At 43.9% G+C, this 72089-nt stretch overlaps 2 protein-coding genes across 2 annotated transcripts; one reads left to right on the top strand and one right to left on the bottom strand.

Annotated features, from left to right (window-relative positions):
* The first annotated feature begins 27602 nt into the window (after positions 1–27602).
* LOC147329705 (uncharacterized) lies at positions 27603–35728 on the top strand. Its single transcript, XM_086294133.1, has 6 exons — positions 27603–27728; positions 27817–27921; positions 28037–28147; positions 28276–28401; positions 35415–35556; positions 35648–35728. Exons 1-6 carry the CDS (start codon positions 27603–27605, stop codon positions 35710–35712), a joined length of 675 nt encoding a protein of 224 aa, XP_086150259.1. The 3' UTR covers positions 35713–35728.
* A 28915-nt stretch (positions 35729–64643) lies between these two features.
* LOC147329704 (uncharacterized) lies at positions 64644–65416 on the bottom strand. Its single transcript, XM_086290865.1, has 2 exons — positions 64904–65416; positions 64644–64823 (listed from the first exon to the last, which is right to left on the bottom strand). Exons 1-2 carry the CDS (start codon positions 65414–65416, stop codon positions 64644–64646), a joined length of 693 nt encoding a protein of 230 aa, XP_086146991.1.
* Between the last annotated feature and the right edge of the window lie 6673 nt (positions 65417–72089).

The following is a 72089-nucleotide window of genomic DNA, read 5'->3' as shown; positions in this document are numbered from 1 at the left end:
TCAATTACAAATCTTGATTTTATTGCCCCTATTACCCCTCTTTGTCCGACATGACTCACACAGTGAAAATGTCGGGCAAGGACTGGCATCAGGGAATATGGGAGGGCAATCAAACCCTTAAGATTTTGTATAAGCCATCTCTGTCATCTAAGGTACAGTCATTATTCTATGCAGAGGCTTGCTCTTGTATGAATTTTAAATCAACATTTGTTCCTAAATAGTCTGGGAGTTTAACAAGTGACAGCTGTAGGGGCACAGATAATACTTCCTGCGGAGGTGGGAGCTGTGATGCTGCAGCCTTGGCTGTCACGTCTGCTAAGGCATTACCTGTTGCTTCGTCTGTGTCAGCTGTACTGTGTCCTTTCGTTTTTTACAACTGCAACGGCCGATGGTAGCTGTATAGCCTGAAAAAGTCTTTGAACAAAATCAGAATTTAGCAATTTATTTTCCATCAGCAGATCTAAATCCTCTCTGTCTCCACAATGTGCCAAAGTCATGCACAACGCCAAATGCATAGCGGCTGTCTGCGCAAATTGTCACATGCTTATCCAAATGTAGCTCACAGGCGCGTATTAAAGCCATGAGCTCTGCTTTTTGTGCTGAGTGAAATGGTAATGAGTGAGCCTCTAGTATGATGTCAGGCACTGTTACCACTGAATAGCCACAAAGAAATGAGTTGTCACTCGGCCTTGAACAGGACCCGTCCACATAAACCGTGGCTGAGTCTGGGATAGGTGTTTGCTCTAAATCTGGACGTGGTGCTGTGGATTCCTGTATACGTGTCATGCAGTCATGATCGTCAAGCCTGTCTGAGCCATCCTGTCGGTCAGAAGAACACAGCATAGGATCAATAAATGTGCTGGCGAATTGGGTGTGCTGCTCGCTTTTATAGTGAGATTTGCATATGTTGTGTAGTTATGTTTGCTAGAATGGTCGTGACCTGGTGATTGGTGTGTAGAATAGTGTCATGTGAGAGTGTGAGCTTCTCGCAGTCCCTTATCATGATAGAGCAAGCTGCTACTGCCCTCAGGCAGGCCGGCATTCCCTGAACAACCACGGACAGCACCTTTGAGTGGCGGAGATCAGCACTCCCTTTAATGCATTGAAAGAGGCAGGCATTTCTGTGGACCACAGTATTCGAGGAGGCTTGTCTTTTTTACAACAGTCACGCAGAATGTGGTCATGAAAAGAACAGTCTGGTATCCACTGTCTGCAATAGTTCACCATGCCCAGGAAGGACAACATTTCCTTCTGTGTAGTGGGCCGAGGGACAGAGGTCACAGCTTTGACCCTGTCTGCAGTCATGGAACGTTTTCCGTGAGACAGTGTGAATCCCAAATATTGAACAGAAGTCTGACAGTACTGCATTTTCTTTGCAGATGCTTTGTGGCCAGTCTTTTGGAGGTGCTGGAGAGGCATGTGTGTAGCAGTTTGACATAGTTTTTCACTTTCAGCACAGAGGAGGAGGTCATCCACATGTGGATCAGGGTGCAGCCCTGGAGGAGTGAAGCACCATTGAGAAAGCAGCAGAGCTGTCTATCATGCCTTGGGGCAAACGAGTCCAAGTGTACTGCTTATTTCTATGTGTGAATGCAAATAACGGCTGTGTGTCTTCATGCACAGGTACTGAGAAAAAGGAGCGGAGCATAAATCCACCACGGTAAAATGTGTATGCAATGCATGTCAATATGCTGTGAACATCTGAAACGAGAGGTGGCAGAGGAATGTTGACTGCATTAATTTGCCTTAAGTCTTGTATGAAACGCCATACGCCAGGTTTGTTAGGCTTTGGCACAGGATTGACAGGAGTGTGGGCTTTATTACTCCTGTAGTCAATAAATATCCTATCATGACATCTAGGGCTGCGGCTTTTTCGGCAGAAATGGGATGTTGCTTGACATATACTGGCTTGTTGTGTTTTAATAGGTGTACGTGATAAAGTGTACAGTCAATAAATCCTATATCATTCTCACTTTTTGACCATAATGTCATATTCTGGTATTCAGCTGGCAATGTAACTGCAGAAATAGTACAGTGGATAGGGTAGGTTAGATCTATGTGACGACATGGTGTAGTTATGTCATAAACTATGTCTGAGTTATGTGACAAAATCACTGTTTGACCTTAGAGAAACAAAAGTGTGGCTTGTTGTATTTGTACACGTTTTTTTTTGGCACAGTGTGTGACATAGAGTACCGGACAAAAAGGATGTTGAGTTCATTCTCTGCTGAGGGTCCAGCTGACACAGAGGATGTTCCTTCTCCATCATGTCGGTACATAGGGCAGAGAAAACATAAGCTGTTATCAGTGTCAGCAAACATTTCACCCTTTATGTTAAATGAAATACACAAATTCATTTTTGCTCTGGGTGTCTGCGGCTGCTGGAAAACTGAGCTAAATTTGCACCTCTAGCTTGTCCAACAGTGCATAAAGCGTTTTATGAATACTAGGATAGATTCATCAGGCTTCTGTTTACACATAGTTACTGCATTTAAGTCAATTTTGTCTCTGGACATTGTTAGCAGGAATTTCTTTAGATTCTTAAAGAAATCGGTGATTTTGTCATTATTTACCCACAAAAACTCTGCAGTTGTGGATGCTTTATCATGCTTTGGGTCTAATTCACCTATCTCTCTTATGAGTTGTGACTCGGTTACTCCAGGAATGCATTGACACAATATGTACCTGTAATCCGGACCACCCAAATGGTGATATCTGGTACTTCTCTGTAGTGCAGAGACAAAGGCTGTAGGATTTTTAAGAGGATCGGGAAGCTCTTTAATAGTTGTCACTAATTCTGAGATTTTAGGGGGCTGAATACAACATTGATCTCCTATTATCATAAAGGGGTAAGTGTCATTGACGTCACTAGATTTTGGTTCTGTTTGTTTACTACCGCGAGTGTTGGCGTAAGGACCTTTGTCATTCCGGCTTTGTTTTTCCTTTTTTCCTTTTAGATAAGTCTTTATTAAAGTTCGGGTAACAGGTATTTCTTTAGCTACCTCTAAACCTCTAGCTACGATATCGTGGCGTTTCATGTGGGTGTCTATCGTGGACACTGCCTGATGCAAAAGTTTTTCTTCATAGTCGTCTAAATTGTTTTTCATAAGTTCCTCACATTCTTCTTTCAAAAGTTTTTCTCTTTTTTTATGTTCTGCTAATTCTTCCTTGCGGCGTATATATTGTTTTTCCTGATCCTGTTTAAAGAGATGGCTAAGATCCGTTGCATATGATTCAGGTTTTTTTCGTCGCTTTCTTTTGAGCTGGTTGGATCAGAATGCTGACATTGTTTGCGTGCAGCTGCTACAGCGACTATTAATTCGGTCTCATCGTAATGAGGTGGGGCTGTAGGCTGAACGGCTGAACATGCAAGACTAGCTTTTCCTGCGGTAGGTTTATGTTCTTTGCTAGAGCCTGCACTAGTTTTATTTGATGTTAAAGCATCTACACCTGGTTCCGGTCCCTTTTTCCATAGTGGTAACATTTGATGTATCACGTCGCGGCATTCTGTCATATATTTTCTACAGGACTTTTTAAGCAGACTACTTTTCTTATCACAAATGATATTCAACATTTCTACTGACCTGTTTTCTGGCGATAATCGTTCGGGATAAGGCTCCAGAAATAAATTAGAATGCATTGAACTTACAGTCCGTAAGTTGTAAACAAAGTCAGTCACATAAGCACTTCCGCATGTTCTGGATACGTGATCATGGACGTCTTCACCGATTCGCGGACGTGGGTTACACGTAACCGGAAATGGGAGTTATACTGAGCCGTTATTTGAGACTTTATTTTGTATTTTATTAATTTTTGGTTTTACAGGTACTTTAGATTTTTTATCGGACCTGTCTGTGGTCTTTGAATAATTCTGACCCATGTTCAGTGATTTCCAGAGGGGTTTACACGCTAGGAGGATTTAGGTTAGTATTTTCGCTGCGGCACAGCTGAGGTCACTTTAAATTTATTGCTAGCAATTTTTGTTTGGGTGAGCAACTCTCACTTAGCGAGCAACTTCTCGCTTAACAACAGGCAACTTCCTGTGTCACTTTTTGGTGAGCAACTTCTCACTTAACGAGCAACTTCTCGCAAAACAACAGGCAACTTCCTGTGTCTTTCTGCTTTTAATTTACTGCTTTTAACCCTTGAGACCCGTGTTGTTTTTGTTTTGTTTTTGTTTTTTTTCAAAAGAAAAATTAAACAATTAATTATTATTATTATTATTTTTTTTTAACAAAATTAAAATATTCAAGACAACAGGCAACTTCCTGTGTCTTTCTGAGCGGGTCCACCAACACCACACAAGGGTTAATTTACTTTATTCGGGGACTGAGGAAGTCGTCAGTGTATCTCTCTGGATCACTAAGTGAAACTTCGTCAGCATATCCCGTTTTTTTATGGATCGATCACTGAGAGAGGTATAATACGGTCTTTATATAAATATGAAAGACGCATATTTACCTTCTGTCAGTCCATCCCACTTCTGACGCCAAATTGAAGGAAAAAAATGTCCATCCCGGTTTTCCCTCCAAGGCACGAGCGATAAGCAGAGTTCTGTCCTTTCCTTCTAAGATTCCTAATTATTTAAAGTAACACTCAGGTATGCCATTCAGCGTGTTAGTACGAGCTCGGGAGCAGCTTGGGAGAACAAGAAAACAGAGACTGCTTTAGGTTGCCTTCCCAATCGACTCAAAGGTTTATTTAGTACATAACAGCTTATATAGAGGAAAAAAAGGTTCGTGTGTCAGCAAGTTCTCAGTTCAAACCGGTACAGACCAAATAAGGAAACGTCTTCCTGCCTTGTGAGCAAAGAAGTATCCTGTGTGTAGTTTATCAGTTCAGCTACAATTTATGATCATCCCAGCAAAATACACTCCTAGACATAGAATACAGAGTTCTTTCATTAGTGAATTCTGAAACAAACCACCTGGCTTCTTAACAAGCTCTTTTCTAAAAGATAAGGAAGGGAGGATGGGAGTAAGGAAGTGGTCTCGTCTCTGTGGTGTTTTCGACCTTGGGGTACCAGCTTGTGAGTCTTACACATTAATTCTTGGGTCACAGAGAAAGAGAAAAACAACTAGTAGATGGGCCTTATTGAGTAACAGTTTTCCTGTATAAAACAATATCCTGTAAATGCTAACCGTGGTATCAAAATATCACAACAATATGAACACATGGGAAACAAATGATCATTTAGCCATTTATTTTTAGCTCAAAATGACGACATTAACACAGTAAAACAGGTCTCTTTCTTAAACAGAAGACTGTCATGCTTAACTTTTGAGAATATAAGTAAATCTTTCTTTAAAAGAACTGTCCTGCTTAACTTAAAATAATAGAAAACAATAGAAAGAAAAATATTCTTGTAACAGTGCACATTTAGTGCATTTAGTACAATTGGCTTCAGTTGAGGTATTATTTCAGCTTTTCTAATGCTAATCAGCTGCTCCCGTTTGTAAACCCGCTTGTTCCCATGATTACGCATCTTAACTCATCATCATTATTAAAATATGTATTACTTTTATGTATTAGTGATCTATTTGTTGTAATCATCTATCCTTGCAGTTGTTTATTACACAAAATAAGTTATATTATCACTTCTGGCCACATAGCACTGATATTCACTGCACATGCCCATATTAACTTTTTCCAGCCAGGTGTTTTCCTTTTCCCATTCTTCCCTTTCTCTGAGGGGAACAAACATTGCTGCTCTAATGCTGGGCTTACACTGTGCAGTTTTAGGCCCATTTTGAGCCGTTTTTTAAGTGATCGAACCGATTTTGGCCTTCATCGTGCATCGTGTAGTATACGTGGGGTAACGAGAAGTGATTAACACCTCACGACCAGCTCCCGATCATCAATCGCTCGTGAGGGTCTCACCACAGCCGCTCACACTGCTCACGCGCAAACACGTAAACGTCGGTGAAAAAAATGGAGCAGCACGGCTGTGCAGCGTGTGATCTGGACACAAGCGATGGAGGCACAACTTGTAGAACTTTGGAAACCTCATCCGAGCCTTTTTGATGTGGCATCACAAAATTATCATGACCACAACAACCGTGAAAATAGTTGGATTTACATTGCTGCTCAATCACAGCTGCCTGATCATGTTTTTCATTAGCAATTTAGCAAATGTGATGGTGGTGGTGTGTCTGTGTGAGTGAAAGACAGAGAGGGAGAGCGAGCGACAGATTTTCTGTTATAACCTTCATGTTATGGAGGCACAGTGTGAGCACTCAGGTCGCATCAGAGCATCGGGCGGTATAGTGTGAGACTCTGCATCGTGACCTACCAACTTCTAACCCCTGCGAGTCAATCGTGCAGTTTGAGCAGGAGCTGAATAACGTGACTGAAGAAATCGCACAGTGTCTGCCCAGCTTTAGGTGTACTGTCGTCCGAGACTTGCACCGCAGTGTCGGCGTTTGTTTCCCTGTTGGCCATGCTTCTTGTTGTGGTCATCTGTTGTCTTCCGGTATTTTCTCCGTAAGCGACCTTTCCTCGACCAATGAGATAAGCGGTAATCTGAATTGTCATACTCGAATTGTCATAAGTGTGCTGTCAGCTCATTGGTCACAAAGCAGGAGAGGGGCTGGGAATTATGTTTTCAAACAAAGCGTTAATTCCATTAAAAGTTATAGACTACTTTTGATTATCACTGTATTACGGGACAAAGTGCGTCCCTTATTAGCTCAATACGGGACGTGTGCTTTTGTTTCTAAATACGGGACGATTCCGTTTTTTAAGGGACGGTTGGCAACCCTAGCTACTATCCAGGATAGATGCCTTCGTTTGGTAATATCCGATACACAAGCTGCCTCATGTTGCTTCCAGGTTGGGAAAGAATGAAAAGATAAACCACTTTCAAGCTTATTCTCTTGCCGGTCGTGCGATCGAACATTGCAGCCGACCACACAGCAAATAGGAACCATGGCTGTTGTGTGTGCCTTTGCTCCGCTCTTGTGGGGGGGGCTTTTTTCGCTTGCGCTTTATTTTGACCACGAAAATGGCGCATCAGGCCAAAATCCTTTCCACGCCCACCCCGTTACATCACGCTCCAAAGCCCTATGGTAACTAATGTTATAAAAATGCTCCGCCTCTAATGAGCATTTGAGCAGCCAATCATAATCATCTATGTCATGTGATCATGAGTACGGCAGCGGATATTTCTGGTGAGAGTTTCGAAGCACCATGGATGACGAATTTGAAGGTACCAGCTCTCAGGTATGAAGCTAACCTTCAAAAGTTACATGAATACAAACAGGTATCTTGTCGGGTTTTTTTTCGTTTGTTTGTTTTTGTGTTTTTGGTTGTTGTTTCTTTTGCTTTTTTTTGTTGTTTTTTAACCCTGTCCTGTCTGGCAGGTATTGCAATCAGACTTGTGATCTGAATGCATAGTCATTGTGTTCTTAGTGAATTTGAATTAACACAATAACCTCTGCGGTTGACAGACGTGCCCGAAATCACATGACCAATTTAAGGCGTCAGAACAAAAAGATGGAGCGACCCAGGCTTATGGCGTTATTTTTGTGCCAGTTTTCTGAGCGCACGAAAAAAAGGTTTGCAAGTGCAAATGTTGCATTTTGAGGGGAAATTTATTTTGAATGAAGAAAAGCTGAATTTGAGTGAACAAAATTCATTCATGCGTGCAAAAAATGTATTTCAGTGTTTGCTATTATCCATACACACAACAGCAGCCCCTCTCCCTCGGTTTTTCCATTTGCGCTCGCTCGCAATGTGTTGCTGGCGCTCTCAACATTTCTGCCTGTGCGCGCTCAACTCTTTCTCTACACCGTTATATTTGTGCCACAAAAACAGCCAATCACAGACTTGGATGCAAAAAAATCTGATTGGCTGTTCTGGTCTCCAATCAGCTCGAAGTGACGAAATGCAATATCCCAGAATCCATTTCAGTTAAAACTCAAACGAGGCAGTGGCGGAGGACCACAGAGTGGCAGAGTTTGAAATATTACTCTTTCTGGGTCACAAAATAAACTTTTAAGATATTTTCATGCGAGAATTGTGCTGTGTAAACTTCAAATATCTGCTTGATTCATCAAGACATCACATATTTCCATAAGTGCTCTAAAGTTTTTTAAGAAGATAGAGAAAGAGTTGAGCGTGCACGGGCAGAAATGTTGAGAGCGCCAGCAACACATTGCGAGCGAGCGCAAATGCAAAAAGTGAGCTGCTGTTGTGTGTGTGTATGGATAATAGCAAACACTGAAATACATTTATTGCATGCATCAATGAATTTTGTTCACTCAAATTCAGCTTTTCTTCGCTCAAAATAAATTTCTCCTCAAAATGCAACACTTGTACCTGCAATTTTTTTTTTACGTGCGCTCAGAATAGCGTCACAAAAATAACGCCATACAGGCTGTGTCCCAATTCAGGGTCTGCACGCTTGAAGTACGCGCACTACGCGTACTACGTACGGTGTGTACTATAAGTACGAGAAGTGCGGAAGTGAGAGGCTTGTGAAATGGGACGGTCTAGCCTTTGTCGTGCTGTTAAGGTTGCCTAACAACCATGATACTAACCGCGAGAAACGTTTCATACAGCTTTGTTTGACAGAAATGAAGGAGAAAAAAATGTTTTGTTGGTCATTTATTTTTGTCATGACATCACTTTGATTAGTTGAGTATCTGAGGCTGAGACCAGAGGACTGTAAAACATGATTGTTGGGCTTCATTTCTGTACTGAACAGTCATTTTAAGATTAGTTAGTAAATAACAATTAGCTAATGTTGTTCATGAGACTAAAATCATCTCACTGTGGTAATGTAAATATAATATGGCCAATAATATATGTATTGTCGGATCACGGTTTTAAGTCACGGATCGGATAAATTTTCGGATCAGCAAAAATAGAAAAAAAAGACAAAAATTCTACTCGCCACATACTTTTTTTTTTCTTTTTAGAATCTTCGGATCACGTGCGTACCGAACCGTGGAGTGGGATCGGTTCGAATTTCGGATCAACTGTGATCCGTTTCACCACTAAGATGTATTATACATAAGAGACAAATATTGTTCGTTTAATGTTTTATGTGTAAAAAGAAAATGTACGAGCTGTGATAACTGTTTCTGATAGAATGAAGAGTAGACTGATATATGAACTATTCCTTTATTGGGTGAGAAACTCAGACCATGTCATAACTGCTTTAAGTCATACAGAACAGATATCAGAGCCTTAAACAGGCTGACTTCTGCTAAATGGGTCAAACTGGGCAGAAAGTATACAAACATAGAACATCCTTATAGAATATGATGTAACACTATAGATAAGACCTACCCAAAGTGTGGGGGCGCAGAGCCATTGCAGGGGGGGCGCAGTATGAAAAGGGGGGGGGGGGGTAACAAAATGCTTGGACATTGCACAGAAACTCAAAGCAGGAGATGAAGCATCGCTGAATATGTTTCCAAACCAACTTCATTCTAAGCCAAAGACTAGAAAATATGGTGAAGCATATCTGCCCTTTGGTTTCACCTGCACAAGTGCCGAGGTAGGTCTCCCCTGCAGAATTGGTTTTCCCTGGGTCGGGAGCAGCGCTGGGCTGTTCAAATCACGACTAACAGGATCCCACAGTTTTTTGCAAACCCATTTTAAGACACACGGCCCTTGTAAACCCTTGTATTTGTTTAATTGTTTACTAAATGTTTGATGTGTGAAAGAAACCGCAATGAAGCAAAATATAGGTGTGTGTGTGGCTGTATGATGTGCGCGAACATTTTTCCTGTAAAACAAAAGGGGGGCCTAGCAAAAAAAAGTTTGGGAACCGCTGATATAGATCAACTTACCTCAGAATATATAAAGCATATAAACAATTACAGCAAAATGATGCAACCATCACAGCAGTACTACTAATCCTGTGGCACTCACCCCCATTCCCGCCAAATGCCTGGACAGACTGGTCATTAAACACATCAGAGCTGCTCTTCCACCATCCCTGGACCCGCACCAGTTTGCATACAAGGAGAACCGGTCAACCGAGGATGCGATCGCCACAGTGCTGCACACATTACTGAAGCACTTGGAACACAGGAACACCTATGAACGGCTCCTCTTTATAGACTACAGCTCGGCTTTTAATACCATCCGGCCATACAAACTCCGTCCCAAACTCCACCGACTGGGACTTAACTCCTCTCTGTGCAACTGGATTGTGGACTTCCTCACTAACCGTAGACAGAGTGTCAGAGTGGGTAAGAACACCTCTTCCACCCTTGTGGTCAACACCGGTGCCCCTCAGGGGTGTGTTCTGAGCCCTCTGCTATACACTCTCTTCACCCATGACTGTATTTCCTCCTGCGCGTCCAATCTCATTGTTAAGTTTGCCGATGACACTACAGTGCTCAGACTTATATCCAACAACGATGAGACAAACTATAGGACAGAGGTGCAACAACTAGAGTCATGGTGCCACGACAATAACTTGGTCTTAAACACCAAAAAGACCAAGGAGATCATTGTAGATTTCCGGAAGAAGGGTCATAACAACCATCTGCCTCTCTTCATTGGCAGTGAGGCGGTGGAGAGGGTGAGCAGTTTTAAATTCTTGGGGGTAACTGTGACCGAGGACCTGTCCTGGGGCAACCATATCACCTCAGTTGCACGGAAGGCCCAACAGCGCCTCTACTACCTGAGGAGACTGCGGAGCGCACACATTCCCAGATCTCTGATGTTGAACTTCTACAACTGTGCCATCAGCAGCGTTCTGATGTATGGATTTCTAGTATGGTTCCCCAGCTGCACCAAGGCCGATCAGCAAGCACTCCAGCGGGTGGTGAAAGAAGCTGGCAGAATTATTGGAACAAGTCTGCCAGAGATTAGTAATATCTTCCCCACTCGCTGTCTGAGGAGGGTGCACAGTATCCTGCGGGACCAACATCACCCTGCACGCCACCTTTTCCATCTGCTGCCCTCAGGGAGAAGGTACAGGTCTATACAGGCCAGAACATCCAGACTGGCCAACAGCCTGTATCCACAGGCTGTGAGGCTCCTGAACTCTCTGCCCCCCCTCTCACGGACAATAACCATATCCAACTTCTTAATAGCACTGAACTGGTCTGCATTGTTGCATCATATCTTTATTCTCTTTCCCCCCTCCTGCCCCCCCCTCTTTCTTAAATAGATAACTATCATATCTGACATCATATCTCACAGTACAATAATATTGAATGGGTTGCATTGTTGTACCTTGTCATGTTTCTCAGGTCTTTGTCTGAATTTCTTATGAACATTACTTGTCATGTTCTTATGTTGTTGCTAAGGATTGTCTTATTGCACTGGAGTCACACTGGGTTAAATTTTTACACTTGGGTTTTAAGGGGTATTTATTATTTTCTTCATTATTGTATTTATGGGTTGTATGGAAGCCCCAAACACAATTTCATTGTTCCTGACAATGACAATAAATACTTAAATCTAAAAAAAAAAAAAAAAAAAAATCTAATCCTCATACTCAATACTCAAAGCTTCATAGAACTGAAACAAACATTTATTTTTAGGTCCATTCTGCTGCTGATACATACTTTAGGTTTCTGAATATTAAACTTGTTGCTGCCTTTCACAGTGTTTAACTTGAAGACCCTGAGTACTTTCTCCCACAAATTATTATAAAATTATTTTAACATTACCTAATAAGACTGATTCAGGACAGACGGTTAGTTATTGTAAACTTTTCTAGCAGTCAACCACAAACAGGGAACAGGCTGTCTATTCTCTCCATCTGTCAGCTGCTGCTGGCTCTTCCTCCTCCTCCTCTACAAGTGTAACTTATAAATACATGTTCAGACTTTTATTACACAATCAGAGAGAGAGAGTGCAGGACAGACAGACAGGTGACAGTCTCAGGTGTATACACTGCTACAAAACAGCACCAGAGAAGGAGGATTTAGTGTTTGTGTTATTACGAGTGCTGAACAAGAAGAGTTCCCAGATGGTACAGTGGACACATGTGTGACTCCTGTGATTAAAGCATCTTTCTTTCAGCTTAACGAGTGAACCGTCAGCTCGTTCAAACACACGTTAAAGTCCGTTTGGCTCGACACCACCGAACAGAGGCAGCAATATAACATAGCTAACATTAACAGTGCAGTGAATCCTGCTTGTGCCGTGATATTCAGGACTGCAAACCGAGCAGCATCACTGACTTTCAGCTTGTTGTGTTTGTGGATATACGACTGATTTTAATTATCTATCAAATCATCACATTCTCTGTAAGATTAAGGTCAACTATATATATATTTAGAAGTAGAAGCTTTAAAACCAAGTTAACGCTGAAAGTACAAACATCACTAATGTCACACAACTTTGCCGACATGCGGCCAACACTAATGTTTCAATGTTCTTCATTATAAAACATTCGCACATAAATAAGTGACATAATATTCAGTACTTACTTTTGACAGTTTACTCTTCAGCTGCTGCCTTCTGCCGTATTATGCGGCAAAATTATCCACACCCATGGCCGCGCTATGAATTGCGGGATATATGGGACCACGAAGCGTGCACCGGACCACGCTTGATATTTGGGGAAATCGACGGCGCATTTGGAGTACACTTCGAGTTGGGACAGTCGTCACGTGGCGGTGACGTAATCACACTCAAAATGCGTACTTCAAGCGTGCGGTCTCTGAATTGGGACACAGCCCCAGTCTCCATTTCAACTTGTGTTGAAAGTGCGGACTTCAAATGATATTTTCTTAATTGTGTTAATAGGTCACGTAAAACCAGAGTTATGATTCGAAACAGTACAAACGGTGTTTTCTGAGGACAGCGCTACCAAACACTCTCCGTTGGCGACCAAAATTTTAAAAACAAAATTTAAAAAAAAAAAAAGGATGCATGTCTGCCATTACCTGCCAAAACCGGAAGTAACATAATATTTCGTGGGAAACGTAGTTTTTCCCCTCAGGGCCTTTATAAACCTATACTGGTGGTTTTAAGTCATGTCTGACATATGTCTGTGCAGTTTCTGGGATGCTTAGACCTCAAAATGCACTGTTGGAAATTATTTTATTTTCTATGTTTTGTTTTGTTACGTTTCTTAAAACAGATGGTGATCTTTTCTAAAAGCGATAGGACAGGTGTGGAGGAGAGTGAAGCAAGAGAATGGGTTCCTAAGGTGGGCAAGAAAAATCCAGCAAAGTTTCTTCTCCTGTAGTTAATGATGTAAATATGTTGTTTTCACACATCCATGGAAGTTGAGTGAAATAAATATTTTTCTGTTCTAATAACAGTCTGTGAGCTCATCTGACGATGATGGGACAGATGACTGGAAACCCACACAGGATGAATCTGAAGGCTATTCAGAAGAGGAGGAAGAACAGGAACGTAAAAGGATTCCTAAGGTAGCCATGAAAAACAAAACTGGGTGTCCTATGCCACAAAGAGATGTGAAATTCATCCTCAGTTTCACTGCTTCCACAATCTATCCATCAAAAATGAGCCAAACATATTGTTGTCTTCTCTTAAAACAGATGGTGGCAGCATCTGAAGAGGATGGGACAGATGACAGCAGACCCACACAGGATGAATCTAAAGATGATTCAAAGGATGAAGCAGAACATTTGGGACAAATGATTCACAAAGTGGCCATGGAAAAGGTAAAATTTGTTCTCAGTTTCAATGCATTCAACAAAATATGTCTTTGTATTCTTCTGCGTCAGATGGTCAGCTCATATGAAATATGCAAGGAGTAAAGGTATTGAAGGTACATGAGTTTAAATACCTGGAGTCAAGCATCCAAAGCAACAAGCAGTGCAAAAGGCCAGGCAGGGGATGGCAGGGCTCAAGATGCTAAGATTTTGTTTGGGAGTGACCAGAATGGAGAAGATTAGAAATGAGTGCATCAGAGAGACAGCTCATGTTGAGCGGTTTGGAGACAAAGTTAGAGAGGCAAAGCTGACATGATTTGGACATATGTAGAAGAGGCATAGTGAATATATTGTTCCATATGGAGCTGCCAGGCAGGAGGGAAAGAGCAAGCCCTTAGAGGGAGTTCAAGGATATAGTGATGGAGGATATAGATAGGGTTGGTATGAACGAGGAGGCGGCTATGGATAGAATAAGATGGAGGCAGATGATCCACTGTAGTGACCCCTAAAGGGAGGAGCCAGAAGAAGGAGAAGAACTTAGCTCATTTGAAGAGGATGGAACAGATGATGGGAAACCTCCACCAGATAAATTCAAAGACAATTGAGAAAAGATGAGTTTAAGGAAGAGGTGAGTTAGCTCCAGTCCATTTTAGTGAGGTCATGAGGAGGAGTAGTAGTGGGTTTCGTACACAAGATTAATTCAAAGACAGTATATATATTCAAAGAAATATAAAGGTCAAATCAAAAGTAGTCAGAATTACTAACAGTACTGCAGATAATTTATTTTCATTGGCATTTGTAAATATTAAGTAAGAGTAAGACAAAAAATAAAACTTTTTTAGTAGTTGTATGCGTCTTCTTTTTGTGTACAGGGGGCGTTCGTGAGCAGTGAGTTGCCACAGAGGACAGAGGAACGGCAACAGGTTGCTGTCGCCTCAAAGACTCAAAGGCATCACTATGTCAGAAATGGACACAAGTGTCCCATATGTGGACATGTATATACTGATATTGTTCAGCACCTAAGAGTCACAGAGCAGGTTGTAAATAAAACTGAGCTGACTCTTTTGAGCCAATTTTCTCATCGGCAGTAAGTGTCTTAATAAATTCTGAAAGATAAATTTATATTTACTGTCCCTACACATTTGTTCTAAGCACTGCATTTATTTGATACAGTGGTTCTTAACCTGGGTTCGATCGAACCCTAGGGGTTCGGTGAGTCGGTCTCAGGGGTTCGGCAGAGCCTCCGCCATGACATGCATGGCTCATTTTGTGCACCAGTAAAAAAATCACATTTTATTTTTCACTAAAGAGGGGTTCAGTGAATGCGCATATGAAGCTGGTGGGGTTCGGTACCTCCAACAAGGTTAAGAACCACTGATTTGATACAATTATCTTACACATCCAATTTCTATTTCCTCCTACTCAGAATTTTTTTTACTATTTTTACAGCTTTTCTACAAATCTGGACTGTCCAGTCCGCTTATGTCAGTCAAAACATCTTAATCGGCTTGACAAGCACCTGGAAAAGGTCCACAAATTACAGGTATGTTATTGACTTTGTGGTGTTTCTGTGTGGTTTTTGTGTGTTGGTGAGGCAGCCTTGATCTCTGGAATCAGATGTTTATGTTAAAGGGACTTACATTTAGCACCTTGCATTTTACATATTTGTTACTCTGGTGAAATGAAAGTCTTCCAGTTTCTATAGAAGAATACGGTGGTTCTTTCTTTGTCCGTATGCTGCATTTATATAATGTTCCTCGAGCTCTAGAAAGCATGTTGTGTGCATAGATAAAAACATGAAGGATGCCCAAATAAGTAAAATACTGACAGTTTTGATATATGGTTACTAGGGGTGCAATGATACACAAAATTCACGGTTCGGTTCGATACTTTGGTGTCACGGTTCGATATTTTTTCGATACAAAAAAAATGTTCATGCCTTTTTAATTTGTCATTTATTAAAATTATAAAGTTTTACAGTTTTTAGATTTTATGTTGCTGAAACAAAAAAGTAATAAAAAAAAACATATCTCAGGGCTCGCAAAATTTCAAAATCCCTGGTAGCCCTTTGGGCAGGGACTCTTCAGTTTTTGGTAGCCCAAAAGAAAATTTAAGTAGCCCGAATAAAAAAGAGAGCAATTTTTGATTTATGTTTTGTTTCCTGTTTTGTTTCCTTTACAATATTATACATTAAAGTATAATATTGTATAATTATATAATATTAACTTCTTTTCTTGTGCGCGTTTCTTATTTTGACAGCGAATGCGCACCTGCGGACCACTTATGTGCAGCCCTGGTTATTTAGCTCATCATATTGCAGCCACAGAAATTCTTTTTTCCATGAAACCATAAAGCTGCACTTTCTTTTTGCCTTATAGTCTGATTTGTCATAACTTTTCCGTTTTGTGGTAAGCTTTTCTTTGGCTGTCACTTCTTCACCCTGACCTGTCTTATTTGGCTCAGCAGAACTAAACAATACAATATGCTTCTTCTGGGCTATATTCTCAGCAGCATATTAAACATATTAGGTCCCCATAAGGAGAATCATGTGCTAACGGCTGTCTAAATGACTCGGGTAAAGTTTGTAGCATGCATGCTTGCTGTTTTTGTCTGCTTCCACTTGTCTTTTGCGCTAGGATGATGTTGGAGTAAATGTGCAGTCATATTCGTTGTGTTCCCACTAGTGCTGTCAGCGTTAATCTTGTTGAAATGACCTTAACGCCACAACACGGCAAATCTCCGTTAACGAGCTACCGCGGATCGCCCCGTGCCTGGGGCTGGACAGCCAACACGTTAACGAGCTAACTGCGCTAACACACTAGTTCCCACCCCATGTAATTGAGCATTGTGTGGCACATCCAACATACTGTTTTACTTTAGTCCATGACGCGCTTACCTTCAGGGTCATACTTCACATGAAGACCAAAATAGTTCCAAACACCAGATCTGAATGAGGGTGGGGGAGGTTCAATTTGCCATGTTGCAAGGAGAGCTTAACTTCTATCTGGCTAGCTTGCCCTGCGCTCAGTGAATCTGCATTCGACTACTCTGCCTAGGCTGCATTGTCGAGCGCAGATCCACTGAGCGCTTAACACAGACAGCATCGTCAGAAGGAAAGTTGATAAAATAAATTAAAAATTTTATATTGTTCGATACATATGCGTACCGAACCGAAAGCACTGTATCGAACGGTTCAATATCGATATGAGTATCGTTGCACCCCTAATGGTTACACAGAAAACTGTTTCAATTTAACCCTAATCACATCTAATACTAACTTTTTCAGAAACCTATGATTAAACTTTACATGCAAAAGGCCAAGGACAGACACGTTGCTAAAGAACTGGCACTTCTGAGGGCATCAAATCCCACACCACAAATGGTCTCACACATGGATGAAGTGGATGATGCTGTAATTGAGGAGGGCATCTTTAGGGCACTGGAGGAAGGGTCAAAGGTTGCTTCTGCTATAGCCTCTTCCAGCGAGGCTCCCAGTGACCATGCTACACTGATCCACCTGCCTGCTCCTCCCTCTGACAGCGAGGCTCCCAGTGACCATGATACACTGATCCACCGGCCTGCTCCTCCCTCTGACAGCAAGGCTCACAGTGACCATGATACACTGATCCACCTGCCTGCTCCTCCCTCTGACAGCGAGGCTCCCAGTGACCATGATACACTGATCCACCGGCCTGCTCCTCCCTCTGACAGCAAGGCTCACAGTGACCATGATACACTGATCCACCTGCCTGCTCCTCCCTCTGACAGCGAGGCTCTGGGTGACTCTACCAGACCAAACCTACAGCCTCCTCTCTCTGCCAGTGACACTCTCAGTGACCACACCATCCCAATTATGCAGCCTCCTTCTATCTCCAGCAGCAAGGTTACTTGTCATTCAACAGTGGTATCCCCTGATGTGTTAATCCCAAGCAGTGCACCTTACTATGCAGCAAAGCAAAGGAGGGGACGTCCTCTCCCGAGGACACCTGCTCCTGGTTGCAAACACTGTCAGATACTGTTCACTGAGCTACAGGTGGTGAAGCAGTTGCTAGAGTGTGAACTTGAAAGGAATCATGAGCTCAAGCAGATACACTCTTCAACCAAGCGTGCAAATGTGAGTATTGTTTATCTTGTATGATTGTACACCTCATTGTGAAACATTCTTTCATTTGCTTTTGATAAACAAATCTGCTTAATGATCCTTTTTATTTCAGGTTAAATATAGCAGACGTAAACGGTTTTCACCCAGCAAAGCCCCTCACTACGGTAAATAATATATCTTATCAAACTTACTACTGTAAAATTTCAAGTTTCATGTTTTATTGTCATGTACAGATAAACATTGTAGCCACAGCTTTACATGAACATATAGAAGTGAGCAGTTATATTAAAGAAGAAAATGTATTTATTAATAATAATAATAAATAACAAAATACTAAAGTATTAATATTAAGAGAATTTGTTTGGAATTTACAGTTGTGCAAAAACTTGTGCAGTAAGGATTTAAATTGGTTTATAGTGACAGTTTGTAGAGTCCAGTAGTTGTAGTGAGTGTGTAATGGTGTGTGCCGAATGTCTGCAGTTCAGAAGTCTGATAGCTTGTGGGTAGAAACTATCCCTGAATGTTCCTGAACCACCTGCCGGTCTGTGGCTGGGGTGGCTGTGATCAGAGAGGATCTGCTGCATCTTCCTCCTGCATGGCTGGCAGTTCAGTCCTGTTGATGCGCTGTGCTTGAGAGAATCTTGCATCGTATGACTGACCATCCTGGGATAGCGATCCCTACTCGATTCATTTATGAAGAGTCAGTTCCTCTAGGCTAGGGGTAGGCAACCTTTCTGATGACGAGTGCCGTCTAAAATTTCCTCAGAAGTCAATGTGCCATATGATTGCATTAGCAAAAAATGTAATAATGCTCTATGTTAACAGTTACACACTATATAGAGCAACTTTATAGAATTATATTATAGTGTGTAAATGTGTGCGTGAATGGGTGGATGACTGGATATGTAAAGCGCTTTGGGGTCCTTAGGGACTAGTAAAGCGCTATATAAATACAGGCCATATTTATTATATTTATTCTCAGATGTTGGCAGCTATCAGTGAATAGTTATCAGCTATTTTGAAACAAAAAAAGACACTTTTTATCCATAACAACAAATGAACTGTACAACAGAAAATACAAATGCTATTTATGGTGTCCTCACAACAATGATAAGAAAAATAAACTGGGCCAATATGGCATGTTTGTTAATAAAGAGATACACATGCTCACACAGATATGTAGAGACAAATACTGTCAATAAGGCCTCTGCAATGTTTTGAAGACAGTTAAACTTGTCAGGTTGTGATGTCCAGCAGGTGAAAATGCAGCTCCATGACCACGCACAGCTATGGATTCCAGTTAACCAATACAAATGTACTTTGATATGACGTCTGTTCTTGCCTCATCAGTAAGACTGGTGGAAGAATTTAGGGCCCATGCAGAAGGTGTGAACCCTAGCAGAAAAATACGTGACAATGCAAAGCAGCGAGCCACTCATGTCATCCATTTTCTGGAATTCATGGCAGACCCAGCGATTCCAAACGTTGACCTTCTGTTTCTGAGGAACCATGGAAAAGTCCGTGAGTAAGTGTTTAATTTGAAGGATTATTAGTTTCTATATACATGTGTGCATATACAGTTTAACACATGAACTAATTTGTATTTTTGACTTTGGAGTTTTCTAGCACACCTGCAAGCAAAAGGGTTTAAACCAACAACTCAGAGAGCTTATCTCATGGATGCTATTGCTTTCATGAAATATATATTAAACATGTCACCACCACAAGTCAGACTTGGAAAAAAAAGGTTCAACGCCCTTTTGGTCGAACTGAGGGCACGTAACAGAGATGTTGGCCGTGAAGTAGTCGTGCACCAGCTGAATGTGCGGAGATCTAAGTCTAGTACGTATATAATACACATCTATACCTCTACCTACTTTAATGACATGATGTTAATAATAAAGTGTCTAAGGTATTGTGCTTACATTTTTTTTTAGAAAGACTTGTCAAAGCAGAAAAACATGCTTTGTTCATTGATGAGGCTCCCCAGAAGATTGCTGCCGCACTGGGTATGGATCACTGCAATGATCACAATGACACTGAATGTTCATTTTACTTAAGAGGGATTATACAGACTTCAGATCTGGGTTAAGACAAAGCCCCTACAGATCTTTACATCACAGTGACCCACACACTGAAACTGAGCTTATGTCTTTTCTGTCTAATGTCCAGTTTAAATTTAAGAATAATGTGCAGCTTGGTCAATGTAATGCACATGAAGCCAGAGCTAAAACACATCACCATTGCAGTGAAATATGTGCAGCTCTGCCTTAAGATGGAGCCCTGTACATTTTGATCTTGTTATTTCTGGGATGATTGTAAAGATAATTTTCATTATTATGGCTAGAATAAAGTGTAAGAGGTATTTGCACTTACAAAGAATAAGACTTTTACTTTTATTGTTTCATAAAAGGTGTCCACAATTTAAACTTTAATTGCAGGAAATTTAATTAAATAAGAATAAGGAAAATAAAATAATCACAAAACAATAATCAGATTACTTAAACTCTACTTATCTAACTAAGATGCTCTAAGCTAATGCTAAGTGTGTTCTTTTCTTTGGTGAGGAGAGGTTGGAGGAAGGATGTAAATCAAAATCCTTCTAAATTAACCGCCTAACACAGCAACAATGAGCAGACAAAAAGGAATGAATTCACAGGTTGGACAGGTTTTCAACTGTGAACCTCTTCGATCCAATCTTTTGGGCTGCTCATCTTGCAGAAGACAAAAAAGAAAAACACAAAATCTCTTCTTCACCTCACCTGTTCACCCCCCCCCCCCCCCCCCTTCTCCTACTGGACGTCATATCTTCCCACACCTTATCTATCAATGTGTAGCTTTTAAAATTGTGAATGCTTCATTACATTTTCATTGTTATTCTTAACATAGAGAATTCATATTCAATCACTTCATGTTTCATTCAGTTTATGTGATTCTACTTCAGTTAGATTTGTCTTTAGGACATTTTCACAAGAACATCCATTGTAACTTAATCCCTTTCCAATTCGAATGCTTTAAAACTCAGTTAATTACCATTTATTTCTCTAGTTATTTTATGATTTAATGAAAACATACATTTTGTTTGTCAGATATTCTTTGAGATTATTAGCTCCACTGTGTCACATTATACACAACACACAGAAACACACACACCAAGGTCAGACACTCTGTGAGGCCTGTTATTAGAATCACTGTTATTCTACAGGGAGTGCAGAATCATTAGGCAAATGAGTATTTTGTCTACATCATCCTCTTCATGCATGTTGTCTTACTCCAAGCTGTATAGGCTCGAAAGCCTACTACCAATTAAGCATATTAGGTGATGTGCATCTCTGTAATGAGAAGGGGTGTGGTCTAATGACATCAACACCCTATATCAGGTGTACATAATTATTAGGCAACGTCCTTTCCTTTGGCAAAATGGATCAAAAGAAGGACTTGACAGGCTCAGAAAAGTCAAGAATAGTGAGATATCTTGCAGAGGGATGCAGCAGTCTCAAAATTGCAAAGCTTCTGAAGCGTGATCATCGAACAATCAAGCGTTTCATTCAAAATAGTCAACAGGGTTGCAAGAAGCGTGTGGAAAAACCAAGGCACAAAATAACTGCCCATGAACTGAGAAAAGTCAAGCGTGCAGCTGCCAAGATGCCACTTGCCACCAGTTTGGCCATATTTCAGAGCTGCAACATCACTGGAGTGCCCAAAAGCGCAAGGTGTGCAGTACTCAGAGACATGGCCAAGGTAAGAAAGGCTGAAAGACGACCACCACTGAACAAGACACACAAGCTGAAACGTCAAGGCTGGGCCAAGAAATATCTCAAGACTGGTTTTTCTAAGGTTTTATGGACTGATGAAATGAAAGTGAGTCTTGATGGGCCAGATGGATGGGCCCGTGGCTAGATTGGTAAAGGGCAGAGAGCTCCAGTCCGACTCAGACGCCAGCAAGGTGGAGGTGGAGTACTGGTTTGGGCTGGTATCATCAAAGATGAGCTTGAGGGGCCTTTTCGGGTTGAGGATGGAGTCAAGCTCAACTCCCAGTCCTACTGCCAGTTTCTGGAAGACACCTTCTTCAAGCAGTGGTACAGGAAGAAGTCTGCATCCTTCAAGAAAAACATGATTTTCATGCAGGACAATGCTCCATCACACGCGTCCAAGTACTCCACAGCGTGGCTGGCAAGAAAGGGTATAAAAGAAGAAAAACTAATGACATGGCCACCTTGTTCACCTGATCTGAACCCCATTGAGAACCTGTGGTCCATCATCAAATGTGAGATTTACAAGGAGGGAAAACAGTACACCTCTCTGAACAGTGTCTGGGAGGCTGTGGTTGCTGCTGCACGCAATGTTGATGGTGAACAGATCAAAACACTGACAGAATCCATGGATGGCAGGCTTTTGAGTGTCCTTGCAAAGAAAGGTGGCTATGTTGGTCGCTGATTTGTTTTTGTTTTGTTTTTGAATGTCAGAAATGTATATTTGTGAATGTGGAGATGTTATATTGGTGTCACTGGTAAAAATAAATAATTGAAATGGGTATATATTTGTTTTTTGTTAAGTTGCCTAATAATTATGCACAGTAATAGTCACCTGCACACACAGATATCCCCCTAAAATAGCTAAAACTAAAAACAAACTAAAAACTACTTCCAAAAACATTCAGCTTTGATATTAATGAGTTTTTTGGGTTCATTGAGAACATGTTTGTTGTTCAATAATAAAATTATTCCTCAAAAATACAACTTGCCTAATAATTCTGCACTCCCTGTATTCTCAGATTCATTACACTGGTTAACTTACACATTTTCTTTCCTTTGTTTCATTTATTTTCAACATGCCAGAAACTGAGCATAACTAACCCTCAGTAAAACAAGTTACAAGTTATGGTATCTGGAACAGATTTACATTCAATATTTAGAGTTATATTTTGGACGCACAGACGCGCACACACACACACACACACACACACACACACACACACACACACACACACACACTCAGCCATTATAACAGCCATTTCTACTACTCAAACACATTTGCATTTGTTATCTATATGTAGAGGCGGCACGGGGCGTGAGACTTTTATCTCTTTCTATCTTCTATCTTAAGACACATTACAGGGTTTTGTAATTGGAAACTGGGTTTTTTGTATGGTTGGTCTGGAAAATTTGTTTGATACTTTGTGGTGCTTGCATGGTCCTTGAGACATGGTGCTTGTAAAATCCCTCTATAATCTGCACAAGGGACTGGACATGTAAATGCAGTGTATGTGTTAGCATAGCATATTAATACATGTAGTGTTCTCTTTGTGTTTTTACAGATGACCTCGAGAAGCAACCCCAGAGCAGAACAATATTGAAATTGTTTTTTGGACTGTTGGGCGGATATATTATTGCCATAACTGGTCACCGAAAGGGAGTGATCATCAACATGACTACTGAGGAGGTTGAAATGTCAGAAAAAGCTAAGCAGGGTGCCCGCATCATCCGTGTATGTACTAAAACGATATAAATCTAAGTATACATAGACATTTTTTTATTCAGCTGAATAAACATGTCTTTTCATGTATTAGGTTAAACAGCACAAAACTCAAAGATATCATGGGCAAGCAGCTGTCCCCCTGTACAAGAATGAGTATACCTGGTTGCAGCGTTACAATCATATCAGAGAGTATGTTGAAGGCGGTTCGGAGGCACCGACTTTTTTCCACAGTTCTAGTGGAGGTGTTCTTCATAGACTACCGGTATTTTTCAAGGCAGCCTGGGAGATGATGAATCTGGGGATTGCCCCCACCTTCAACATGCTACGTTCCTCCTGTAGCACTTACGTGAGAAAACCTTTCATTTTTATTTTTTGACACACAATGAAGTAGGTTAAAGTGTCATGGGTTTTATTCATGTGGTTTCTTTTTAAAACATTATTCTTTCAGGCCAAGCGACAGTTGGGACGTAAATCTTACGACAGAGTGGCAACATTTATGTGCCATGATGCCATCACAGCCAAAAGATTTTATCAAGGTTATTTAAATAAGCTAAAGTGAAGTCATATATTTATCTATACACTTACATTTATTCATATTTAGTAATATTGCTTTGCACAGCTGAGGACCCTGCAGAGGACACACTCCAGAGCCGAGCACTGACCACCAATGCAATTGCAACATATGCAGCAAATAAAAGGAAAAGGAGAGAGGACAGAGGATCTGTGCAGGACGAGGACAGTGAAGGATCTGACAAGGAAGAGCAGCAGTCATCAGGAACAGAGGAGCTTTTAGACAGAACGCTCTTCCAGTGTAGCAGTAACAAGGTATGTGTGCCCTGATTCCCTTGGTAAGAGTTTTGATTGGTTGCACTTCTTTCATATATAATCATTTACTCCATCATGAACAAAACATATTTAATTTGTACCATTTAATTTCTAAGATGGCGCCGGTGAGGTCGGCTGCCGTCACGACTGCTCCGACCACTTTTTCTTTGTCTTTGTTTTTTAAGTTAGTTTTCAGCGTTTCTAAATCGGCAAAATCATCACCATTGGGTACATTAGGTATGACAGTGACACTCTTGTTTCTATTGGTATACAATGTACTCACAATTCGAAGTTTTTAACTCCGGATCCGAGCTGGCCGAGTGAGATCTCGAGGGAGAACAAAGGGAAGCGGCGGCGGCCTAGAGGGAAGCGAGCCGGCGTCAGGAACAGGCTGAGAGCTCGTGCACACCGCACACCTCTGCCTAGCATCCTGCTCGCCAACGTCCAGTCACTGGAGAACAAGCTTGACGACCTCAGGGCCAGGATAAAGTTCCAGAGAGACATTCGGGACTGCAATCTCCTCTGCTTCACCGAGACATGGCTGAACCCAGCGGTGCCGGACCACGCCATCCAGCCGGCCGAGTTCTTCTCGGTTCACCGCATGGACAGGACACGGGACTCGGGGAAGTCAAGGGGAGGCGGCGTGTGTTTAATGGTGAACAACAACTGGTGCAACAGTGCGAACGTTGTTCCTCTCACACGCTCCTGCACACCAAATCTGGAACTACTGTCCATCATGTGTCGTCCTTTTTATCTACCTCGGGAATTTACATCGGTCATTGTAAGTGCCGTTTATATTCCACCACAAGCGGACACGGTCACCGCCTTATGCGAGCTGCATGAGGCACTCACACAGCACCAGACACAACACCGGGACGCTGCGCTTATTGTGACGGGGGACTTTAATAGCGCCAACCTCAAACGCGCAGCGCCGAACTTTTATCAACACATCACCTGCCCCACCAGGGGTGAAAGGACACTGGACCACTGCTACACTACGGTCAAGGACGGCTACAAGGCACAATCCCGCCCCCCGTTTGGCAAATCTGATCACGCCGCCATCTTCCTCATGCCAAAATACAAACAAAGGCTGAAACAGGAAGTTCCGGTTCAGAGGAAGGTCGCGCGCTGGACGGATCAATCGGTGGCCGCGTTACAGGACGCACTCGATGACGCAGACTGGGGCATGTTCAGAAACAGCTCCGACGATGACGTCAACGTGTTTACGGAAGCGGTTGTGGGATTCATCGGGAAACTAGCGGATGATACCGTGGAGACAAAGACTATCACAACGTTTCCCAACCAGAAGCCGTGGGTGGATAAAACCATCCGCGACGCTCTGAGATCCCGCACCGCTGCCTACAACACGGGACTCATGACGGGGGACATGGACCCGTACAAAGCCGCGTCATATAACGTGCGGAGGGCGGTGAAAGAGGCGAAGCAGCGCTACGGGAGGAAACTAGAGTCACAACTCCAACAGAGTGACTCTAGGAGCCTGTGGCGGGGACTAAGGACAATAACGGACTATAAAGCACCAACAACCGGTATGACGAACGTGGCCGTGACTCTGGCAGACGAGCTGAACACTTTCTATGCTCGCTTCGAGGCTGCAGCTAAGGTCTCCAACAATGCTAGTGTTAGCGGCGCTAACGGCTGCAGACAGGAAGATACTGCCAGCACCGGAAACGTGCTCGTCATCTCCGAGCATGAAGTAAGGAGAGCCTTCAAGAGAGTGAACACCAGGAAAGCAGCAGGACCAGACGGCATCCCAGGTCGTATCCTAAGAGACTGCGCATACCAGCTAGCTCCTGTGTTCACTGAGATATTCAACATCTCTTTATCTCAGTCGGTGATCCCCACATGCTTCAAAGAGTCCATCATTGTTCCTGTCCCGAAGAAACCCCACCCTGCTTCTCTCAATGACTATCGCCCTGTAGCCCTCACCTCAGTAGTGATGAAGTGCTTTGAACGCCTGGTCAGAGACTTCATCATTTCTTCACTACCAGACACACTGGACCCACTACAGTTCGCTTACCGTCCAAATCGTTCCACAGACGATGCCATCTCTCATCTCCTCCACACATCACTCACTCACTTGGACACTAGAAGGGGGAATTATGTTAAAATGCTCTTCATAGACTACAGCTCTGCATTTAACACCATAATTCCCTCCACACTCACCACCAAGCTGGAGCATCTGGGACTCAGCTCATCTATGTGTCAGTGGATCTCCAACTTCCTAACTGGCAGACCACAGGCAGTAAGGATGGGCGGACATGTCTCAGCCTCCACCACTCTCAGCACTGGAGCCCCCCAGGGGTGTGTTCTGAGCCCCCTGCTGTACTCTTTGTACACATATGACTGTGTGGCCACTACCAGCTCCACCACCATCATCAAGTTTGCTGACGACACCGTCGTGGTGGGCCTGATCTCTGATAACAACGAGACGGCCTACCTGAAGGAGATTAGGAATCTGGAGAACTGGTGCCAGAGGAACAACCTCCTTCTAAACGTCAGTAAGACAAAGGAGCTGATAGTGGACTTCAGCACTAAGCAGGAGAGGAACTACCAGACCCCCGTCATCAACGAGTGCCCAGTGGAGAGAGTGGACAGCTTCAAATACCTCGGAGTTCACATCACGCAGGACCTGTCATGGTCCTGTCACATCAACACCGTGGTGAAAAAGGCCCGACAGCGTCTCTACCACCTCAGACGCTTGAGAGACTTCCAACTGCCCTCCAAGGTGCTCAGGAACTTTTACTCGTGCACCATAGAGAGCATCCTGGCGGGAAACATCTTAACCTGGTTCGGGAACAGCACCATGCAGGACAGACGAGCTCTACAGAGGGTTGTGCGGTCAGCTGAGCGCACCATCCGCTCCGAGCTCCCTGACCTGCACTCAATCTACAGCAGGCGGTGCTGGACCAAGGCCAGGAAGATCGTGAAGGACCTCAGCCATCCCAACAACAGACTGTTCTCTCTGTTGAGGTCAGGAAAGCGATTCCGCTCCCTGAAGACCAACACAGAGAGAATGAGGAGGAGCTTCTTCCCGCAGGCGATACGGTCTCTCAATCACACCACCACACAGTACTGACCCACACATACAGTTCTTACACACACACTGGACTTTCTGGACTTTGGTTTTGCACAACACTGGTCACTATATTCTTCATTTCCGGTTAATACTTGTACAGCTGCTGTTATTGTGTATATATTTATTTATATTTAGATTTCTTCATACATTCTTATATAGTTCTATATTGTGTATTGTGTATTTTGTTGTACAGTTATTTTATTTTCAACTTTAATTTATATATTTATCTTTATCTTATTCTTCCCAGTTAAATTTACCCTTCATTCTAATTTGTGTTGTACAGTTATTTCATTTTTAACCTTAATTTATATTCTATTCCTTCCTAGTTAAATTTACCCTTTTTAATTTTTCATATTTATTTCCTATCTTATTCATAGCCTTTTCCTTTTTTGTTTTCTTTAGGTCACGAGCAGTTGTCCAAGCATTTCACTACATATCGTACTGTGTATGACTGTGTACGTGACAAATAAAATTTGAATTTGAATTTGAATTTGAACAGATGGTGAGCCCAGGTCAGGGTGAGGTTGCCTGTAGTGCCGGAGCCACAATAAGAGAAACTAAACAGGATTTGAAAAAGGGGGTGGAGCATCTACAAAAAGTGACATACCAGTTGCGCAAGAGAAAAGTATGTAATGTATGTTCTTGTGCTTGTTTTTAGTGTTTTCACTGATTACTAATCTTTTACCTTTTTACTTTTACTTTTCTAAAATCAGATGGTGGTCTTTTACAAAAATGATAGGACAGATGTGGGGAAACTCACACAAGAAGACAATCCAGAAGAGGAGGAGGAGGATGAAGCGAGGGAATGGGTTCCTAAGGTGGGCAGGAAAAATCCAGCAGAGTTTCTTCTCCTGCAGTTAAAGATGTAAGTGTTTTGTTTCCACACATCCATGAAAAATGAGTAAAATATATATTTTTCTGTTCTAATAACAGTCTGTGAGCTCATCTGAAGATGATGGGACAGATGACTGGAAACCCACACAGGATGAATCTGAAGGCTATTCAGAAGAGGAGGAAGAACAAGAACGTAAAAGGATTCCTAAGGTAGCCATGAAAAACAAAACTGGGTGTCCTGTGCCACAAAGAGATGTGAAATTCATCCTCAGTTTCAGTGCTTCCACAATCAATCCATCAAAAATGACCAAACATATTGTTGTCTTCTCTGAAAACAGATGGTGGCAGCATCTGAAGAGGATGGGACACATGATAGCAGACCCACACAAGATGAATCTAAAGATGATTCAAAGGATGAAGCAGAACATTTGGGACAAATGATTCACAAAGTGGCCATGGAAAAGGTAAAATTTGTCCTCTGTTTCAGTGCATTCAACAAAATATGTCTTTGTATTCTTCTGCGTCAGATGGTCAGCTCATATGAAATATGCAAGGAGTAAAGGTATTGAAGGTACATGAGTTTAAATACCTGGAGTCAAGCATCCAAAGCAACAAGCAGTGCAAAAGGCCAGGCAGGGGATGGCAGGGCTCAAGATGCTAAGATTTTGTTTGGGAGTGACCAGAATGGAGAAGATTAGAAATGAGTGCATCAGAGAGACAGCTCATGTTGAGCGGTTTGGAGACAAAGTTAGAGAGGCAAAGCTGACATGATTTGGACATATGTAGAAGAGGCATAGTGAATATATTGTTCCATATGGAGTTGCCAGGCAGGAGGGAAAGAGCAAGCCCTTAGAGGGAGTTCAAGGATATAGTGATGGAGGATATAGATAGGGTTGGTATGAACGAGGAGGCGGCTATGGATAGAATAAGATGGAGGCAGATGATCCACTGTAGTGACCCCTAAAGGGAGGAGCCAGAAGAAGAAGAAGAACTCAGCTTATTCGAAGAGGATGGAACATGATGGGAAACCTCCACCAGATAAATTCAAAGACAATTCAGAAAAGATGTGTTTGAGGAAGAGGTGAGTTAGCTGCAGTCCATTTTAGTGAGGTCATGAGGAGGAGTAGAAAGCTGCAGTAAATCTAATGATCGTGCTCGTGTATGTATAATACCAGCAGTGAGTTCTGAGGACTTGGACGGTCCAAAAACTATTTGCTAACAAATCAGCACAGGCACTTATAGTGGTGCACTATTACAAAATGCTTTTACTCACAAATAGTGGGCTAAAGTTCATTCCTTGCAGTTTGATTTGTTTCTAAAACAATCAATACCAACATGAAACTGGTTTATAATTTTTTTCTTGTTCTTGCATTTCTTTTTTTTAAATTTTTTATTAAAGTTTTTGCATCGACTTTTACAAAAGATAAATTGAACAATATGCCGTTTTCTTTTTAAAGAACATAAAGCAATATAAAACATACATTCCCACCTCATGATTATAGCAGTACCAGTGGGTGTACAAACAGAAAAAGGAAAAAGTCCAATCTAATAATACTAGTAACAAACCCAAGGGTACAAGACAACAGTTCCTGAGTGTACAAAGGAGATGTGGAGAGTATCCAGAACCCACACTCCCACACAGACACATAAAAACCAAAACACACAAAAAAAAAAAAAAAAAAACAAAAAAAAAAACACAGATGATAAGTGGTCAGCTTAGTGATAGGGATAAGTCAATTCTGTTAGAGAAAACAAAATATGTATAAAGTAGTTAAATAAATACTAGGGCGCAGGCACAATAGAATCCATATACTTAAACTTAGGCCTCTTACTTAAACATAAGATAAGAAAAAAATAAAATATGATAGAGTCTGAGCTGGCTAATTGGGAGCATTGCGAGACCGCAAAGTCTGAACATGGTCAAAAAAGGGTTGCCAGGTCTTAAAAAATTTGGCCGTAGACCCGCGTAGGGTGAATTTAATCTTTTCGAGTTTGCTAAAGTGCAAAACGTCTCTGATCCAGATTTCCCAGGATGGGACGGAAGGGGACTTCCAACATAACAATATTCTGCGTCTTGCCAATAAGGTGAAAAATGCTACCAGATCCGCTTGAGGCGTCGGCAAGGCAACTGAATCAGGAAGAACCCCAAACAAAGCAGTTAAGGGCACAGGTTGGAGGGTTAGCTGGGTGATCTTAGATAAAATCAAGAAAATATTAATCCAGTATTGTTTGAGGGATGAACATGACCAAAACATATGCATTAAAGAGGCAGGTGTTTGATGACAACGGTCGCAATCAGGGCTAAGATTGGGGTATATTTGAGCTAGTCTGGCCTTAGTCCAATGTATACGGTGCAGAATCTTACATTGAATCAGCCCGTGTTTGGCACAGAATGAGGAGCCATGGACCCGGTAAAGAATTTTATCCCAAGAGTCATCCTGAATCACACACCCCAGATCCTGCTCCCATGCCAATTTAATAGCCAAGATTGAAGAATTGCCAAAGGAGCATATTCTCCCATACAAACAGGAGATCAGGCCCTGTAATGAAGGGGGAGGCGATAGAAGGTTATCAAAGTCATGATAAGAAGGTCTAGATGGAAACTGAGAGGATTTCTCCTTAACAAAACTCCGGATTTGTAAATAGCGAAAAAAGTGACTTTTTGGAAGGCCAAATTTCAATGAGAGCTGTTCAAAGGAGGCAAATGTATTCTGAATGTACAGATCAGAAAAAGACCTAATACCCAAAGAGGCCCACAAATAAAAAGCACCATCAGCTAACGAAGGCTGAAAAGAGGGATTTTTCACAATGGGTGATTGAAGGGGAAAAAAGGTCAACTTAAAGTAACGACGAAATTGATACCATATTTTCAAGGTAACTTTGACAATAGAGTTATTATAAGAACCTGCACTCGGAGGCTGCTTTTGGGCATAAATCAGGGCTGGTAAAGAGGCTGAGACACAGGAAGAAGTCTCCAAACTGAGCCAGGCCGGGGCATTATTCGTGTCCTCCCCCTGTAGCCAATACCTGAGAATACGAATATTACATGCCCAATAATAGAACATAAAGTTTGGTAAAGCCATCCCCCCCATCTTTTTCGGTCTTTGAAGATATGTCTTGCGTATTCTGGGTTTTTTTTTGTTCCAGATGAACCCAGATAGAATCTTGTCTAATTTAACAAAAAAGGAAATTGGAATAAATACAGGGACACACTGAAAAAGAAAAGAAAATCTGGGGAGGATATTCATTTTAATTGTATTTATGCGCCCTGCTACAGACAGATGGAGTAGAGACCATCTGTCCAAATCCTGCCTAACTTTCTCCACAAGTGGGTCGAAATTAAGCTTGAAAAGAGCATGAAAATGACTTGTAATTTTAACCCCTAAATATGTGAAGTTGTCTGATACAACTCGAAAAGGCAGTGCTGTGCACTGATATTTCTGTGCAGCAGCATTCAGGGGAAACAGTTCGCTATTAGCAAGATTCAGTTTATAGCCAGAAATAAGGCTAAACTGTTCAAGTATTGAAAGTACCAAAGGGAATGAGGATGCTGGCTCTGAGATATAAAGAAGCAAGTCATCTGCATATAAGGAGACTCTTTGTTCTATACCATTTCTAAAAACCCCGGTGATACCTGGGTTTGATCTTAGCGATATGGCTAGGGGCTCAATTACGATTGCAAATAGCAATGGCGACATAGGACAGCCCTGCCTAGTCCCCCTAAACAGGGGAAAGAAGTCAGAGCATGTGCCATTTGTTTTGACAGCGGCAAGCGGGGAAGTATAAAGAAGTTTCAACCAGGAGATGAATATTTTACCAAAGCCGAATTTATCTAAAACATAAAAGAGGTATCCCCACTCTACCCTGTCAAAAGCCTTCTCAGCATCTAAACTGATCCCAAACTCAGGGCTGTTGGAGTCTGAGGGATTGTAAAGGACATTAAACAAACGTCTAAGGTTAGAGAAGGCGTATCTCCCTTTAATAAAGCCTGTTTGGTCCAGATTGATTAGAGATGGTAAGACTGCTTCTACACGCCTCGCTAGAAGTTTAGCAAGGATTTTATAATCCACATTTAACAAAGAAATGGGACGGTATGAGCCACATTGTAGTGGATCCTTATCCTTTTTTAGGATCAGGGATATAGATGCCTGCAGTAGAGAGGGTGGGAGGGATCCAACTTCCAGTGAGTGCTTATACATATTTATCATGAGCGGAGCCAGTTTAGGCATGAATTTACGATAGAACTCAACCGGAAACCCGTCCTGTCCGGGACACTTAGAACACTGCAGTTTGCTGATAGCTTGCATGATCTCTTCTACAGTTACTGGTCCCTCCAGCTGGAGGCTGTGTGTCTGATCGATTGATGGGAGCTTAAGATGATTGAAAAATGAGTCCAAAGCCTCCGTACTAAATGCACACTCAGACGCATAGAGAGATGAATAAAAGTCTCGAAATTGGTCATTAATTATTCTAGGATCCATAGAGACACCACTTAATGTCTGAATCCGAGGAATGGAGTGTGCAGCTGCTGCACTACGGAGCTGATGAGAGAGCAGTTTACTGGCCTTATCCCCATATTCATACTGGGAGTACTGACATTTCAGCAACATCTCTTCAGCCCGAGCAGAGGACAGGTGATCAAACTCAGTCTGCAAAGACAGCCTATCATTATAGACCTCTGGTGCCGGGCAAACGGCATACAACTCGTCTAATTGCGATATGCGTATTATGAGCTCGGACAATTTTGCTTTCCTTTGGTTTGCCTCAAAACCAGCATAAGATATAATATGTCCCCTGATAAAAGCCTTAAACGTTTCCCACAAAATAGAGGGTGATATTCCGGGTGTAGTATTTGTCTCTATAAATAAGTCTATCTTGGAATTCAGAAATGTGGTGAACTTATCGTCTGACAGCGAGCGTGTATTCAAACGCCATGGAGCTGGCGGAGAACATTGGCCCACTGCCAAATCTAGAGTCAACGGAGCATGATCTGAAATGACAATAGCACTATGAGAGCAAGAGCGAATCTGTGAAGTAAGTCGACTGTCCAGTAGGAAGTAATCGATACGAGTGTATGTATGATGAACAGGGGAGAAAAAGGTGTATTCTCTACGTGTAGGGTTGAGGAAACGCCAGGCATCAATAACAGAGAATTCTTTAAGGAACGTATTAATAATTTTGGAAGAGTTGGATTGCCTACCAGGCTTATTTGAGGATCGATCCAGCGGCCCGAGCCAGCAATTAAAATCGCCACCAAGAACCAAATAGTGGGAAGAGAAATCAGAAATTTTAGTGAAAAGAATACTAAGAAAATTTGGATCGTCCCAATTGGGAGCATAAACATTGGCAAAAATAAATTTAGTGTTCCAAATACTACCACTCACAATAATGAATCTACCATTCTGGTCCGCTATAACCTTAGAAGAAACAAATGGCACTGATTTGTGTATTAAAATAGCAGCACCACGAACTTTGGAATTAAATGTAGAGTGATAGAGTTGACCCACCCACCCCTTGCGAAGTCTAAAATGATCTGAAATTTTTAGGTGTGTTTCTTGTAAGAACACAACCTGGGCGCCCAAAAATTGCAAATGATGAAGGACCTTGCTCCTTTTAATAGGTTGGTTCAGGCCTTTACAATTCCAGCTACAGAACTTAAATGAGTAACCTGCTTGTTGATTATTAATATTTAATTGCGGTGCCATATTAAAACATAGGTTGAGAAAAGCCACAGCTGACCAATGAAAAACACACAAAAAACAAAATCAGTGTACAGAACAGTACAACATAAAAACAAAAAACACCCAAACTTCCCCCTAAATGCTGAAGCATCTTCCCTAACAAGATGCGCGCACCCCTCGCTAAACACACCCCTGAGCACTTCCTCCCAACCATTCGAAGTCCCAGTTGAGTTTAAGCTCCGTGCATTACAAGGCAAAGACAAATCAAGGATTATATGAGAGTATATTAGAACGAGACACATCCTAAAAAAAAAAAAAAAAAAAAAAAAATTATTTCAAAGAAATTAAGCAAGATGGACATATCAGCCCATGGACTAAGACACTTATGTACCCTGAGAGGCTGGGCCCCCCAGGATCTTATTGGCAAAGTCCGTGGCAGACGCAGGATCAGTAAACTTACGTATAACTCCATCTGGAAGTGTCACCCTCAGTTCCGCAGGGTAGAACAGGCCGAACTTGATCCCAGGACAGGAATGCAGAAGGCGCTTGACACCAGTAAACTGTGAACGCTTTTTAGCCACTGCAGGTGTAAAGTCTGGAAAAATGGAAATCCTTCTGCCCTGGTAAAGTAGAGGAGAATTTGCCCCTGCAAGACGTAGCAGCTGTTCCTTGACATGGAAGTAATGGACTCTAATGAGAAGTGGGCGAGGAGGCGTTCCCTCTCTGGGCTTTGACCCAAGGGACCTGTGAACCCGATCTAACAAGGGTGCTTCATTCAGTTTCAGAAGATCTTGCAGGAAATGGGAAATAAACTCCCTAGGGTTGGAAGACTCCAAACCCTCGGGGATGCCAACAAGGCGAATATTGTTACGCCTTGATCTTCCTTCTAGATCCTCACATTTAGCTTGGAGTTGTCTGACCTCCTCCGTTAGGACCTTTACAGCAGATTGAAGAGAAGTCAGGTCGTCACTGCAGGTTGTAGCTGAAAGCTCCAAATCTTTAATGGTAGTCCCTTGAGCATTAACGGTGGCCTGTAGGGTGGTTATAGCAGCTTTAAACTCAGCCTTCACAGATGATATTTCTGACCGCAGTGTATGGGTAACCGTGTCAATCTTGCATTCAAGCTTGTCGCAGATGTCCCGTTTCAGAGCCTCCAATGCTCTGGTAAATGTGGCTTCACCGAGCGGTGCGCCCGCACCCTGCTCGTAGCTGCTCTCTGTGATAGCCGCGTCACGTTGGGATTCGCGGCCCAGCTCCGGGCTCTGAGAACCACCCGCGCCGGCTTGACCCCGTTTTCGACGGTGCTCCCTCTTATCTGCCATTGTACAAAAAGAAAAATGAAGAGCAAATGGTGAGGCTTTTAGTGGGAGAACTTGATTGCCCGGACGCAACTGCTACGGTCACCACAGCCAACCAGGAAAGAAGCTCCTACGGCCTTTCCCAGAAGTTGTCAAAAGTAGGTTTCCCGACCTCAGAGAGTGAAAAAATAAAAAAATAAATAAACGAGCGGATGCTCGGCGGCAAGAACGGTTATTTAGAGCCTACAGGGCTGATATAGTAAATGCGGATGCGTCTTAAACCAATATTTTTGTCATTGCTTTGCGGAGCCCCGGGAGACACGTCTTCACACCATAGTCTTCTTGCATTTCTGTGTGTTATATGTACAGGACAGAGAAACGGCGATGAGCTCATTACGATTACAGCACCAAATTCCAGTTGTTACATAACAAATCTGAACATTACATCTAGATGAGCTAAAGTAACCTTGTTTTTCTTTGTCAATCATCATTTTTCAGATGCAGCAGGCCTATGTAAGCCAAGACAAAGCAATGACTGTGAATAAGAGTTCAGAAAAAAGGGTGATTCACCAAACCAGATGCTTGAAGAGGCTCACTTTTCATCAATCAACTCTCTTTGAAGACACCATACCCAGATCTGGTAACTGGAAACCAGCAGCTGTAGTAAAAATACACAAGTTCAAAGAACTTTAAGGTGAAGTGGTATTTATTTATTTCTCATTTGGTCTTAGATAACAACAAGAAAGACCAAAGTGGAATGTCATCTGCAGCAATAATAACCTCAGGTAAATATTAACATTATATTGCACAATATGAACAATGTTAAGTTAATGAGTAAGTAAATGATTATTTTCTTAAAATAAAGAACAACTGGAGGAGAAAGAGATACAAGAAGAGTCTCTGGAGAAGATGAAGAGTGAAGACAAAGTAGGAGAGAGAAAAGAAAAAGTACAGCAGGAGCCTCTGAAGAAGATGAAGAGTGAAGCCAAAGTAAGAGAGAGAAAAGAAAAAGTGCAGCAGGAACCTCTGGAGAAGATGAAGAGTGAAGCCAAAGTAAGAGAGAGAAAAGAAAAAGTGCAGCAGGAGCCTCTGGAGAAGATGAGGAGTGAAGCCAAAGTAGGAAAGAGAAAAGAAAAAGTGCAGCAGGAGCCTCTGGAGAAGATGAGCGGCAAAAGGAAAAGGAAGGAAGAAAAGATACAGGCAGAGCCTCTGGAGAAGATGAAGAGTGAAGCCAAAGTAGGAAAGAGAAAAGAAAAAGTGCAGCAGGAGCCTCTGGAGAAGATGAGCGGCAAAAGGCAAAGGAAGGAAGAAAAGATACAGGCAGAGCCTCTGGAGAAGATGAAGAGTGAAGCCAAAGTAAGAGAGAGAAAAGAAAAAGTACAGCAGGAGCCTCTGGAGAAGATGAGCGGCAAAAAGAAAAGGAAGGAAGAAAAGATACAGGCAGAGCCTCTGGAGAAGATGAAGAGTGAAGCCAAAGTAGAAAAGAGAAAAGAAAAAGTACAGCAGGAGCCTCTGGAGAAGATGAGCGGCAAAAGGAAAAGGAAGGAAGAAAAGATACAGGCAGAGCCTCTGGAGAAGATGAAGAGTGAAGCCAAAGTAGGAAAGAGAAAAGAAAAAGTGCAGCAGGAGCCTCTGGAGAAGATGAGCGGCAAAAGGAAAAGGAAGGAAGAAAAGATACAGGCAGAGCCTCTGGAGAAGATGAGCGGCAAAAGGCAAAGGAAGGAAGAAAAGATACAGGCAGAGCCTCTGGAGAAGATGAAGAGTGAAGCCAAAGTAGGAAAGAGAAAAGAAAAAGTGCAGCAGGAACCTCTGGAGAAGATGAAGAGTGAAGCCAAAGTAAGAGAGAGAAAAGAAAAAGTACAGCAGGAGCCTCTGGAGAAGATGAAGAGTGAAGCCAAAGTAAGAGAGAGAAAAGAAAAAGTACAGCAGGAGCCTCTGGAGATGATGAAGAGTGAAGGGGGAAAAAGGACTCTGAAAATAAGGTGCAATTTATTCCATTGCTCCCAGTAAGCCCAAGAAATGCCTTATTTGAGGGCTTTTGCATTGTATTTGTTTTTGAAGATCCCACTTTTTTATTACATAAAAGAGTTGTTAATAAAAAGTGATCATCTAATACTGTGTCCAATGAGTTACTGTCACGTTTATTTTCTGGAATCACAAGTGCTCTCAGACTTGACATTATATATTTCCACCATATGTGAGATCAGTCAAATTAAGAAAGGAGACATGCTTCTTGAAGAAGTAAAAGTCCAAGCTTAAGACATATTTTCAGTATGTAAATGTTGAAGTTTTGGGGTATGTTGTACTATACAGTCAAACCATTTGATGCCATTTGGTCCTATATCTACACAAATTTCAGTTGTAAAATCACAAGGCTAATAAGTTCACATAAACTTCATAACTTAATCAGAATGTACATAGATGTCCTACCACTGGGGGAAAGACCAAGCACCACAATCTACCACATTTTCTGAACCACTTGCTCTCATCCACATAGGGAGCCGCATTGAACTTGTTAATCTAACAAAAGAAAAAGTGACCTCAATTTTGCAGCGGTTTGCAGATTTGTTCTCCCCCCTGCCCGACTTTAAATGGTAAATGGCCTGCATTTGTATAGCGCTTTTCTAGTCCTTAAGGACCCCAAAGTACTTTACACTACATTCAGTCATTCACACACTGGCAATGGCAAGCTACATTGCAGCCACAGCTGCCCTGGGGGGCACTGACAGAGGCGAGGCTGCCGGCCACAGGCGCCACCGGGCCCTCTGACCACCACCAGTAGGCAAACATGGGGTTAGTATCTTGCCCAAGTATATTTGGCATGCAGCCAGGAGGCAGCCTGGGATCGAACCACCGACCTTCTGATTAGTGGCTGACCTGCTCTGCCACCTGAGCTACAGCCACCCCAGAAACTTACTTTGCTCAAAGAGCGCTATTTTGAAACACAGCCTGGGGTGATAATGCACTCATAGCCTGACTCGAGCACAACAGGCAAATTGTTCAGAAGAAAATGGGCAAAATGTTGAAACTGGGAGTGATAGAAGAGTAACACATTGTGTAGTGTTTCCTCACTTGTAGGGAACAAAGATCCTATGGAACGCCAGGACTGCCATAATGAATTAATTAAATACACCATTAAATAATTAATTAAATGTGGCAATAATTAATTAAAATCAGAAATAATTAATTACATAAATATTTACGACACATGTAATTAATTAATTATTGACACATTTAATTAATTATTTATTTATTTCACTTGGGTTTTTCTCCACATCACTTGCTGCTTCACCATCTGTAGCTGTAGCGCCACTGTCACCTCATCCGCCTGCAGTCACCCTTCTGCCATCTTCTTCACCGGCTGCTATGTCGCCACCTGGACCTGCCCTGCGTGAGCAGGAGCTCGGCGAGCCGGAGGAGCCCGCGAGGCAGCAAGAGGAGCAGGAGCACCTCAGCGAGCAGGAGCCGGAGCTGGAGCTCAGTGGGCAGGAGCTCGGAGAGCGGGAGAAGCCCGCGCCGCCAGCTGCGCAGCTCAGCGAGCCGGAGCAGCTCAGCGAGCCACCAGCTGAGGAGCCAGCGCCGCTGCAGCTCAGTGAGCCGGAGCAGTGTGTTTGTGTAGATGAAACTACAGGGTTATTTGCTGTGCAGAGAACTGGCCATGGGTTCTCTGTGCCAGTTCACGTTCAGAGGAAAACATGGGGGATGTCTCACAATATCAGATGTGAGCTGGAGGAATGTCAGCAATACCAGTTGCTGGCCCAGCGGAGCGGACTAGGCTTCAGTTTATGTGAGCACCTTCGCTCACTAGATTACTGCCGAGAAACTGTAAAGGAGGTTTTTCTTCAAGAGCACATCGTGATGGAAATGGTGGACCTTAAATTTTTTGGAGAGGCCAAAGCTGCTACATGCATAAAGAGACAGAAAGCTGCCCAGATGGCATATGCTCCACTTTGTGTGAGGGTGGATTTTGGTGGATCCTCAACACAGATCTGTTTGTCTGTATTTGAGCAGGAAATACACAGTTTCTGCCGTCTTGGCAGAATATTTGTGACTTATAATGCTCTGAGGAACACCTGGCATTGTGCTTGTGCAAAGCCTCGAATATCATGTCCTCATAAAAACATAGCTAAATGGCATCTCTTCCAGACACAGAGAGACATCTTCAAATCAACTGTACCACTATCATCAGGCACCCCATCACAGATGACTCAGGAGAGTTCTTCCTTTGAGGACAATGCCGCAGAATTCAACTTGTCCCAGAGCTGAAAGGCTGGCTGAACAGTCAAGTTGTTGAACAGTTCTTTGCAAACATGAGGAAAAGCAATTACTTTTTAAGTAATATGAGTCCATCCACACATGTGTTTTTGATGAGAAATATAACTCATCATTATAACACTGTCACCAACAAGAAACTTCTGGAGAGGCAGCTACGACATGGTCGACTTGGAAAGATCAATATCTCATTGTCAGCACTGGGTCAAGCTGTTGTAGGTAAGTATATGCATTGTCTTATGACCAGAACGCTACCACACAAATACAAATCTTTTTTACACACACACAAATTCTTTTTACACATACAAAACTGATTTACAAGTACAAAATATTTATGACCACATTTTGAGCCCATAGATTTGTTCCTATCTGTGTGTGTATATTCTTTTCTTTGTGTACCTAGCCCCAAAGGTGTGCAATAAACCCAGAGAAACCACAGAAACAGTGTTGAACCCAGCACCTTCAATGTCTGGTGACACTGGTAAAATTTCTTATTTTGAATAGTGATTCTCATATATAGGTGAAATAATAATCTTGCATTCATTATCTTGTTGTAGTTGAGGGCTCATAAACGAATTTGTTACATGCTGTTTCAAATGAATTTCCTTCTATAAATAGTGCTCATTTTTCTTGCATTTGTATGCATTTAATATGCATTCTATGTAGTGTTTTGTCTGAAACCTGTTAAAATCCCTATAGAACCTCAGGAAAGAGTTGACAACAAGAAAGCCAATACAGGGAGTGCAGAATTATTAGGCAAATGAGTATTTTGTCCACATCATCCTCTTCATGCATGTTGTCTTACTCCAAGCTGTATAGGCTCGAAAGCCTACTACCAATTAAGCATATTAGGTGATGTGCATCTCTGTAATGAGAAGGGGTGTGGTCTAATGACATCAACACCCTATATCAGGTGTGCATAATTATTAGGCAACGTCCTTTCCTTTGGCAAAATGGGTCAAAAGAAGGACTTGACAGGCTCAGAAAAGTCAAAAATAGTGAGATATCTTGCAGAGGGATGCAGCAGTCTCAAAATTGCAAAGCTTCTGAAGCGTGATCATCGAACAATCAAGCGTTTCATTCAAAATAGTCAACAGGGTCGCAAGAAGCGTGTGGAAAAACCAAGGCGCAACATAACTGCCCATGAACTGAGAAAAGTCAAGCGTGCAGCTGCCAAGATGCCACTTGCCACCAGTTTGGCCATATTTCAGAGCTGCAACATCACTGGAGTGCCCAAAAGCGCAAGGTGTGCAGTACTCAGAGACATGGCCAAGGTAAGAAAGGCTGAAAGACGACCACCACTGAACAAGACACACAAGCTGAAACGTCAAGACTGGGCCAAGAAATATCTCAAGACTGATTTTTCTAAGGTTTTATGGACTGATGAAATGAGAGTGAGTCTTGATGGGCCAGATGGATGGGCCCGTGGCTGGATTGGTAAAGGGCAGAGAGCTCCAGTCCGACTCAGACGCCAGTGTTACAGGTACCGGGTGGCAGCACCTGTAGACAGCTATATATGTGTCCTGTAAACAGGAAAGAAATGATCAGACAGAGAGACGTGGCTTGCCGTTTCCTGAATACTCCGCCATTATGAGAAAACAGCGCGGAACATGCGCTTCAGGCTGCTAACAACAGGCCAAACCATGGTCTCACACTGCCACCTATTGGTATAAAAATGAAGTGTCCGCTACAAACATCCCAGGGTAGTTACCAAGTTTCCTGTTACAATTACTGTAGTTATTTAGGGCATTTCCAAATGGAAATATCACTTACATTGAAAGTGAAATTACTTAAATTAATTCACATAAATGTGATCACACATTAGTGGGTATCACACACTCCCTGACAAAAACAAAATGGCTCCCAACATTCACAAAATCATGACATTTTTAACTTTTGCTTCTCAAATTCTTATTAACTCTAATCAGTCCAAGAACTAGTTATGAAACAAGCAGTGGGGGTGGTGTGTATGCAGATGGGTTCAGTGATGCGTGATACTGGTATGGTGAGTATGGTATTGGGGTGCAGTACATTGGTGACTGTGACATACACACGGGCGGCACAATTGCCAATGGTGGGTATGGAAATACAGTGTATGATGGTATGGTTGTGGCAGGTAACTGTGGTGCTGTGCGTTCCCCAACTAGATTAACTGCCGCATGTGACTGCACTGAGGGTTTACCCAGTGATTCATAAGTCAGAAACTGTCGTGGCTTCCTGTGACGGGTAGCTCTTCTAATGTCCGTACAAGTATGTCCCGGTGGTTGAACCTGTACGTTAGACTGCAAATGAGTTTCACACTCCTCACCAGACCCTCTGGATTCAGATAGGTTGTCACTACCCACTTCCATTTCTTCCATCTCCTCTCTCAGAGAACATGGCAGGTGTGAGCATTCTCTCCCAGTTTCCTCTTCGAATTGTTCAATGCTGACGGATGGTGAATGCTCAGGCATAGTCAGTATGTCTTCCATCGTCTGCACAGGTGAATGTCCATTTTTTGTGTTTGTTGTCACTCTAATAGGTTCTTTGGTCTGGTATGACTGAGATGCAGGGTGTTGCTCATGGTCCAGGTTCTTTCTCACAGTCCTTTCAACAGGTGCTCTTAGCCAGTACCCCGAGCAATCACTCTCAGAACCGCTGTCAGAGATATCCCACATGTCTGTTTGTCTTTGTGCATCTGCCGATCTTTCCATCCTTCGTCTGTTGCGTGTTGTCTTTCCAATTGCAGGCTTTGCCAGGGGGGGAGTGACTTGAACAGGTAAGTCATTTACAAGTAACAGTAGATTGCGATGCAATGTTCGGGTTCTTTTTGGGTCTCCAGCTTCAGGATGGACTACGTAAACTGGGCTATCTGCTAGCTGCTCTTTTACTATATAAATAGTCCTCTCCCAATATGATCTCAACTTGCCAGGTCCTCCCTGCTCACTGAGGTTTCTGACCAGAACTCTGTCTCCTGGCTGAAGCATGACTCCTTTTGCCTTTTTATCATATGTTATTTTGCCTCTTGCACTAGACTTCTTGCTATTTTCACTAGCAATCCGATAAGCTTCCGACATTCGTTCGGCCCATTTCTTGGCATATCCTGTAGGTGAGTATGTTTCATTTTCCCCCTTCAATCCAAACAGCAGATCGACTGGTAGATGCGGGTGTCGTCCATAGAGGAGATAGAATGGTGAGTAGCCGGTGGACTCATGTCGAGTACAGTTGTACGCATGTACAAGATGTGGGAGGTGGTCTTTCCACTGTACTTTTTCCTTTTCTGTTAATGTTCTCAACATTTGGAGTATTGTCCTGTTGAGACGTTCTGAAGGGTTACTTTGAGGATGGTAAGGTGATGTTCTGGAATGTCCGACACCAGATAATTTCTGTAGTGTCCTGAACAGTTCATTCTCAAATTCACGACCCTGGTCGTGATGTAGTTTGGATGGGTATCCAAATCTGGGTATGAAATCCTGGAAAATCCGTTCAGCAGCTGTTTTCCCACTCTTGTTCCTTGTGGGGTATGCTTGAGCAAATCTAGTGAAATGGTCAATTACCACGAGAATATACTCATACCCTCCACGGCTGGCTTCCAAATGCAAAAAGTCAATACACACCAGTTCTAAAGGGTAGTCCGATCTTATACTACCCATGGGAGCCCTGACGTGTGTTACTGGTTTCTTGGACATGATACAGGGACACTTCTGGGTCACATAGGCTTCAATGTCCTTAGCCATAAAGGGCCAATAGAATCTGTCCCTTGCGAGATGTAGCACTCGGTCTGTCCCAACATGACCCATCGTGTCATGTAAATGTCTTAATGCTAAAGTCCTGTACTTGGCAGGAAGCACTAATTGTCTTCTGTCACTGGTACATCTATACAAGAGGTCATTTTCAAGATGTAACTTACCCCACTCATGGAGGAGTTTATGGGCAGTTCCTCTTACCATCTTGCGTATTTCATCTGTCAGTTTTGCTCCATCTAGTTTCAGCTTGAGGATTTGGCCAATGGCTGGATCCTCTCTTTGAGCTTTAACCAGATCATCATGGCTGATGCTCAGCGAGTTGATATGAGGCTGCTGATGGGGGTCCAGAGAAGAGATATTGAGCATGGCTACTGTTGGGGGAAAACTCTGTAAAAGACCCAGGAGAAATAAAGACACAATGAGACAAGATCACTTTTTATGCTTTAACGTGCACACGGGTAATCTGTTCAGAACAACTCACACCGTGTACAGAGGCTTGGCACTTTTTATAGGAAAGACAGTGAGAACGGGATAAGAAAATACAAAACAGATAAAATAAACAACTCCATATGTGGCGATAGTCTCGTCAGCAGAGAGCTGGGAGAAAGCTGTGAGAGATAAAACAATCTAAAATAATATGTCCCAAAACAGTATGTCTTTGCTGAGAAAGTCTAAAAGGATAATTCTAAACTAATCTAACCATAGACGAAGGGCATCCAAACAATGCTTTGTACATTTAAAAGAAGGTAAAGAAACATAATCATTTTTCCTGTAACATTCCCTCCTGTTTTAACTTATTTTAAATGTATACAACAATTGTCTGTGAAGGTTATTTATTAAGTATATTAAGCCATTTTTTTTAATTTTCAAAATGTCAGCAAAGCAGATATGGAAATCATTTGGTCTAAAGAATAAAACAAAATAAAATAATAAAAAGAACAAAGAAAATCATAGCAAATGAGAATCATAACAAGTGGAATAAACAAGAAAAAATAATAAAACTAAACTACAAAAAAATAAAAGGATGAAAACTAAAATGAAAACTTGGTATTTAAAAATGATGAAAACCTAATATTTAAAATGAAAACTTCAAAAAATACAAGGATGAAAACCGTATATGTAAAATGAAAACTTTATATTTTAAATGAAAAACTTCAACAAATAAAAGAATGAAAACCTTATATGTAAAATAAAAACTTTATGTTTTAAATGAAAAACTTCAACAAATAAAAGAATGAAAACCTTATATGAAAAATAAAAACTTTATGTTTTAAATGAAAAACTTCAACAAATAAAAGAATGAAAACCTTATATGTAAAATGAAAACTTTATGTTTTAAATGAAAAACTTCAACAAATAAAAGAATGAAAACCTTATATGTAAAATAAAAACTTTATGTTTTAAATGAAAAACTTCAACAAATAAAAGAATGAAAACCTTATATGTAAAATAAAAAACTTTATGTAAAAAGATGAAAACCTGCATAAACTACTAATGTGTTAATCAGTGCGTGATCCCTTGACAAGTCATATTTAATCACCACGTCAGTCATTAGCAGTTATTACAAGTTCTCCTCTAACAGAATTGCAACGGGATGCTGGTCTTCTTGAGGCAGGGCAACATAAGCAGTCATTGTAGTTGTTATCATCTTTGAAATAATTAGTCTTAGACATGGCGGTGTAGCTGCTCCAGATGTGTGGTCAGTGACATATTTCTGCAGAATGGTCAAATTCTGCAAAGCTTCATAAGTGTCTCCTCCAGCTTTGTATCCATCAGGGATAAAAGTGCAATATGTCTCTCCTATGAGCTTGCAAACTCCTCCTTGTGATGCTGTCAGCAGGTCCAGTGTCAGTCTGTTCTGCAGTACCATCGTTCTGATGGCCTTTTGTTCTCCTGCTAAGGCCGTTCCCAGGGCCTTAGTTAAGTTGATGTGTCGTAGCAGAGCATATCGGTTGATCTCCACATGATCCCGCACCTCGGCAACTCCAAGCTCTGTAAGAATTTCACTCCTCCTCAGATGCGAAACTCTTGTTCCTTTACTGCTTGGTGCCGTCCGTGCACATCCTGTCTGGTACTGAGTCTTTGTTTGTAGTATCATTCGGTAGCTGTAGTTGGAGCGACAGTTGAGGCTCATCAGTGTCTCGTTACTGGCACAGGTTTCGTTGAGTGAACAGTCCATACACTTCCTCTCGTTCCTCGGTGGGCAGAAAGTGTATATGTATTTCCATAGCAGTCAGTTTTATTATTCCAGTAAGCTGTAGTGTTCATAAACTGCCACCAGAAATTAGTGGCATAGCCATGGGGAAACTTGGTGTACTTTCCTTTGTCATACAGTGTCTGCCTTTTCTTCATATAGCGTGACTTATTGTCCCTCACGGAAGCAAAGATGAGGAGCCCGGCCACGGTCAGGGCCGCTGCAGTTATCAAAAGCCACCACCGCATGACGACGGGACACACCCTCCTGTCGCGAATAGTTCCCCCCGGCCAGGAAAGCTGACCCCTCCACCGGGCGAGATCACAACAAGTGGGCACGCCTGCTGTCAGCTGTGTTTAGATGGCTTCACTTACTCGCCTGCAGTGACTCTGATGGATGCAAGATGGTCGTTCCGCTATTTTGCAAGCTCCAGTTTTTTCTTTGGAGCACTTTGATCAGAACCCAGTCACCGGGCTGTGATCTGCAAGACACTTGATAGACATCATTACATTCTTCGTCATTTACAATCATCTCTTTATTTTCCTACAACTTAGACATACATTTTGCTACTGAAATTGTATCTGCCTTTTTCACTGGGTAGATTTCTGGCCACTTTGAGAATACATCTATAACCACTAGGGCGTATTTTTACCCTTGGCATTCCTTTAGCTCAATAAAGTCCATATGGATTGTGTGGTCTCAGGTTTCCCTGAGCATTATATTTTCGACACGTCATGCACGTTCTGACAAATTGTTTTGCTGAGGTTTCAAAATTTATAGTGTAGAAATGAGAGTTGACAATACTGGTCAGTCCCCCCCGTTGACAAATGCGTACAGCCATGAGTCACTAATGCCGCCATTTTGTGGAGGAATTTTTGGCAACACTGGCTTGCCATAACACATCATTAAGTCGTTTGTCAGAACTGCACCGTGTTGTAGCCATTTTGCCTGCTCTGCTGTGCTTGCTGCTTTTTGTTCATTTTGTAACACATCCAGTTGAATCTGATGTGTGTTTACTGCCATCAATGTGATGTTTGTCTTTTGTGCCGCCTGTTTTGCTGCTCTGTCTGCAAAATTGTTGCCTGTAGTAATGAAAGAGTCAGTTTATGCCAAATTTTTTGCAAAATGATGCACAGCAGAGAAAACATACTGGCTGTCTGTATGTATGTTTATTAGTTTGTCTTTTTGTATTTAGCTTTCGCGTATCACAGCTATCAGCTCAGCGCTCTGTGCAGAACATGAAAATTGTTTAAATCTCAGAATGTTGTGATACTCGGTCGGTTTCTGGAAAGTGGATGTGGCGGGTGTCATTTAGTATGCACTCAGGTGTAATACCAGAAAAGAATGGCATGACTGCTATCTTAAGTTTTGTCAGAGCGTCTCTACCTAGCAAATTTACTGGACACAACGGGTCATATATGCATTTAATAAAGCACCTGCGGCCACTTGCTGTATGTACTAGTTCTAAAGGGGCAGTTAATTGTTGTACAGTTGTGTGGCCTGAGGCTGACTTTACAACTAATTTGTCCTCTACTCCTACAATCTCGTGGGAAGTGACCTTCCTCTCCACGGTTCTAGCAGGCGTTGTCTCTATGTTATCTGCTGTTTCTGCGTGGCTGTCTGCGGCCTTGGTGTTTGTGACTTTGCTCTCCTCTCTGTTCCTGATAGCCACCTGCGAATTAGTGTTTTAGTCTGTTGTCAACAGTCAGCCTTATTTTTAAGTTACAGAAAGCTTCTTCTCCTTTTTTTTTTTTTTTTCTTGGTTTGGGAGAATAGATGCAACTCTACATTTTCACTTAAGGCATTTTTAGATAATTTCTAGTTTTTCAAACAATTCATGGATCTCACACATTTCAAACTTTCAAGTTAGGGTTGTTTCCCATTTATACAAATATATATATGTACTCTGCATTGCTCACAGCTCATAGCTCACAGCTCTAAACCTAGGCATTTTTCAATCATATGCCTAATCACTATGTGTCACTGTGACTCTCAAGTATTGTCACAAGTTCGTTTAAATTCGTTTCCAAAACCAACAAAATAATCAAAAAAACAAAAAACAAAAAAAAACAAAAAACATAAACGTGTCAGGACACAAAAGAAAAAGAAAAAATGCTGCCATCCGAACAAAGCAGAAGTCTGCATATGTTGGCTTTTAATAGCATGCAGCTTGTAACATAGACTAATGTGCCTGTGTTAATTCAGCTCCATATTATTGTGTGAAGTTGCACTGGGTTGGGACTGGTTTTGTGTGTGTCACATTTTTGGTGAGCCAATGGCTGGAATGAGGTTGGACTAATTAGAGGCAGGTGTGCTTGATTGCACTGATACACTGGTCTACTTATAGCCCACACTACAAACACTGCTGTGTCGTTTTGTCTCTCTGTGCAGGTATGTAATGTGATGAAATCAGATATGGGATGGATTGGTTTTGCGCTATGAATTTTATATTAAGTGTGTCGTTTTGTCTCTCTGTGCAGTCCAGGGCCTATTATATGCCACAGCCTAAAGGCAGCTGGGTTCCAGAGGCTTGAGTGACCACTGACTACATGCTTGCAGGGTGGTGGGTCTCCAAGGACAACTTCTAACCCTGTTAAAGGCAACATGTGGAGTGCAACTTGGCTGTGTGGCATAGCTGGCTCTGGCCTTGGGACTGTGTGTTTTTGTACAATTCTTAAGTGGGACACTGGACTGTTTTATCTTTTATCTCTTGATATATTTTTCGTCAATAAATTATCTTTTAGAATTTTATTGACTGTCATCTTTTTGCCCATGACTGAGACGGTTGGTCAGACCTAGAGTCTTTCTTTGGGTGTGTTACAGCAGCTTCTGCTCTAAAAGAAACAAATAAATAAAAAGAAAAGAAAATGTGGAACATGCTTATCAGCTTAGCAGTGTCTACATATTTAATTCAGCTTCTCAATCCTGTAGTTTTAGCTGTTGTCTACAGGGTTTTGCTTATTGGTTGTTATTATAGGTGTGCTCTATATCTCAGCAATGTGTCATTCTAGGATGATAGGTTTCAAGCTGGTCAAGTGCCTCTATGCACTTCATTAGTTTAGTTATTCTCTGTATTGTCTTCATCTCACATGTCATTACACTGAGTTTCAGCAAACCGTAAGCTTGATGCAGACTACTGCTTAACAATTATCCACCTCACATCATAACCGATTAAGGTGCCTCTTCATATTAATATTATGTCATTGTTAATATTATCCTCTTTGTCTTATATAACAGCAATAGCATATTATAATATTTTATCAGTGTGTACCATTATACTACTACTGAGCCAATTTGATAGTTAGGATTCAGCAAACAGATAATTTAGAATTCATCCAATCTGCGGTCACATTTGTTCTCTCTGTTGCATGGCGGACCAGGTAGTTCTATTATAATATATTATTTATATTTTATTTTGTATCCATCAAGGGCTTCAGGTGATCTGCAGTTATCACCATTTTCCCAAGGTGGAGACAGTTACTTTTTCGCACACTGTCCTTGGCTGAACAGTGACACAGTCTTAATATACTTTATTTATATTATTAAAATATTTTTGTGTGAATTATTTGCTTTATATTCATTTTATACATGCTGGGCATGGTCATCATGCCAACTGTGTTTCATTTTTAATATCACTTTACAGGTTGCTATCCTTGCTATTATTAATTTCAAATACTCTAAAGATCATTTCTACTGTAATTTTCCCTTTGTTCATCTTTATTTTGTACTTTTTATATTTATATCTACTCAGTGGGGTCTGTTTTCAACCCTTTTAAACTACTTCAAACTACTTTGATCTCTAGTTTTCACTTAATAAGGGATTATTATGTTCTTCCTGATATGGGTGTTGCTGCAGATGCGGCTGCAGGAATGAGTGATGGTTTATTAAAAGGATTGTGGGAACTGCAGTGTCTCGTCTTCTGGTTTTACTAAACTGGCAGTTGGATTCTGTTCTTCTGACTGTTTATATTTTGTTTTCTTAAATCTCTCAGTTTACAGACACTGTTTTTGTCCGGCGTCTGGACTTTTCTTTTCTCACCACTGCTCGTCAGCAGGAGTGAGTTTTAATTTCACTTGCTTGATTACCCATCTTATTTATGTATTTACTTATTTTTTGTTTAAGTAATACACAATACAGCTGCTATCACCTTCGCTGGTATTAGAGACGAGAGTGGTTGCTCACACGCCCTTCTACTTTCGGACTATTTCCAAAAGCGGTGTGAACTTTACGAGACGGAACTCGACCGTTCTCTCAACTCACCAGCACGTCAGTGAACAGCAGTAAAAGAAAAACACAGTAGGAGCAGCTCAGTCTCTTATTGGACCGTGAAAAGTCAGCTTGCTCCGTTAATTAAAACAATACACACACACACACATTCACATTCACACCTATTTGCGCGATCGGAACCCTTATCATATAAGGGGAGCTGCCAGTCTTTCTGTAGACGAGCTACTTATTCCCTTGACCCAGCTGGGGGAGCTACCCAGAGCTCCAAACCTAACCCACAAAGGTGGGGAGCTTCCAGTCGACGAGCTCCAAGCTACCAGCCGACGAGCTACTTTAAACCTAACCCACAGAGGTGGGGAGCTTCCAGTCGACGAGCTACTTTAAAACCCACAGAGGTGGGGAGCTGCCAGTCGACGAGCTACTTTCGCTATTTTAAATTCCCTGAATTTAAAATTCCCTGAATTTAAAATACGCTTTTACGCAAAATTGTGTCAGTGTGTCTGTATCTACCTGGTCAGTGTCGCCGGGTCTGGTCCACCTCGATCGGGCCCCACCACCGTGGGTCGCTTTCTAGAACGTTGGCCAAGACTCGAATTTAACGCCATTGGTTTTTGACCACACACCTAGTGTGTGGGCTGTCGACAGACGAACAACGTGGACTGGTCACGGAGATGGGACACGATGCAGGCGCCCCGGCTGTCGAAGGACCAAGAAATGTTGGGGGAAAACTCTGTAAAAGACCCAGGAGAAATAAAGACACAATGAGACAAGATCACTTTTTATGCTTTAACGTGCACACGGGTAAGCTGTTCAGAACAACTCACACCGTGTACAGAGGCTTGGCACTTTTTATAGGAAAGACAGTGAGAACAGGATAAGAAAATACAAAACAGATAAAATAAACAACTCCATATGTGGCGCTAGTCTCGTCAGCAGAGAGCTGGGAGAAAGCTGTGAGAGATAAAACAATCTAAAACAATATGTCCCAAAACAGTATGTCTTTGCTGAGAAAGTCTAAAAGGATAATTCTAAACTAATCTAACCATAGACGAAGGGCATCCAAACAATGCTTTGTACATTTAAAAGAAGGTAAAGAAACATAATCATTTTTCCTGTAACAGCTACCCAAGCAACATCTTTCTGTCTGGCCACCTGGCTTCCATCCCAGACTGCCTGCACTGCCTCATCTGGAAATCCCTCTGTGCAAGCAGTTTCATATTTCTCTATATCCAAGGGGAGACGCGAAAGAGTGTCTGCGTCTACATTTGACTTTCCTGGCCTGTATCTGATGTCGAACCGGAAATCCGAGAGCTCTCCAACCCACCTATGTCCCACTGCGTTTAACTTTGCGGTACTCATTACATAGGTTAGGGGGTTGTTATCTGTATAAACTGTGAAGTGTGGGGCATAGTACAGGTAGTCATGGAATTTTTCACATACAGCCCATTTCAACGCAAGGAACTCTAATTTTCCACTATGCAGGTGGTAGTTGCGTTCTGCTTGTGTCAGAGTCCTAGATCCATAGCCAATTACTCTCAATTTCCCATGTTGACGCTGATACAGGACAGCTCCTAAGCCCTGGTCAGATGCATCTGTATGCAATGTGAAAGGCAGGCTAAAATCGGGATATGTCAGAACAGGGGGGTTGGTGAGGAGGGTCGCCAACTGTTCTAACGCTCTCTGGTGTTTCAGGGTCCACTCAACGTGCTCTCGAGAGGACAGCTGTGGGTGTTTGCTGTTTCTCACAGATTTCGGACACTGAGTTTTGCCTGGCTTGGTCTGAAGGAGTTCATAGATTGGTTTAGCTATTCGGGAAAAATCCTGGATATACGAGCGGTAGTAGCTTAGAAAGCCTGCCAGCTTCCTCACATCACCAACTGTTTGAGGTGTCTTAGATGTCAGGGTTTTGACAGCCTCCAGGTCTGCCGGGTCTATTTTGACTCCTTCAGCGGACACAAGCCGACCCACATATCGGACTTCTTGTTTGAAGAGGTCACATTTCTCCGGCCTCAATTTTACTCCATGTTCTTGGAGTGCCTGGAGAACCTTGCGGAGGGTCTCAACTAGAGATGGCACGATACCACTTTTTTATGTCCGATACCGATATCATAAATTTGGATATCTGCCGATACCGATATGAATCCGATATAGTGTTTTTTAATCAACAAAACTGTTTTTTTTAAATATCTTGCTGCATTTTGTATAAGTTCATACTCAAGTTTAAAACAACAACTACACTAAAGCTATTCTGTTATACCTGTATGCAAAAAAAAATATTTCATAGTTCAGCAATACTGATCAATCTAATAAACTTAAACCTACACCATCCTCCCTATTCTGGTATTTTAAAGAGTACTTAGCAGAAATATTAAGCAACCTAACTAATAGGGTTCCAACTCCCAGCAACAACAAAAATAAATAAATAAAAAATAGGGAACCACCCCTCATGCTCCACCTCATGATGCTTAATCGACGTAATCAACCTTACTTTGATGCAGTGTGAAATAAAATGCACAGAAATCAATTATTTTTCAAGAAATATTAAATAGATTCAACATCTTTCTTCAACAAAATTGCAGACTGCACAGATGGTACCTTCCCAAAGGAAAAAGTACTATAGCTTACTAGGGTATATATATTAGACTTAATAGTCACTATATACAGTAATTGACTTCTATTCCTTTTACATCAAATTAAAACTTTGGGTGTCAGATAATTATTTATTAAAAGCTAGACATTTTAAATGAGAATAAGAAAGAAAAGTATGTCTTTGTGCCCCTTTTCCCTGTTAATGCCCTATCGGCCCCCCTGGCTAAACTTTGCTAGATCCGCCCCTGCACAGTTACCAGCGTCAGCTACGTAGAAAAAGATCCTGGTGTAGAAAGTAATATTAAATAAATTCTAACAACAGCTTATCAAGCTTAAACGTGCTGCTGTTGTTCAGCCGCTGGTTTCCTCTTTCTGGTGCAAAGTGGGCCAAAAACAAACAAGAGACACGGACTCACGACAGAAAAGCCGATCAGCTGATCATTAAGCAGTTTCATGATTAAAGTAGCAGCAAGAAGAGGCAGTCGCTTGTTAAGCTTAACGCGGGAATGCTTTACAAACATTCAGAGATGGACTTACACACTTGCTGTACTTCTCTCGGGGATAACTTTGTCGGAGGTTGCTAGCTAAGCTCCAAATGCTATCCAGACCACCGACAGGTCCCGCATGCCACAGCCGCTCTATCACATGAGACATACTGCTCCGACGTGCTAACGTTCTGAGGTGAGTTACGGCGTGTTGCAAGTTTTGTGAGGTGCTTTCGTGATATTTAATGGATCGGATTACATTTTTTATTTTTCTCCGATATCCGATCCAGTAATTTAGGTCAGTATCGGACCGATACGGATACGTAATATCGGATCGGTCCATCTCTAGTCTCAACATGGTCGTCAAATGTTTTTGCATAGCAAAGTACATCGTCGAGGTATGGGACGCAACATTCATCTCTAAGAGAGCCAAGCATCTCTTCCATGCGCCGCTGAAAAGCAGCTGGGGCATTTGTGAGACCAAATGGGATGCGAACCCATTCATAAAGACCCCATGGTGTTACGAAGGCAGTGAGGTGGCGAGAGCCCTCAGCTACAAAGCCCTGGTGGTAAGCTTTTCCTTGGTCTAAGATGCTAAACCACGAGTACCCACCCAGAGTATCAATCAGATCCTGTATCCTGGGCAGTGGGTGTCGATCGGGAACAGTCTTTTTGTTCAGAAGGCGATAGTCTATGCATAAGCGTAAACTGCCATCTTTCTTTCTGACACAGACGACTGGGGCGGCGTACGGGGACTGAGACTTTACTATCCAGCCTTTTACCAAAAGTTCTTGTATGTACTCTTTAACCTCTTTAAAAAGTGGCTTAGGGATGGATGAGTAGGTTTTCCCCAGGAAGGCCACCGCGCAGTTGGCTGCATGAAGAAAACAATACGTCAGGGAAACGGGAGCCGGTCCCTGTCACGGGACAAACCGTGTCCCACGCTCCGTCCCAATCTGACCTATGTAGTACTAGTGAGACTGTTGCTGTAAGTTTGGCAAAATGTGACGCTGACACCAAACATAATGTAGTGCCAACCCAGAGACAGAATAACCAAGAAAATAAATCTGCTATACTTCTTGGCAGTTCAACCAACAGTAAAAGTGAAAAATTAGCCAAACTAATTGGAAAAAAAGCTCTCACCCAGTGCCATCTAAATGGTTTAGCAGTTAGTGCTTTGTTGGACACGGGAGCTCAAGTGAGCATGATTGAAAGAGAGTGATAAATAAATATCTACCAGATACACCTGTAAGGTCACTTGATGAAGTCATTGATACTGAAGAAGAGTTAAAAGTCCGTGCTGTGAATGGTGACACTCTCCCATTTGATGGCTGGGTGCCAATCACAGTTAATTTGAGAGGGAATGAAGACCCTAATTTGTCAATAACTGTGCCTTTTCTTGTAAGCAGTTTTGTTTTGGAGAGACCGCTGCTGGGTTTCAATGTGATGGAGGAACTTGTGCAGGAACAACCAGGACGGTTCATGCCAACTCTCATCACCCTGCTTTGCAATGCCATGTCAATACCAACAAAAAAGGCAGAGCTCCTGGTAAACCTCATCAAGGCTGATGAAGCCCCTGCACAATGTGGACGTCTGCGGACTGGCAGGTATGACACCCTCATTCCAGCGGGTCAGGTGATTTGGGTTAAGTGTCCAGTCTCACCTGCCATGAACCTGTCCGAATCTGTTTTCCTCTTTGAGCCTGATGTGGGCATGTACTGCTTAATTTTCTTAGAGAGCTCTTCGTAACTGAAGAGTATTTTTTGCAGTTCTATATCACGTTGGGAAACAGCAGTAGAGCTGGTATTCTGGGTCACACTGTCAGTTACTTCTGTACCACTATTATGACCATCTTCTAAAAACATTGCATTAGTTGGACTCACTTCAACACTGACATCATGAGGCTGAGCATTTGGACATAGATCACATGAATCATTACCAGTGGCAGCCTGTATCTGCAAATCAGAAACATGACCCTGGGTAACAGCATCAACAACATCTTTCAGTGACAATAAGTGTGACATGCCCTGATCTTCTGACTCTAATAAAGCCTTACTGCACATGAAACCACTGATGTACTCGAAGCAACTGTCTTCATCCCCTGACTTAAGGCAAGACTGATCCACTCCTGGCACTGGACCCAGAGATTTGGCAATCTGGAACAGTTCATCAGCAGAGAGGGCGAGAAGGTCTTTCTTGATGGCCCACACCAAGCTCCTCCTCTCACCTTCCGCTATGGTTGCTTCCCTATCCCTTGCAGTGGGTCACACAATGTCAGCTTTCGTACAGTTTTTGCCTTGATGGGCGATGGTCCGAGCACCAAGCAGCACCAAGCAGTCCTTATTTGTCTTTTTCCTTACTTCTTGTCCATTGTGCTAGTTGTGACACATGGCCAATGCATTTCCTGCACAATTAGTAGCATCTATTCTCCATCAGGCAGCAGCAGGAGGTGTCGGTAACAACCAGCAGACTGGAGTTGTTGGTGTTTTCTTGCCACTCTTGGCCCAAAGTACCGGTATTACTGGATCAGCTCCCAGCCTCAAAGGCAGGACTGATCCCGGACGAGCCCCCAGAAAACTGTTACAGGTACCGGGTGGCAGCACCTGTAGACAGCTATATATGTGTCCTGTAAACAGGAAAGAAATGATCAGACAGAGAGACTTGGCTTGCCGTTTCCTGAATACTCCGCCATTATGAGAAAACAGCGCGGAGCATGCGCTTCAGGCTGCTAACAACAGGCCAAACCATGGTCTCACACTGCCACCTATTGGTATAAAAATGAAGCGTCCGCTACAAACATCCCAGGGTAGTTACCAAGTTTCCTGTTACAATTACTGTAGTTATTTAGGGCATTTCCAAATGGAAATATCACTTACATTGAAAGTGAAATTACTTAAATTAATTCACATAAATGTGATCACACATTAGTGGGTATCACACCAGCAAGGTGGAGGTGGAGTACTGGTTTGGGCTGGTATCATCAAAGATGAGCTTGTGGGGCCTTTTCGGGTTGAGGATGGAGTCAAGCTCAACTCCCAGTCCTACTGCCAGTTTCTGGAAGACACCATCTTCAAGCAGTGGTACAGGAAGAAGTCTGCATCCTTCAAGAAAAACATGATTTTCATGCAGGACAATGCTCCATCACACGCGTCCAAGTACTCCACAGCGTGGCTGGCAAGAAAGGGTATAAAAGAAGAAAAACTAATGACATGGCCACCTTGTTCACCTGATCTGAACCCCATTGAGAACCTGTGGTCCATCATCAAATGTGAGATTTACAAGGAGGGAAAACAGTACACCTCTCTGAACAGTGTCTGGGAGGCTGTGGTTGCTGCTGCACGCAATGTTGATGGTGAACAGATCAAAACACTGACAGAATCCATGGATGGCAGGCTTTTGAGTGTCCTTGCAAAGAAAGGTGGCTATATTGGTCGCTGATTTGTTTATGTTTTGTTTTTGAATGTCAGAAATGTGTATTTGTGAATGTGGAAATGTTATTGTCATGGTCCTGGGCCATGTTGGCCCAGTGTTCTTAGTTTCCTTGTATGTTTGTATTTTATTCCATGCTTCCCCTGCCCATTATGTCTAGTTCTCCCCGTGCTCTCTCTTCCCCCTGTGTGCCCTCTATGTATTTATGAGCCCTCGTCCCCTTTCGTGTTTATTCCATGTCTCCCCTGCCTGTTACGTTGGTGTTCTACTCGTGCTCTCCCTCCTCCTGTACTTCCTGTTTCACCTCTCCCGTCAGTGTTCAGTTCACCCCGCCCTGTCTCGTTATGATTATCAGTGTCACCTGTGTTCCCCGTGTGTTCCCACTTCCCTCGTTAACCCTCTGTGTATTTCTGTCTGCGTCTCCCTCTGTTCAGTGTGACGTCGTCCCTCATGCCGTGTGTGGATCTCCCTGTGTCTCTCTGTGAGTTCTTAGTTTGTGGTTTCCCAGTTTAGTTTAGTTTAGTTTGTATATTTGTTCTGCCAGCGAATAAAGCTGAGTTTTGAGTTCATTCCCTCGTGCCTGTGAGTCCTGCATTTTTGGTCCTACTCCTGCCTGCCGCACGGCGATTCATGACAGTACGACGTCACCAGACATGGACCCAGCAGGCTCCTCCCGGGAAAGCGATTTGGCCCGCATCTTCGGCCTGTGGGAGCGAGTTTCCCACGCCTCGGACATTAAAGCCATGTCCATTGGGATAAACGCCATCGAGGCTATTCTCAAAGGGAATCCCCATCTCCACGAGCTCTCAGGATTTTCGGGCCTACTGTCCAATCTGCAGAAAGCCAAGGAGACAGTACAAATTCGCGAGCTCGTCATATCGCAACAGCGACCGCCACAATCGGGAAACGTTTCCACGCTGCTGCCACTGGACTCCTCTCCATCCACCCTCCACTCTGACTGTCACTCACCCGCTGCCTTTCTCGCAGCAATGTGGTCGGAGGATGAGGAGCCGGCCGCGATCTCTCCGTCGTTGCCGGTTTCCTCCATCACCGCACCTCCGGCTTCCCGAAGAAAACGGCATTCACGCCGCCGACGCGCCACCCCACAGCCGGACATTCGGCCTTCTAATTCACCTGCTGTGGTGAGTGAGAACTCTGTGTCTTTTCCAGACATTATGACTGTTCATTCAGGGGCTGTGTTTTGTGTGGCGGAAGTCAATGCGAGCTGCTTATCGCCTGCGCAGCCCTTCACAGCTCCGTTAGCTCCCTCGCAGCCCTTCACAGCTCCGTTAGCTCCCTCGCCGCCACCCTCAGTCCAGTTAGCTCCCTCGCCGCCACCCTCAGTCCAGTTAGCTCCCTCGCCGCCACCCTCAGTCCAGTTAGCTCCCTCGCCGCCACCCTCAGTCCAGTTAGCTCCCTCGCCGCCACCCGCAGTCCAGTTAGCTCCCTCGCAGCCACCCGCAGTCCAGTTAGCTCCCTCGCAGCCACCCTCAGTCCAGTTAGCTCCCTCGCAGCCACCCTCAGTCCAGTTAGCTCCCTCGCAGCCACCCTCAGTCCAGTTAGCTCCCTCGCAGCCACCCTCAGTCCAGTTAGCTCCCTCGCAGCCACCTTCAGTCCAGTTAGCTCCCTCGCAGCCACCCTCAGTTCAGTCTCCTGTGTCCCCGCTAGCTCAGCCATTAACTCCACCACAAGCTCCATTTTCACCTCTACCATCGCTTCAGTCATCAGTTCGGTCTGCCACTCAGTCGCCCTTAGCTCCATCATCCACACTACCACCTGTTTCTCTTCCACCACAACCGTCACTACACCCAGCCACTCAGGCTGCTACTCAGTCAGTCATTCAACCCATAGCCCTGCCGTTACCATACCCTGTAGCTGAGCCACTAGCCGTCCGACCCACAGCCACTTCAGCCACTCCTTCACCCGTTACACCTCCACTACAACCATCACTGCAGTCTCCAGTGTCCCCAGTGCAGTCTCCAGTGTCCCCAGTGCAGTCTCCAGTGTCCCCAGTGCAGTCTCCAGTGTCCCCAGTGCAGTCTCCAGTGTCCCCAGTGCAGCATCCCTTAGCACAGTCATCCACTCAATCACCAGCTCCACTTTCCCCTCAACTATCACTACCGCCTCTAGCTCAATCTCCTGTGCACTCACCTCTGGTTCATTCTCCTGTGAAGTCATCTACTCCACTGCCTACTCCACTCTCACCACCTCCGTTACAACAGACATCAGTTCAGTCCCCTGTGCCAGTGCAGACGCCCTCAGTTCAGTCCCCCGTGCAGTTATCTACTTCACCACCATCAGTAGCTCAGCTCCCACTCTCATCCGCCTCTCCAGTAGCTCAGCTCGCACCTGAACCATTGGCCCAGTCCCCGATAGCAATACGGTCTTCTGTTCGGCTTAACATTCAGCCAGGGGTCCCAAACCTCTCTGGCTCTACATCAGCTCCTGCTGGAAGCTCGGATGAGCTCATCCAGGACTCCGTGGCTCCCACGCCGCCATCTACCTCGTCCGCTGGGGGTTCCAGTGAGCCCGGCCAGCACCTCCTCGTCTCCGCTGGAGGGTCCGAGGGGCCCGTTCAGCCTCCTGTCTCCGCTGGAGGGTCCGAGGGGCCCGTTCAGCCTCCTGTCTCCGCTGGAGGGTCCGAGGGGCCCGTTCAGCCTCCCGTCTCCGCTGGAGGGTCCGAGGGGCCCGTTCAGCCTCCCGTCTCCGCTGGAGGGTCCGAGGGGCCCGTTCAGCCTCCCGTCTCCGCTGGAGGGTCCGAGGGGCCCGTTCAGCCTCCTGTCTCCGCTGGAGGGCCCGAGGAGCCTGTCCAGCCGCCATCTGCGACCGCCTCGTCGTCGCCTGGCCCGGCTACATCCGCCTGTGCTGCAGCTCCGCCTGGCCCGGCCTCAGCCTCTGCAACCTCGCCTGGCCCGGCCTCAGCCTCTGCAACCTCGCCTGGCCCGGCCTCAGCCTCTGCAACCTCGCCTGGCCCGGCCTCAGCCTCTGCAACCTCGCCTGGCCCGGCCTCAGAGCCTTCGTCCTCGCCTGGCCCGGCCTCAGAGCCTTCGTCCTCGCCTGGCCCGGCCTCAGAGCCTTCGTCTGCCGCAGCATCCTCTTCGGAGCCTTCGTCTGCCGCAGCATCCTCTTCGGAGCCTTCGTCTGCCGCAGCATCCTCTTCGGAGCCTTCGTCTGCCGCAGCCTCCTCTTCGGAGCCTTCGTCTGCCGCAGCCTCCTCTTCGGAGCCTTCGTCTGCCGCAGCCTCCTCTTCGGAGCCTTCGTCTGCCGCAGCATCCTCATCGGAGCCTTCGTCTGCCGCAGCATCCTCATCGGCTGCTTCGTCTGCCGCAGCATCCTCATCGGCTGCTTCGTCTGCCCCAGCATCCTCATCGGCTGCTTCGTCTGGTCCAGCATCCTCATCGGCTGCTTCGTCTGGCCCTGCCTCGTCTGGCCCTGCCTCGTCTGGCCCTGCCTCGTCTGGCCCTGCCTCGTCTGGTCCTGTGCCCACCAGGCCATGGCCAGCACGCCTGAGACTGGAGGGCCGCCGCTGCCTTCCGCGTGGTCGGCCCCCTGAACTGCTCCGTCGTCTCCTTCGCCGCCGCCGCTACCTTCCGCGCGGTCGGCCTCCTGAACTGCTCCGTCGTCTCCTTCGTCGCCGCCGTTGCCTTGCGCACGGCCGGCCTCCTGAACTGTTTCCGCATCGCCGCCGTTGCCTTCCGCACGGTCGGCCCCCTGAACTGGTTCCGCGTCTCCGCCGTTGCCTTGCGCACGGTCGGCCCCCTGAACTGCTCTGTGTTTAGGTGGTTTTCTTGGGCTCCAGTGTTTGCCGTGCTCTTTTGTTTTCTGTTCCGAGCCCTCCGTCCTGGGCCCCCGCCGCCCGCCCTGGGTTGTTTTCTGTTTGGTTTTGTTTTTCTGTGTTTGGGCTGTCTGGAGCCAGCCCTTGAGGGGGGGGTACTGTCATGGTCCTGGGCCATGTTGGCCCAGTGTTCTTAGTTTCCTTGTATGTTTGTATTTTATTCCATGCTTCCCCTGCCCATTATGTCTAGTTCTCCCCGTGCTCTCTCTTCCCCCTGTGTGCCCTCTATGTATTTATGAGCCCTCGTCCCCTTTCGTGTTTATTCCATGTCTCCCCTGCCTGTTACGTTGGTGTTCTACTCGTGCTCTCCCTCCTCCTGTACTTCCTGTTTCACCTCTCCCGTCAGTGTTCAGTTCACCCCGCCCTGTCTCGTTATGATTATCAGTGTCACCTGTGTTCCCCGTGTGTTCCCACTTCCCTCGTTAACCCTCTGTGTATTTCTGTCTGCGTCTCCCTCTGTTCAGTGTGACGTCGTCCCTCATGCCGTGTGTGGATCTCCCTGTGTCTCTCTGTGAGTTCTTAGTTTGTGGTTTCCCAGTTTAGTTTAGTTTAGTTTGTATATTTGTTCTGCCAGCGAATAAAGCTGAGTTTTGAGTTCATTCCCTCGTGCCTGTGAGTCCTGCATTTTTGGTCCTACTCCTGCCTGCCGCACGGCGATTCATGACAGTTATATTGGTTTCACTGGTAAAAATAAATAATTGAAATGGGTATATATTTGTTTTTTGTTAAGTTGCCTAATAATTATGCACAGTAATAGTCACCTGCACACACAGATATCCCCCTAAAATAGCTAAAACTAAAAACAAACTAAAAACTACTTCCAAAAACATTCAGCTTTGATATTAATGAGTTTTTTGGGTTCATTGAGAACATGGTTGTTGTTCAATAATAAAATTAGTCCTCAAAAATACAACTTGCCTAATAATTCTGCACTCCCTATAGAAGGTCAACAGATGCAACTTTTCCTGACGTGTGTGGACCACCGTGCGAAGCTCTGACAAAGCCTGAGAACATTTTGGCCAGCCGTTCATCATGGTGTATGTTGTAGCTTGTAGCTTGTATGTTAAAGTTTTCAGATGTCGCAAAGTGCAACTTTTAGTGCTTATCTGATTTTGTCATCCACAGTCTATGACAACTCTGTTTTTTTAGCTCAACTATGTTCTGGACATCAGCAGACCCAAAGATGAGCTGATTGTTGAAACGTCTTCTGGATGCCTCACGCGGTCAGGACCCAGTCGCCATCCTATATGGACCCGGACCTATAGTTAACAAAATATTAAATTATATTTAATTTTGACCGGCGATTCAATTTTAAGCGGTAACGTTACATTGTATTAGACCAGGGAACATACAAACCAATGGTGTGCGAGTTAAGCCACCCACGTGACACTACTTAGCCAATCACATCTGCGCATTCAAGGCGATCGCAACGCTGAGTGCAGACACAGACAGACAGAGGAAAGAGACGGTGAGAGGCGAATGACAAGCGAGACGATTAACGATACAGTGAGACAAGATGTGAGTGGGAGTCACAAGAGGTAAAACAACCATGGCACTTTCAAAAAAGAGAAAAGTAGACATTGAAAATAGAACTTTCAAGACTGAATGGACCGACAGGTATGTAATAACGACAGGAGAGGTCTCAGTGTCTCACTCCAACTTTATTAACTGACTCTCAGAACTTCACATATAGTAAGCGCCAAAATCTCCACCCCAACACTTCCCTTCAACTTGGGTGTGAGTGGAGCCACCTGGTGGTCCGCCACACATACCCCCCCCCCCCCCCCCCCCCCCCCCGAACACACAGTTAGGTCTCTATTCAGTCCAGGACCCTGGGTCTAAGCAAACGACCCAAACGACTGAACCTGGGAGGGAGAGAACAGGCAGAGGAAGGTCCATCCTGTGAACGAGGCTGGTGAAGGCGAGCAGGAAAGGCAGGAGGAGGCTCAAACGCCGGTGGTCCGGGGGTAGTCCTGGGGGGAAAACCAGAGTCTGTCAACCCCATCGAAGGAGGACGGCCACGGCGAGGGGCCTGGGCCGGCACTACATTACTGTCCGGAAGAACATGTGCAGGTTTAAGTCTGTCAACACACACAGTCTCCCTTCGACCCCCAAAATCCAAAACAAAATGTTTCTGGCCCGGTTCAATAACCCTGAATGGGCCGTCATACAGCGGCCGCAGCATTGTCCTGTGGGCATCGTGCCTGACAAAAACAAACTTAGCAGTCTCTAAAGTCTTTGGAACAAAGGTGTCAGGCACGCAATGGCGCACCGGACCAGGAACCCGAAGCGAGTGCAAACGCGGGTTGAGAGATAGCACCGATGGATCGAAGCAGGGAGGAGGATTTTCGGGCAAGAATTCTCCAGGCATGCGGAGGGGCTGACCAAACACTAGCTCAGCTGGGGAAGCTCCTTAACCGCAGAGCGCAGCCCAAGCAAAACCCACAGGAGGCGGTCAACCCAATTGCCATCCTTTAAGGAGGTGTGAAAAGCAGCCTTAAGCGACCGGTGTAACCGTTCACACATCCCATTAGCTTGCGGGTTGTATGCGGTTGTGCGGTGGACTTTAGCCCCCAGTCCATCAGCCATGGCCGACCAAAGCTCGGAAATGAACTGGGGGCCTCTGTCTGACGCAATGTCCGCGGGTGGGCCAAAACGCGAGACCCAGGTTGACAAAAACACCTTGGCCACCACTTCTGCGGTAGTGGACGCCAGGGGGACCGCCTCCGGCCACCTGGTGGTCCGGTCAACAACAGTCAAAAGGTGCGTAAAACCTTGTGACTGCGGCAGAGGACCCACCAGATCAACATACACATGATCGAAACGTTTGCCGGGTATGAAGAACGGCTCCAGGGGTGCCTTGGTGTGTTTATGAACCTTCGCGCGCTGGCAGGGAATGCACGCCGACGCCCATTCCTTAACAGATTTGCAAAGGCCTGGCCAAACAAATTTAGAGCTGACCAGTTTAACAGAGGCCCGGACCCCTGGATGAGAGAGAGCATGTACCGAGTCAAAAACTTGACGACGCCAGGAAGCGGGAACCACTGGGCGAAGGCGGCCAGTGGAAACGTCACAGACGAGGAGGGGACCACCGTCCTGCATGGTTCTGTCCTCTAGTATGAGGCCCGTCTGGGTGGATTTAAGCGCGAGGATGTCACCGCTCTGATCGGCAGCCATGGCGGAGTAGTCTATGCCGAGAAAGACGGGAGAAACCAGCGCACGGGACAAACAGTCAGCCACATGATTGGGTTTACCAGCCACGTGCCGAATGTCCGTGGTAAACTCAGAAATGGCTGCCAACTGGCGCTGCTGGCGTGCACTCCATGGATCAGAAACCTTGGACATGGCAAACGTCAAGGGTTTCTGGTCCACGTATGCAGTAAAGTGACGATCCTCGAGAAAAAAACGGAAATGACGAGTCGCCAGGTGGAGCGCCAGTAGCTCCCTGTCAAAAACGCTGTAATTGCGTTCGCTGTCACGTAGCGTACGGCTGAAAAAGGCGAGCGGTTGCCAGACACCCAAGATTCGCTGTTCCAGCACCGCACCCACCGCTATGTCCGACGCATCGGTGGTCAACGCAATCGGCGCTGAGGGGGATGGGTGGGCCAGAAGGGCAGCATCAGCTAACGCTGACTTAGCATCAGAAAACGCTTGGATTCTTTCCGGAAACCAGTCAACGGAGTCATTAGCTTTCTTACCTTTTAACGCGCCATAAAGGGGCTTCAGCAGATGTGCCGCTCTGGGGAGAAAACGGTTGTAAAAATTCACCATCCCCAAAAATTCCTGCAGTGACTTAACATTCGTGGGATGCGGAAATTCCGAAACAGCTTGGACGTTGTCAGGCAACGGAACCGCGCCCTCGGCGGAAACACGGTGCCCAAGGAAATCGAGAACGGGCAACCCAAACTGGCATTTAGACGGATTAATAATCAGTCCATGCTCCGCCAAACGCTGAAAAACCTGACGCAGATGGAACATGTGCTGCTCCTTCGAGCTGCTGGCCACCAGTATATCATCAAGATATACAAAAACAAAGGGCAGCCCGCGCAAGACCGAGTCCATCAACCGCTGGAAGGTTTGGGTGGCACCTTTCAGGCCAAACGGCATGCGCAGAAACTCGAAAAGGCCGAAAGGTGTAATTACGGCGGTTTTGGGGACATCCTCCCCGCGCCCGGGAACCTGGTGATATCCCCGTACCAAATCGATCTTCGAAAAAACCGAGGTCCCCGCAAGATGGGCGGAAAAATCTTGGATGTGGGGAATGGGATAACGATCGTTCTCTGTGACATTATTAAGACGGCGGAAATCCCCACAAGGTCGCCACCGACCATCAGATTTAGGCACCATGTGTAACGGAGAAGCCCAGGCACTGTTCGAATGCTGCACGATGCCCAGGCGCTCCATGGTGGCAAATTCTTCCCGAGCGACAGCCAGTTTGGCAGGGTCGAGGCGGCGCGCGCGCGAACACCAGGGGCCCTACTGTAGTTATGTAATGCTCCACCCATGCTTCGTCACCGTGCTCGAGAAAGTGGGGACAGTGAGTGAGGGAAACTCAGAAAGCAAACACTGAAAAACGTCACCCAAATCTACTGAGTTAGCATGTACCACGGGCTGAGCACCCTGAGTCAAACAGGTAATGAGGAAAATAACACAGCATCAATTAAACATCTGTTAGCAACATCAACCAGCAGTCCGTGAGCACAAAGAAAATCAGCGCCTATTATAGCAGCAACAACAAAGTTCCACTGAAAGTCACGGTCATGAAAGCAAACAGTCACCAACCTTTCACCGAAAGGTTTTGATGGGAGAGCCATTATCCGCTGTTAGCAATGGCCCGCAGCCCTCAGCTAGCCTGTCCGAGCCAGCCGGGGGAAGAAGGCTCTTCTGTGAGCCGGAGTCCACCAGGAAACGCCTCCCCGAGCATGAGCCCTCTAAGAAAAGCAGCCTTTCCTTGCCAGCGGTCGCGGCTGCTACAGAGCGCTGACATGCCCGTTTCCCTGGGTCTGGAAACTGCAAGGCGGGAGACAGCGCCGTGCCTTCGCTCCAAAACGCTGGTGATAAAAACAAAGCCCTTTTCCGCGGTGCCGCTGTGCAGCGATTCCGGCCACCGTGGACGACTCGTCCACGGTGGCCGGAATGCTCCCGGAATGCTCCGGAATGCTCCCTCCGACTCGGAGGGCCCCTGGGGCATCGGTGAGGGGGCGGGGGAAAACGCTGGTGAGTTCTGAACAATCGCCTGGACGCCGAAAGTCCTGGTAGCCAGGAGGATGCGATCCGCCTCTTCCGCAAGGGAGCGGTAATCCTTCGTGGCCAATAGCGGGGAGTTGGCAAGGCCAGCGCGCATTGGAGCCGGCAGCTGTCGGAGAAAGAGGTGGGTGAAGAGAAATCCTCCGTCATCCGCGCCCAGCAAGGACAGCATGCTCTCCATGAGCTCGAGAGCGGTGCCGTCGCCCAGGCCCGTGAGGGAAAGGAGTTTCTCGGCCCGCTCAGCATCAGAGAGGGAGTAACGCCGCAGCAGCAGCGCCTTGAGGGCGGCATACTTGCCTTGGGCTGGGGGGTCCCGGACGAGAGTCATCACGCGGCGGGTTGACAGCGGGTCAAGTGAGGCCACCACATGGTGGTATTTAGTATCGTCGGCTGAAACTCCACGAAGAGCAAACTGAGCTTCTACGTGCACGAACCATGAAGGAGGATCGTGAAGCCAAAAATCCGGCAATTTAAGCGCCACAGCAAACGCAGCCATCGGCGGAGGTGAAAGTCCGGCGGTCCGATGCTTCCAGGCCGGAGCTGGCTTCGTCGTCGAGCCTTAGCATGTTCGCTACAGGGGTCACCAATGTGGAGGTATGTAATAACGACAGGAGAGGTCTCAGTGTCTCACTCCAACTTTATTAACTGACTCTCAGAACTTCACATATAGTAAGTGCCAAAATCTCCACCCCAACACTTCCCTTCAACTTGGGTGTGAGTGGAGCCACCTGGTGGTCCGCCACAATATGTTCATTCTTCCGGCCGCAAGCAGCAAACCAGTGTGTCTCATATGTTCAGAAACCGTGGCACTGATTAAAAGTGGCAATGTCAAACGCCACTATGAGACAAAGCACAAAGCTTTTGAACAATCATACCCACCCCAGTCTGAACTCAGGTCCCAGAAAATTAGCAGTCTCAGAGCCCAATATGATCAATCCACAAGGATCTTAACCAGTTCTTTCACCGCCCAACAACATGCTCATGAATGTTCCCTCAGAGTTGCTTGGATTTTAGGTCAACACAAAAAGCCCTTTGCAGATGCAGGTGTTGTCAAAGAGTGCATGAGTGCAGTAGCAGAAACATTACTTGAGGGTAAACAAAAAGAAGAGCTTTGTGACAAAATAAAGCAACTACCTATGTCAGCATCAACAGCCCGGCGGCGGGGTCTGTATATTCTCGATTACCGCTGTCGAGAAATAAAACAAACTTTTAAAAATCTGCTCCGGGTCGGGAGGGGCGGTATAACACACTTGGATTACTCCGTCACATCCTGTTATTCAAAAAATGGCGGATAATGCAACATATTGTTTACCTTCGGTTTTAAAACTTATTTCTCCGCAGTTCTCCCGGTATGCGGAGACGAAAATAACGTCGTCTTCTTGTTCTTCTTTTCCCCGCGGCGGCAGTGGAGGTTCTGCGGGTAGTATGGCGTCTAATTCGGCACGGAAAACGGCCGGATTTATGCTGCTACTCTCCGCACTATCGATAGCTTCTGTAAGTATCAGATTTTTTGATAAAACAAGTCTATCTAAACTTATTTAAAAAAATGATATATACTTATTTAATCGTACCGTAGTCCACTTGCGTGAAATCATTGATGTAGAAATCTAAAAGAAAGTAATCAAATTATTGACATCTCTGTTGATATATAATTTAAAGTCGTAAAGAAAAAAAAAAAAAAACAAACTTACCGGGGTGAGGTACGAACAGATCTGGCGAGATGGCCCTGGCGCTCTGATCGGCGGCGTTGTTTGAACGGGATGCTGACATAATATTCACGGATTCTTCCTCGCGATTGGTAGAACTTTCATAGTAGGGGCCGAGCAGATATCGGCTCTTTTGACTCCCCTCCCGTTTCTTCTCTCATTTTATCCTCGTCTAGCGAGGCATCTGTTTTTTCGCATCTTTCTCTTGACAATATTGTCAGTTAGAGAGGGTTTTTTTTTTTTTCCTCATCCTTCGGGTCTCTCTCTCTCTCTCTCTGTGTGTGTGTGTGTGTGTGTGTGTGTGCAGTCGGGAGAGTTGAGGTATCCAATTTCCTTTTTTTGAATACCTTCTTGTGAGGGCTGTCTGTTTTCCGCATTCTGCAACGGTAAAATACGACTTAGAGGCGGATATTTGTTTTACCTTATGGGCAACAGTTGTTCTTGTTCGCCTCCTGTTGACAAAACTCGCCTCATGGTTTAAACTTGACTCTGAGAAAAAAAACTCTTTCCCACAGAGGGGGTGCTTTAATAAACTTATTCGAATATGAGCTTTTTTCCACTAAGGCTTATTTTAGGGGAGGAGATGTACGAAATTATTTACCGGGTTACAAGCAATGATAATATCGGCTGTTGACTCCTCAGTGTCATCATTTTCTGTCTATTGAGAAAACCCATTGTAAAAGTAGCTAAAAGTAATGAAGAAAAAAACTCTACCAAGGAGCAGGCTGCGCAAAACCTACCTCATATAGATGTTTTAATAATAATAATAATATTTTTTTTGGGGGGCGCAATATAGGTTATAAGCATTGAGAAAAAACTGATATCTGCTGTCTCATTCCTCCTTGACCCGCGGGGTGTGTGTGTGTGTGTGTGTAACAAGATCGCCTGTCACGGCAATTATGGTTTGTTTTTCAGTCACTTGTAAAAGGGACTCTCAAAAGGAAAAGTAGTATTCACTAAGGGATATTTATTCATTTTTACACATACGAGGTAGGCAGCCTGTAGGTTACAAACGGATAGAAAGTTCTTCTTTTCATCACAAGCTATGGTGTATCTTAAAGGTTTTTTACTGCGTCTGTATTATAGGAAAATAAAATACTATTGAAAGAAACGGTTCTCTACAGGCAATAAGAAGTCACTCTTTTTTCCCATTACAAGCGCCGGTGCAGCTTAAGAAAGTAAAATTACATCCGCTATTGTAAAAAAAAAAAAAATACAGAGAAAATTGACAAAATATTGAAACAGAATTCAAACTATGAGTTTGTGGAAAACTAACTGCCGCTCTGTCTCTCTATACAGCACAGAATCAGCTGCTGCATCACCGCTCTGCTTTTATTCCGCTCCCATGCTGCAGACCCTCCCTCCCTCTAAAAACTTTTTTCTTTTTTTTCCAACAACAGGTTTCCCCTCCCTTCTCCGGATGCCGGGGGTTTCCCACCCCTCCCTTCTCCGGATGCAATTCGTCACGCTTATTACACACTTCCGGGGGGAGGGGGGAGGTCAAAAGGTCATGATTAGGGCCATCAATCAAATCGATTAAATTTTGTCACATACTGTAGGGAGTATCTCTCTGGCAATTTATAATCAAACAGTTTAAGCTTTCCCCATGGTGTCTTGAAGACCATATTGTTTAAAAGTCTGCAACTGTGTGCTAGCTTTATGATAAGAATTATCAGCCTATATTGATGGTTACAAATTATTGTGTGGGTGTGCATGTGCAATCTTTTATATAAAAAAAAACAAACAAAATTTGATATTTTGTAATGTAATATTGGACTGACTTGCTTTGAAATGCCAGGAATTACAAACTCAGATTTATTGATTAATTGAATGCAGAAAGTGAGAGACAGCATCTAGGTCTAAATCTTGTGCTGCAAATGATGACAATAAAAGTCTCAAATATAACAAAACCAAAGATTATAGATACTCAACAAATACAGACTTTTCCCATCACTTAAACCCAAACAGATCCTCAAAGTATAACTGATTGCATTCAATTTGCCTCCAAAACAACAACAACAACTAAGCTCAAACAACAAAAATGAGTAAATAAGATTTCCTATGCAAACTGGGCCTTTTTATCTTTAAAGGTAGAAAAGCTGGTCATCCAGTTTCATATTGGGCTCTTTATGGATGCTCTGACCCACAAGGAAAGCCAACTTGTGGGCGTACTGGCAGGGAGCAGGCACTCTGATGATCCCCTAAAGCACAAAGAAAAACAATCAGGCATGACCAACACAATGCCAAAGTCAGTGACATTTACACAGTCGGGGAAAATTATTTGATCCTGCTGAATTTATACGTTTGCTCACTTACACAGAAATGAAGTCTAATTTTTAATGGCAGTTTTATTTTAACAAATATAGAAAAAAAAACATTATATCAGAGTTATGAATGGATTCACATGTCACTGAGTGAAAAAAGTATTTGATACACAAGTAAAACACAAGTGGGTACTTTGTGAAGGAACTCTTGGCCAGTACAGCCGTATAGTCTGTCACCAGGTTTGCACACATCTCTGGAGTGATTTTGGCCCGGTCCTTTTTACAGAAACTAAGTCCTTTAGGTTTCTCAGTTGCCACTTGGGAACTCAAAGCTTAAGCTCCCTCCACAGGTTTTCTATACAATTGAGGTCTGGAAACTGACTAGACCACTCAATGACCTTAATGTACTACTTCTTTGGCCGGTATGTTTTAGGTCATCATCATGCTGGAAGACTGATTTGGACTAGGGCTGCCACGATTAGTCGACTATCAAAATCGTCGACGACTAATTTAATAGTTGATGTGTCGTTTGAAGCTTTGTAAGATCCCAAAAGATGCAGGAATAAGTAGTAGTATTTAAGGGTGTAATAACGGACTGAAGCAGAAGATGGCAGCACTGCATGTACAAGGATGCCAGCTGCCGTTAAACCTTGAAGAAGAGGAAGCCTTGTCCCAGAATTCGTAGCGCAGCCCTGCTCAGTTTCCAACAATGGCGGCAGCTAGTTAGTTTTAATGTTACCCTTATTATTCTTTCTGGGTCACAAAATAAACGTTTAACATATTTTCAGGCGAGAATGTAGCTGTGTAAACTTCAAATATCTGCTCAGTTTATCCGTGTATTTCCATGGTGCTGATGCTGCGCTGAGCAAAAACCTCCTGAAGCTTTTGAAGTGTGAAAAATCAGGGTGAAAAAATGCAGCAAAGACCTGACACAGGACCTGAGAGATGCATCTGGGCTTGCAGTTGATCCATATACTGCTTACTGAAGCCACATCAGAAATGGTGTCATTGTGAGGGTGGCTGTCAAAAAATTACTGTTAAGGAAGAGAAATTGGAAGAAAATGTTATGGTATGCCAAATGACACAATAACCAGACTGAAAATCCCTGTGAGCCCTGTTGCAACAGTGCTTATTGAGTCATAGTTTGACAGAGAATAAACAAAAACAGCCAACATCCACATAAAACTCTTGGATTACTTAAAGAATTGACCTGAAAGCTTGCCTGATACATAGATTTCTTGGAATATAAAGGTCATCTTACTGAATATTGATATACAAGATAAGGGGTATATAGTCTCAATGACACGGTCATCTTTGTATTGCATTATACTGAGTTGTTTCTCCTCATAAGCTGTTTCACAGATGAGCCATTAAAGGAAAAGCCACCACATATCTCTAAACGGCTCACACAGCATAATCAGAGTGATATTCTTTTAACCAAATTAACCCGCAGTGTTATTTTTAGTGTCTTGTATTTGATCATTATTTCTGCAAGTTTTAGTTCACACTTACATCCTGTCAATGTTGTCTTTTTAAAACCTTTCTGAGACACACACAACAGTTTTAAAAAATTCTTTGGCAGTATAATAATCATAATGTAAAGGGGAAGTCTGATAAACATGTGTGCGTGCATGTTTGTATGTATTCCAGCAGGTTTGGCTGGATCCATTTCCAGTCGCAGCCATGTGCCCTTGTGCCCCAGGCTGTGCTCCGGCTCATCAGCCTACATTCTTGCTCTCGGGCTAGGCTTTGTAACATTGGGGACCAGCCGCATCCTACTTCTGAAAATGTCTGCCAGTGCCGGTGATTACCTGACAGTAAACACATGCACACAACTTTTATTTTTCACATCTGGATAAATAGATTTAAAAAACAGTGTTAATTTTTCTGGCGTGCATTACAGTGATGTGTTGGCAGCTTGCTCAGTACGTGTCTTCACATTTTGTTCTGTTTGCAGAAAACAAGTATGACTTCCTCCCAGCATCTGTAAATCTGCTTGCCGAGGCTCTTCTGGTCATGTCAGTCAGGGTCATAGTCCAAGGTAAACTTTGATAGCATACTGCTGTTCTCATTTGAAGTCATGCTGTTGTCTAAAAATTGTTTGCCTCATTCTGATGTCTTTTCAAAAAAAGGTTGCCATGGTTACACAGGCATGAGGCACATCGCCATTCTGAAGCTGGTTGGCACACAGTTGCCAGATATGGGCGGAGTCTTGGAGCTCTATCCTATCAATGGTAAGAATTTTTAATACAAAATAGTGAACAGATATATTTTCTGAAAGCTAAGGTCTCTACTTTTTTGGTATCTGAGTTCAGTGTGATAAGTTTAGAGGAAGAGGAAAATGTCGATGTGCTACATCTATTGTGAAATTCACTCTTTAATAGGTTGTTCCTAACCTGATCCTCTGGTCCATCCAGGGAGTGCTACCGTGGAGCGTGAAGGGCTCTCAGCTACCCTCGTGAAGGACATGAGAAACTACTTCCAAATCAGCCCAGAATACTTCTCCATGCTGCTGGTGGGGAAGGACGGCAATGTTAAGTGCTGGTACCCCTCAGCCATGTGGTCCATGGCCATTATCTATGACCTGGTAGACTCTATGCAGCAGGGCCGTGCAGAGAGGTTTAAAGGGGCGGGTGCTCAAAGTTAAAAAGGGGCACATTGAACCAGGCTGAATAACAACAACACACATTCATCAAGAATCTAATATGGGAAGGGCAGGGCTGTGTTGATCTGAGACTGTAGACATTAAAAAGTCCAGAGGAGAGATGGTAGCTGATTAAACAAGTGTCATGAGATAATAACAAAATGCAAAGATTGGTGACAGCGCTTGGAACCATAAGGCAACAAAAAACTGTGAGAAATCATTTAGGCTCTGCCTGTGAATCACTCTTCCTTCTTCTTCCTTCCATCATTTCATATATCACTCTCCACTTGCTATGTGAGAACAAGGCACAACTTGCTATTGCAATAAACTATAATCTAATCATCCACACCTAACAACTCTTGCACTTAATCTATAATAAAATGATGACAGAAAAATGTTATAGCACTGCCTTTAGTAGCTTCACACAGCTCCTGCTGTTTCCTCCTCATGTCCTTCTTCAGAATACTGTATATACTATGGGCATCATGGTGCTGATCCAGAATCCTTACATTATTATTTATTACTAGAGCTACAATAATAAAGCAATGAGGAGGG

The sequence above is a fragment of the Aulonocara sp. 'chitande type north' Nkhata Bay genome, linkage group LG5 (assembly GCF_057382095.1).
Source record: "Aulonocara sp. 'chitande type north' Nkhata Bay isolate Kocher_YH1m ecotype deep benthic linkage group LG5, A_spYH_male_GT1.1, whole genome shotgun sequence".
NCBI lineage: Eukaryota > Metazoa > Chordata > Actinopteri > Cichliformes > Cichlidae > Aulonocara > Aulonocara sp. 'chitande type north' Nkhata Bay.
This window is presented reverse-complemented; position numbering and strand designations above follow the sequence as displayed.

Bases quoted from the DNA above. Each gene is read 5' to 3' on its own strand.
- LOC147329705 (XM_086294133.1), top strand. From the start codon at position 27,603: ATGGTGAGCCCAGGTCAGGGTGAGGTTGCCTGTAGTGCCGGAGCCACA. The intron at 27,729-27,816 runs GTATGTAATGTA...TTCTAAAATCAG, and splicing joins ACCAGTTGCGCAAGAGAAAA to ATGGTGGTCTTTTACAAAAA. The intron at 28,148-28,275 runs GTAGCCATGAAA...CTCTGAAAACAG, and splicing joins AACGTAAAAGGATTCCTAAG to ATGGTGGCAGCATCTGAAGA.
- LOC147329704 (XM_086290865.1), bottom strand. From the start codon at position 65,416: ATGGCTGCGTTTGCTGTGGCGCTTAAATTGCCGGATTTTTGGCTTCAC. The intron at 64,824-64,903 runs GTTCAGAACTCA...AGCATTCCGGAG, and splicing joins CTTTCGGCGTCCAGGCGATT to CATTCCGGGAGCATTCCGGC.